The sequence below is a fragment of the Camellia sinensis genome, chromosome 3 (assembly GCF_055761805.1).
Source record: "Camellia sinensis isolate YWXY chromosome 3, ASM5576180v1, whole genome shotgun sequence".
Taxonomy (NCBI): Eukaryota; Viridiplantae; Streptophyta; class Magnoliopsida; order Ericales; family Theaceae; genus Camellia; species Camellia sinensis.
Window position 1 is genome coordinate 71,001,784 of NC_138963.1, and position 72,089 is coordinate 71,073,872.

General features: G+C 43.0%; 1 protein-coding gene across 1 annotated transcript; it reads right to left on the minus strand.

Moving 5' to 3' along the window:
• Positions 1-13,574: 13,574 nt before the first annotated feature.
• LOC114274800 (UDP-glycosyltransferase 87A1) lies at positions 13,575-45,963 on the minus strand. The gene is made up of 2 exons (XM_082919992.1): positions 45,399-45,963; positions 13,575-14,701 (listed from the first exon to the last, which is right to left on the minus strand). The coding sequence occupies exons 1-2, from the start codon at positions 45,865-45,867 to the stop codon at positions 13,815-13,817; spliced, it is 1,356 nt and encodes a 451-aa protein (XP_082776118.1). The 5' UTR covers positions 45,868-45,963; the 3' UTR covers positions 13,575-13,814.
• Between the last annotated feature and the right edge of the window lie 26,126 nt (positions 45,964-72,089).

The following is a 72,089-nucleotide window of genomic DNA, read 5'->3' on the forward strand; positions in this document are numbered from 1 at the left end:
TTAACAAATCCAGGGCCTGATGATACATCATCATCTTTTCTTCTTTGACTTTCCAATCTCCTTTCGCTTGAGATACAACAAGGTTCGAGTCCTCGATGACGTCCAACCGTTTTGCCCCTAGTTCCAGGGCTGCTTCTAGACTGGCAATGCATGCCTCATATTCTGCTTCGTTGTTCGAGACTTTGAACAGGAGCTTGAAGGCTAGAGGGATACGGGAATTGTCGGGTGCTATCAGCAACACTCCTATTCCATACCCATATTGGTTTGACTCTCCGTCAAAGTACATCGTCCAAAACTCGTCGTCAATATGCAAAATGGCCTCATCTGGGAATAAGTACTCAACTGCTTCACCCCCTTCCACTGGATGATCGGCTAAGAATTCTGCTACTGCTCTTCCCTTGACCGACTTGCGCGTCACATATTTTAGATCGAATTCGGAAAGCAACAACAACCAATAAGCTAGCCTACCCGTAAGTGCCGATTTCTCGAAGAGATATTTGATGGGATCTAATCTCGAAACCAACATTACAGAGTGAGTTAACAGGTAGTGCCGCAGCTTCCTGGTAGCCCATACCAAGGCTAAGCAAGCCTTCTCCAATGGTGTGTAGCGAGTCTCATACTCCAGCATCTTCTTGCTCAAATAGTAGATGGCCCTTTCCACTTTGTCTTCTGATTCTTGCGCGAGCATGCAGCCCATTGTGGTCTCAGTCAATGAAAGGTACAATATCAACGGTCTTCCCGGTTCTGGTGGTGACAACACAGGTGGGTTCTGTAAATATTCCTTGATCTTTTCAAAAGCAGCTTGGCATCGGCCGCCCCACTGGAATTTCTTTCCTTTCTTCAAGAGACCAAAAAGTGGTTCACAAGTCAAGGTTAATTTTGAGATAAACCGTCTTATGAATTGCACTTTACCCAGGAAGCCTCGCACCTCCTTTTCAGTCCTTGGTGGTGGCATTTCTAGGATGGCCTTGATTTTGGAAGGGTCAACTTCGATACCCCTCTGTGTAATGAGAAACCCCAGCATTTTCCTTGCTGTAACACCGAACGTACACTTCTGAGGATTCAGCCGCAACCGGAATTCTCTAATCCTTTGAAAGAACTTTTGCAAGGCGATGTAGTGGCCTTCCCTTTCTTTGGACTTGACAATCATGTCGTCCACATACACCTCAACCTCTTTGTGGATCATGTCATGTAATATTGTGGTCGCGACCCGTTGATATGTAGCTCCAGCGTTCTTCAGCCCAAACGGCATTACTCTGTAACAGTATGTCCCCCACGGGGTGGTGAAGGCAGTCTTTTCTCGGTCTTCAGGTGCCATCACTATCTAGTTGTAGCCTGAGAAGCCATCCATAAATGAAAGCAAAGCATACCCCACTGTGAAGTCCACTAACTCATCAATGTGCTGCAAGGGAAAGTCGTCCTTCGGACTAGCTCTGTTCAAATCCCTAAAATCCACGCATACCTGGATCCTACTATCCTTCTTCGGCACTGGAACAATGTTGGCCAACCAAGTCGGGTATTCAGATACCTGCAGGAAACCTGCGTCGATTTGCTTGGTGACTTCTTCCTTAATCTTGAGAGCCCAGTCCGGGCGGATCCTTCTGAGTTTTTGCTTAACGGGTCGGGCCTCGGGGTCAAGAGGGATCCGGTGCTGTACGATCTCAGGATCGATTCCAGGCATGTCTTCATAGGACCACACAAAAACATCTTTGAAATCTTTTAATAAAGCGACTAAGTGCTCGCGTTCCTCCGAAGACAACGTGGACCCGATCTGGACCAGCCGCGGGTCCTCCTCAGTACCGACATTCACGGTAGTGATTTCATCCATTAAGGGTTTAACAAATCTTTCCTGCTCTTGTTCAATTAAGCGTCGCAAAACCAGAGGAATTTCTTCCTCGTCGTTTTCATCAAAATTTTGAAAGTCTGAATTAATGCAATAAATCAAGGGCACAGAAAAGTACTCAGAAACCACAGTTACTTGATTCTCATTAAGCACATCCAAATCGTCCGATTCCTCGGTTACAACAGACTCAAAAGAGAAAGAAAAAGACGACCTGGACAAGACTGTGGCATCCGGGTTATCATCCCCAGGATTACCAGACTCAGACTCAATCGAGCTGGAACCTGATTCCGACTCACAAGATTCGGTGGAATCAGATTTCGGTTCACTACCTGACCCGGTGCTGCTGGACAAAAATCCCTCTTCATACTGTCAAATGAGAGAGAGTGCGATAGATGCATCCAAAATGTTTGCTGGTAGGCCTGCAGCCATTCCATTCCTGATCACACATACCGAGAAGTTATCCCCCAAGCACTTCTGTTCGATTAGAGGATCTGAAAGTAGACATGCCAGCGCTACCCCCATTTCACTTTCGGCGTCCTCAGACTCCACTTTTTTGCTCTGCTCAACCTCAGCTATTGGGTCTGTCTGCTCTCCGGCAACGTCATCCCTGGGTAACTGCAGGTCAAAGAAGATCTCAAACCCTGGCACGCGGTTCCTCTCTGCGTTCAGCCACGGCTCTGGGAAGCTACAGAACGGAAAGTCCTCCCCCTCCCGGACGAAGTGTCCGTTTAGGGTACCCTAAATGGGCCGGTGCATTAAGTCAAAAGGCTTCCCCGTCTTCTTCACTCTGGCTCTCCCAGCCATCTCCTTACCCTTTCTTATCCAATCCTCTTTAGTGGGCAGATAACCCAAACCAAAGGTATGTGGGTTTTGTGGCACCTCGGCCGATGCTGCGACGCCCTTCCGGCCGCTCTTTCCCAATCCCATCCCAGGGATATGTTGAAGCTTGTTCATGAGGTATACCGATTGAGCACTGACATACCCCCCCTCATTAACAGCTAAGATGTTCTGCACGACCCGGGCCTCAACTAGGGTAAAACCGGATAAGAACACATCCTCCATACCGTGCTCAATTTCCAAAACTGGCGTAGATACTTCCGGCGGTGGATGGATCGATAAATTCCCAAAAACAATGGCTGCTCCCTTTCCATGGGGGTATTTTACCATTTGATGCAAGGTAGAAGAAACTGCCTTTACTTGATACAGCCACGGCCGCCCCAAAAGCAGATTGAAAGTGGCGTGAACCTCTAGGATGTGAAAGTCAATTTCATGCTACCCCGGCCCAACCTTGGTTTGAATTTTTGCTGTCCCCATGACTTCTCTGCTTGTGTTGTCGTAAGCCCGAATCACCTGGGCTGTTGGCACAAAGTCCGCGGTCTTCAAGCCAATTGCATAGGCAGTCCTCGCTGGACATACATTGATAGCGGACCCTGTGTCGACAAGCACCACGGGTATCCATTTATTTCTGCATTCCACGGAGATATAGAGTGGCTTGTTGTGGTTCGCACCCTCAGGTGGCAGTTCTTTGTCAGAAAAGGTCAACATCGGGGTAGCTCCTCCCGGAAAAACTAAACCTACCAGCTGTTCGGGCGTGGTGTCTATAGAGAGCTTGGCCTTGTCCATGGCCGATAAGATAGCTTGTCGATGCACTCGCGATGCCATAAGCAGTCCCTAGATGGAGATATCTGCTTGTATCTTCTTTAACTGCTTCAGTACAGCCTCTTCTTCGACTTGCTTCTCCTTCTGTCTCTCAACTTCCTTATCCTTCCCAGATGCCTCTGGCTAGTCTAGGTGTGGGGGCTTGAAATACCGTCCGCTTCTCGTCATATGATCGACCTCACTGATATACCAGGTATCATCTGGTTGATTACTCCCCCAATCATCATCCGTGTGAGCAAGACATAAATCATCGTCTTCCCATCACATTTCGCGGTAGCCAACAGACACCTGTCTGGCTCCGGTTCAATTGCACTCGCAGTACTCTCCATCCACATGCTCGCAGCATTCTCTATCTTCGTGCACACAGCACTCTCAGTCCCCTTAGGGCCCTTAGCTTTCCTAATTCTCTCGGTATCCTCAAACCTTTCTTGTTCCAGCTACGTCAGTACAGCTAGCTGTTCAACAATTCCCATATTCATAATGCCCAAGTCTCAAGCGGAATTCTTAGCACCGGTGCTCTCCGGCGATTTATTCTGACTTTCGGCCCTTTCGGCCACCACTGATATGCTCGCCCCTGCCGGGCCCTGCTCCAATTGAGCTTCGTCAACAATATCTGGCAAGTCATCAAGCCACCCAGTAGCCTGTGTCGATTCCTCATAATCAAACCAGTCGACTGCCGCGCCTCCTGGATCTTGATCGTTGAAAAACTGGAGGTTGGCCAAGTCCTCTTCCACAACCGTCAAATCATCTGTCCCCTGCTCAAATCCATCTTCTCGGATCACACATAGCTCTGCCCTCTTTGGCAATTCAATATTAGGCTCAAACCGGCCTGCTGGCAGAATGTAATCACTCAGATCGTAGGCTTCCCCAGCGACACTCCCAGACTACTCAAACCCTGATTGAACAATTCCATCCTCCTCCAAAATCTCCTCTGTCCTATCTTTGCTAGTCACCACCATTGGCTGGGGTTGGATTCTGGAGATGTCCAACATGCACAAAGAGCCAGTGCAATCAGGAAGGAGCACCTCCGGCTTAGGCAGGTGGGAATGAGTGATATATATGCTGGGATCGTAAGACACGACCCTAGTCTGGATGAAGTTGATTCTTTTGGAAGGTGGAGCTTGGTTGTGCGGTGGGAGAGGGTTTGTTGTGACATTGGGTTTTTCTGGAGATACAATCATCTGCTTATCAATGAGGTCTTGAATCTCATGACGCAATCTATAACATTGGTCAGTGTCATGACCGTGTTATTGGTGATATGCGCAGTATTTTGCCGGGTTATGAGAAGGAGGGAGTGGATTTGGCAATGGCCTCGGCTCCAGGGGCTTTAAGTGCCCTTTCTTGATTAATACCCCTAGAGCCTTGGACAGGGGCATATACAGTGGGGTGAAGGTTCTTTGGCCTCTGGGTTGGAATTGAGTGGTTTGTGTGTTGCTTCCGGATGCGCCGGAGAAAGGTGTAGCTGCCATAGGTCTTGGAAGGGGAGGGGGAATGGTGGTGACCACGCTTACTTCTAAAGCTCTAGCATTTGTGGCATTGCTGGTGCCTGTGTTGTTGTTGCGGTTGAAAGTTCATCGGGGTTGCTCTCTATCTTGGTCAATCAGACCCTGTTTCATTGCATCTTCGATTTGTACCCCCATTTCATGTAGATTTGAAAAAGTGGGAAAGGGGAGCATAATCATTTTTTGCATCAGTTTTGGCTAGAAATTGCGCATAATCATCCTGATTTGGTCTTTGTTGGTAGGCCTCAGGGTCATCATCGAAGCCTTCGCCCTCCACCGAGTTATGAAATTCGAGAAGCTCTCCTTAGGTTCCTGCCTCGTTGTTTCGAGATCTCGGGTCGTAATCTCGATTTGGGTTTTGTAAGAGTATTGCGCAACAAAGGCCTCGGCCATTTCATCCCAACTCCGCTTGACATCATCCTCTAACTTCGCATACCAGATAGCGGCCACACCCGACAGGGTCCGACCGAATAGTGAAAGCTTTTGTGGTCTGGTGAGGCCCATTGGCCGTAGTATATCTGAAAATAACCGGAGATGCACCATGGGGTCCCCAGATCCATCGAAACGATCAATTTGCGGCATTTTAAACCTATCCGGCAGCATCACAGCCACGTCGGTATATCCGTCCTCGATATCCGGGATAGCCTTTACCCCTTGGGATTTCTTAAACAACTTCTCAAGCTTGCTCAATTTCAGTGCTGTATGGTCTACTTCAAACTCGAAGGGAGAGTCTGGTTGATTAACAGGCGTAGGTGCCTTGATAGCTGGGGCAGAATTAGGGGCAGAGCTGGCCCCGTTGGTATGTCCGTATCTGCCTGGACATTTGGTGCCTCTTCGGGTGTCGGGATTCTTGGTGGGGGAGGAACTGGGTGTGAAGCAGATGCCCCAGTTTATTGTTATAACCTGGAAATTAACTCTGCCTGCTAGGCCATGATCTCGGCCTGTTGTTTGGCAAATTCATCTCAGCGAACAGTATCCTGCTGCATGGCTTTCATGGTGTCCTGCATCTGACGCATCATTTCCTCAACTCCTATCGGTCCCGCCATACTGCCCCGATCTGTCTGAACTACTGGCAGGTCTATCTCTATAGCAACAATTGGGATCTCAATCCGACTGTCCACTGATGGGGTAATCCGCTGCTCTGGCAACCTCTGCTCAGATACGCTGCGCCTTTTCAGCCTCCGTCTGATAACCGGGGGTAGAGAGTGAAACACTGGTTGTCCGTCGACGAGATCCTCAGATCGATTGAGTCAGCGACCTCTTGTCCAGAGTGCTTGGGAAATATCTGCTTGGTTTGAAGCAATTGTGCTAAACTACCTAGCAAAAAGATAAATAAAGCAATGATAAGGAAATAAATGAGTAGACAAATGGACAGCATAACGGCGTAAATAAACACAACACACAGTCGGGTATAATTAACACGCAATTGATACACTGTTCTCAAAGACCGATCATTATTCCCAAATCACTATTCCCAAATCACTATTCCCAAATCACTGTCCCCGAAGCTGAATCTGATACCCGCAGATAGCTGATTCCGAAAATACTGAACTGGCGCCCGCAGGCCCTTGATACCTAGAAATACTGAACCGGTGCCCGCAGGCCTGATACCTAAAAACACTGAACTGGTGCCCGCAGGCCCGATGCCCAAACTTGCAAATTGATACATGCATTCGTATAGAGACACACTCTAAAAGCACATAACAAACAAGTAAGAGCCAAAACACCCCTATGTTGAGGTAAGGTTTCCCTGTCCTATTTCGTCAGGAACTAGGGTTTCACTACGCACGCAGCGGTTTCAAAAAACCTATAAACGGGTAAGCAACCTGTCCTAGTTTGGAATGGTCACTATGGATTCCGAATATGCACTAGGTCGAATGGTCAAAAGGGTGCCCGGTAAAATCGGGGTTTGTGCTCCCATACTGGCAGAGCCCGTAACCGATCAACCTTATGGCACGCTCCTCGAAGCGGGCCTCCGGCAAACCGTTCAGGAATAGCAAATGGCAAACACGGTGTCCTAGGCGCACCAATGCAAATGCAACGCAAAGAAACACACAAGTGTAATCAAAACAAGATATCATGAGTTCGAGTCAAGTTCACTAAACTCCCCAGCAGAGTCGCCAGAAACTGTAGATGTCCCCAAATGTCCCGGGAGGAAATCTCCCCCCCCCCTCCGATTTTGTTCATATGGGCTCACTACAGTTTAGGACTCAATGTCATGGTCTTGTATCTAATCTTGCAGAGTGCAATGCAAGACCGATGAAATCATCAAAAAGTCCAAATCCGGCAAATCGTTTTTGAAAATAGATTTTTTGAAAGAAGTGCCAAACATGGACTGCTTTGCCAGATACAGAGTCGCCACCTAAATATTTTATTTTGGGAAATTTAGGAAACCCTGACTCGTTGCCTAAAGCCACGTGTCCGTCATCACCAAAGTTACCTCGGCTCGGGAACTTGAGTACGATTGGGGAAGTCACTTCGTGAGCACCCCCGCTCGCCCGATCAAAGATCGGCCTCTACTAACCATGATATCGGGTTTTAAAAACACTATGCGTTCTTATTCCGGTTATTAGCCTAGATTTACTATGTGGTACGCACAACATACAAATATAGACCAGATCACCTGAATTGGAACAACACGTCTTATGTTTGTTTTGAAAATGGTTTGCTTCTCGCAAGTAGGCTTAAAATGCAGATTTTGCCACCCTCAAGTGGGCTTAGAAAACAAGGTGATTTGCCACTATCTAGTGGGCTTTAAACTTACAATTGATGAATTATTCCAATCCAAATAACCCAACCTTCACCCACAGGCATTCAGACAGTTATATCATATAAGCATATAGCCTTATAGTAAACATGCTATCATGGCAGTCACTCACACGTATGCAAGGATGCTAAAGCATAAAACTTACCGAGTACTCCAAGCCAAAACAAAAGCTATGTTAGAAATCTATGCATGATCCTAACTATGCTGAAATGCCTAATGCAACACATGCAAAATGTAACTAAGATAGGCTCGGCTATTCTAAACATGGCGTATGATGTTGCTACAGCTAGCACATATTCAATTTGGAATTTGAAATACAAATGCAGTTAGTATGATGCGCCGAGCCCGGTGCATGCAATACAGACGAATGATGCAAACATGCTATCATACTGTATGCTAATTGAAACATGCCCTAATCTAACCATCATAAGCTGGTAAATAAAAGGGAGAAAGACGTGGGGTTGGAAAACATACATCACACACACGCACACTTATTACAATTGTGCCCTCACTCGGAGGGTCCAAAAGAATAATACAGTCCAAAATGAATAATTAAATATTATAAAACCCTAATTAATTAACAAATTAACTAGGAAAGCGATAAACTAGCATGTAAGCCTATGGACTGCCTCAGCTCTGTTCCGAATGGTAGAACGATGCATGAAAGCTTAACGCGGAAATCCATTGCGATGCCCCGATTTGCCTCTGTTTGCAATTGTTTTCGGAATATTGCACAACGCTCCGGAAGGCCGCTGATTTCTGATTTACTGCAACAGAGAGCAACAAAGGGGCATGGCAAAGTATTTCACATATGTGTGCATGACTACTCTTCAGGGAGTGTAGTCCTCGATCCTCGTGCCACCAATCACGCATATCGATGCATGATGGCCGAGGAGTTGAATTGCACGACTCAATATGAAATGAATGCACATGAAAACACAACAAGACTTAAACTCCATCATGGGTAATTCGGAGTGTCGGCAACGGGGAATTGAGACACGTTCCGTCACTCGGAGTACGAAACGTCCCTCATTTCCCGTGCTTGGGCTAACTCCTATCCCAAACACAATGCAAATGAGATGGCATACACAATGTGACTAACATACAACCTAGCATACACAATGTGACTAACATACAACCTAGCATACGCAATGCTATGAATTGAAAGGGCATACACAATGCATAATGGACTTACACCAACATGAGTGGACCTCAGCCACACTCACATCAGCAGCCCCAAGATGAAAATGAGCTGACGAAATGCGAGCACACATGCACGCAAACCGAGGACCGAACCTAAGGCATTGAATGCCACTCTACCAAAACATGGCAAGGATGAAGCATGACATGTAATTTTCAGCATTGAAACATAATGCTAAATGGTCCCGAAACATGGAAATATGGCACCCGATGCATGGAATAAGCCCCGAATCTCAATACTAGGCGCATGCATTGAACCACAAGTATACAGAGCAAGCACTATTTGATCATGAAGTCTAAAGACAGAGCCAAGGCAGTCCCAAAACATGCACATTTCCAGTTTAGAGCATGGCCAAAAGATGCTAAAATGATAGACTAAAATAGCATGCAACATTGACTAGCAAACATGGTTTATATGGCATGTATATGAAGCAAATGAGAACTCACTAAACCAGCCAAAAACAGTGAACAAAACATGCCAAAATATGCCCAAACAATCACTGAAATGCAGCCAATGCATGTAAAAATGAGGGGCTTCTTTGGAGGGCCATTCAAGGGGTTGTTAAGCACATATAAGATAGACACTTAGCATGACCAAACTAACTCTGGAAATGAGTTATGACAGTCCTAAAACTCACAAAATTGGCCCTGAAATCAGTCTAGGAAACATGCCAAGAAAGGCCCCCTCGAAAGGCCTTGAATGGAATTGTTCTACACATGCACTATAGACATAAAATATGATTAAAAGGGCCCTGGACAGACCTAAGGCAGACCTTAAAACCCACAAAATTGAGCCCAAAAAGTGACTTCAATGCATGCAAAATAGAGCCCCTTTGGAAGGTCCAAAAGATCCCCAAACAAGACAAGGAGAGAGGGGGTCACCCCCCTCTAATTTTGGCCCTCAAAAATGCATCAAAGCCACTGAAAATCCATTGGATTTCAGTGGCTAAGAGGCCAAACCATGGCCAGTGCAAGTGCTCTAATGCATAGCCTTAATCATGAAGAGATGAAGCATGCATAGGGGGAAGATGACCCCAAACAGAAATAGGACCTTAACAAAACTTGAACAGGAGCTCAAAACGAGACTTTTTCCAGTTCATAACAAATCTCGAAAATATTCACAAGTAAGGCTAAAGTATGATGCAAAAATAGCCCTAAAAGAGAGATTGAACAAACAAGGAAGTAGATGACCTCAAACAGTAAAGTGCCCTTAAATAAAGTTGAAGAAGGGCTCAAAATAAGTGACTTTATAGTTTATAGAAAATCTCGAAAGTGCTCACAAATAGGACCAAGATATGATGCAAAATAGGCCTACAAAGAGGGGTAAAGCATGCAAAGGTGTAGGAGGCCTCAAACAGAAAAGTGTTCTTAAACAAACATGAAGAAGAGCTCAAAATAAGACTATTTTCAGTTTACAGCAAGGCTCAAAAATGCTTGCAAATGGAGCTAAGGTATAGGGAAAAATAATGCAAAAATGGGAGAAATGAGGACTTATCCTTGAAGAGCCGACCTCCAGCAGCTTTTGGACCAAGTTGATGAGCTTCCAACCTCTGCAAATGGCTTCCAAGGTGCTAGAATGGATGATGGAGGTGTGGTGCTAAGGGTTGTAGTGTAAATGGACCAAGGAAGTTAGGGTTTTGGAGCTTGGAATAGTAGCAATGGAGGTGGGAGGTTATGTGCCTTGGCCAAAAATGTCTAACCCCTAGATATGAAGAGGAGAGCCTCTCTTATAGAGAAGAGAGGCCAAAGCTTCTCTTGGAAGCTTCAAAGATCCTTCATACACGTGTATGGAGGATGCACAAAATGGTCTCCAGCTGGCACAGCTGGATTACACTCAGAAAGGGCAAAAGCAATAAGCAGGCCGGCCAGTTCAAGTGGTCGGCCGGCCACCCCCCTGGTCGGCCGACCAGGGGTTAAAAGGGTCAACAAAAATTGCTGGTTGGCCTACCCAGAAAGGTGGCCTCCCAGATGAGTAGAATACAGCTATGTGGAGAAAAAACAGAAAAAGTGACCCAAGAGAGAGAAAAATTAGCTTTTAAGCAAGGTTCAAAAGGGTCAAGATGAATTTCCAGCCGGCCTATCCATATTGGTGGCCTCCCAGATGAGCACAACACAATGGTGGTATGAAAAGCCAGAAAATGTGGCTCAAAAATGAGAAAAACCAGCTTTCTGTCTGAAAAACGGCTTTTGGAGAGAGAAAAAGAGGAAACTGGCTTTTCAAGGGAAAAGGTGGCCGGCCACCATCCTACCACCTCTCTAGCAATGAAAATAGGATCTCCACCAAAAACGGACCAAAACGGATGCAAAACGAAGGTTCAGGGGCCAAAATGCGCGGTTCGGGGCCCCAAAATCAGGCTGTTAGGCATCGGAAGTGGCGTATGACCACGAAAGTGGTCTCCCGGGCCACAGTGTTCCTTTAAAGGGATAAAATAAGATGTGTGCCAAAAATCGAAGTAAACGGAGGTAGTTAAGCGGTCCCGAACTGAGGCACACGGCCGACGGCTCTCAAAATCGGAAACCGGGCTCCAAACGGGAAAAATGGCCTACGACCACGAAACGTAGCCTACGGCCACTGAGAAATGATCTATGAGACCTCTCCCTCCCTTCGGGAAGAGAAAACGGAGAAAACAAGACCCGATTCGCAAACCGAAGCAAAGCATAAAAGAGCCCCGAAGTCCGGAGGCAAGGCTCGCAGCCGAGACTCTAAAACCTCAGAACGAGCACAATATGCAACATCACCGAGCGCTCAATTGGTGACGTCTGAGTCTTAAGGTCGGTCAAAAATGGGGTGTCTACACTTCTCTTTCTGTTGCAGGTTAACTGAAGCCATCTATTCTGCCGATACTCTCTAGCTGATTACTAAACGGGCAGTGTGACCAGAAAATCACTCACACAGGTATGTATATGAATTTATGATGTGAGATCAAAAATTATTGATATATGTATGAATTTATTATGTGAGATCAATAATTGTTGATTTTTTCATATTATCTGTAGCATTTATGGAAGAATTTGAACAGTCCACCCATTTGGATTTTGGTTATGATGAGAAAAATCTTGAAATTAATGGAGAGTGTCATGATTTAAATGAATTAACAAACATAATGGATGAGGTGATAAAGCCGAAACATGGAATGATTTTCAACACTGTGGATAATGTGGATAGTTATTATAACGGATATGCAAGAAAAATTAGTTTGTGTAAGGAATCAGAGAACAAATAGGAATAAAGCTGATGGTAGTAAAATTTATCAACAAGAATTAGTTTGTTCATGTGAAGGAACATACCAAAAATCAAAACACTTCAAACAATAAGAGAAAATCAGCGATTTGGCTGCAAGGCGAAGGTTTTAGTTAAATTCTTTGGGGGATAAGTACCATGTAATTGAGTTCATATCAGAGCAATCCCATGATCTTGTACTGCCTCAATGTTCTCACTATTTGAAATCCCAAAGGAAAATCGAGTTTTCCCAAATTGGACTTAACAATAAAATGCACTCATCACACCTACCACAAACAAATCATATATTCTCTCTTATGTGTACAGAAGTTGGAGAATCCCAAAACCTTAAACTTCATTCAATATGATTGAAACAATTTCATATAGCGTACACAGGCAAAGTTTCTCAAAAAGGGCTATTCACAATGTATCCTAGACTATTTCAAAGAAAAGAAACAAGAAAAAAAACATTTTTTTCTACTCTTTTCAGTAGGACTATGCAAAATAATACCAAATCCGTTAAAATCGCACCGATCCGTATCAATTTGCACCGTTCTAACCGTTAACTGCGGTTTAAACTTTAAAATTTATAATCCGCCAACTAAACCGCTCAACTCCGCTATAGTTAATACATATATATTTTTTAACCTCTAATGAAATATCAATGTAAAAATGAGTGAGAGAGATTTAAGATATGAAATTTATTACAAATTAATAGTTATATATATATAACATATTATGTAATATTACTTTGTGTTATATATCTAAAAAATATTATACAAATTAGTATTATATATTATGCAAATGTATGATAATTAGTTAGAATATTCTTCAATCTGTAAAAAATCGCTCAAACCGTAATTTGTCAATCCGCCAACCCGCCATTCAGTTTGTAATTTTACTCTTAAACCGTCCAAACTGCACCGTGCACAACCCCACTTTTCGGACCAATGAAGAGTGTGAAATACGAGGTGTTTTCTTTTGTGATGCCAAGTCAAGAAGGGATTATGGTTTATTTGGTGATGGAGTATGTTTTGCCACAACATTCGGAACAACCAACTATGACGGGTTATTTTGGGAGGTGGATTAAAAGTTACTTCCCTTTCTTACAAAAAAGTCAAAAAAAGTCAAAAAACAACTTTTAATCATCTTTTCAAAACACCCCAACGTGTCAAGTGCACCAATTGTGGGCATCAACAATCATGGTGATGCGGTGGTATGGTTGTTTACTACTTTTTTGGAGGCGATGGGAGGAAAGAAACCAGTAAGTACATTCACGGACCAATCTAAAGTAATTTCAAGTGCTATTAAGGCGAAATTTCCAGGGTCTCATCATGAATTATGTTTATGGCATATCAATCAACAATAATGTTAGGTATCATGAAAAACCTTTCATGAAAATAATCATGAAAGTTTTGTGACCCCTTGAATTACACTTAGAATAAAGCATCATACACTAATCAAAATGTTGCAAAACACGTAGCCTATTTGCCAGATTTAAATAACATTTGGTCAACAGTTTAATCTCAGTTTGAACTTGCACTTCTCATGAAATTTATTGCAAACGCTATGACAATCTTCAAACAACAATCTAATCAATGAGAACAAAATACATAATTTAATCTAATGATCATGGGATTGTGAAATGTCCTTAATGAAAGCATCAATGTTAGTTTCAGCAGACCCACCTACCGAAGTGGCTTGTCGGCAAGTCTCCTTGAGTTCTGCTGCTCTTCTTCTCATTTCTTTCCCTTCATCAGTCTCTGAATCTATAAACCTCTGAACAAGTCTAGCAATTTCTTCTCTCATTACCAAATGCATTTCATCACCCATTCCTCTCCTCACCTTCCACCCAATCTTCCAATCCTCCACAACGGTCTTGGAATTTGGTACTTGGTCCAAAAATATTGGATAAGTAAGAAACAGAAGGCCAGCAAAAATACCTTCCTTGATGGAATTCCACCCGCAGTGTGACCAAAACCCGCCTACCGAAGGATAGCACAACACATTCAATTGGTCACACCACGACACCACCAACCCGTTGTCGCCACATCCAGCCTCTTTAATCCGAGAAGCTTCATCACGCGCCACCCAAAATATCCTAATGCCGCTGTCATGCACCCCAGCAATGATTTCATCCATTTGGGGTGCCAAAACAGAAAGGAAACTACCTTGTGATATGTACAAGACCGAGGCTTTGGGTTGAGAATCTAGCCATTGCATGTAGAAATTGTTAGAGAGATTCTCATTGTCTCCTAGTTTGAAGTAAGGTATTGCTGGACCGATGGAGTATATGGGGATAGGAATTGTTTGCTTTAGAGTGTCAATGGTGTGGGATTCAAGCTCGTAGATGGAAGTGAGTAGAAAATATTGTGCATTTGGCACCATTGAAATGGCTTCGAGGGCCAGATGTAGAACATTACGTAGAGCACCGTAGAAAATTGTAGGAAGATCTGCTATACATGTTGGTGGAATTCCGGGTATGTAGTTAACTACCTCATTCCCGCGTTCTATCACATGCACACAAAGTGGAGACATAAGTCAAGCTTTTCATACATAATCTAATAAACTAGGAATAATTAGGATAAATACATTTGCCCCTTTTATGTTTTATCATGTTTTCGCTTTGGCCTGTAAATTTTTTTTTTCAATTTTAACTCTTTATATTTCAGGTTTTTTTCTCAATTTACTCTTAAAGTTAATTTTTGTCCAAAATTAAACAAAAAATGTTACATTAGTCACATGACATGAAATATATTATTATATTTAACTTATGTATCTAATACAAACTTAAACCCAAGCCAATGTGGCATTTTTTTATCTAATTTTGAATAAAAATTAACTTTAAGAATGTTGATACCGTTCGTCCCAGTGGATGGATCAGACTGGTCCAAGCTCCCCAAGGCCAAGTCCAGAAGATCGAGCCCACCGGATATCCTGCAAACAAGTTCAACGGGGAACGGGATAGTCCCCCAGCGAACTCTCCGACGAACAAGTTAGGAAGAGAAGCAGAGTATATGGGAGAGGATTTGAGATAGAGAACTTAACCTTTTTCCTTGTCTACAACGTTTGCTTATATCTTTTGGCAATCATTTCGTTGTCCCTTCCGACCTGCTCTCCTTGCCGAAAGCCTATGCTGTAGCTCGCCTTGCTCAGAGTAAGGGGGTCCTGTTCCGACGGAGAGGTGTTGTCGTAATAAATGCTGTGATGGGCTACATTAATGGTGATGTGCGGTGTCAATAACTTTACAGATCTTTGTCTGCTGATGTGGTTCATCCTTCTCTTGCCGTGTGTCTGAATGTCATTGGCTCTTTGTGTCATGTTGGACTCCAGCTGTCCTGAACCTCGTCAGCTGGGTTATGCACTGTGCTTCAAGTGATGGGCCATGGGTGGTTCATGGCCTTTATGGGCTCATACACATCACTGTGCTTCGAGTGATGGGCCGTGGGTGGTTCATGGCCTTTATGGGCTTGTACACATCAGTAGTCCCCCAATCCTGAGTGCAGCTTTAGTCCAATGAAGGGATTATGAGTGACATAGATGAGTGTGTTAGGGATTGGCAGGATGGAGGTCGACCGGGAAGAAGGGGGGGCTGACCGCGATGAGGGCCAACCGCGATGTAGACCGACTGGGAGGCCGACTGCGAGGAGGGCCGACTGGATGGCTGACCGAGGGGAGGGCCGACCGCGATGTTGGCCGAGCGGGAAGGCTGACCCCGGGGAAGGCCGACCGCGATGTGGACAGACTGGGAGGCCGACCGCGAGGAGGGCCGACCGAGGGGAGGGCTGACCGCGGTGTTGACCGAGCGGGAAGGCTGACCGCGGGGAAGGCCGACCACGATGTGGACCGACTGGGAGGCCGACTGCGAGGAGGGCCGACCGGAGTGCTGACCGAGGGGAGGGCCGACCGCGGTGTTGACCGAGCAGGAAGGCTGACCGCGGGGAAGGCCGACCGCGATGTGGACCGACTGGGAGGCCGACCGCGAGGAGGGCCGATCGGAGGGCTAACCGAGGGGAGGGCCGACCGCGGTGTTGGCCGAGTGGGAAGGCTGACCGCGGGGAGGGCCGACCGTGGGGAGGGTGAGGTGGAGGGGCGTGGGGGACAGTGGATCGTGGACGTACACGTGGCCACATCCCGAAGAGGGGGAAGATTAGGCGTTGGATCAGAAATGAAACGGTAAGTCATTATGGTTGTTGAAGAGACGGTTTTGGCGGATGATTTTGAAAAGTTTTCAAACTGGCGAAAATTAATTGGGACCCTTGAAATACGGGCAAACCGTGGGCTTTTGGTATTATTCGATTCACCTACCTGTGTACGAAAAATCAAAATATTCCAAGTGTGAATTCCTTTGTTGCTCACAATACACCTTTGCAACACTTTTTCAATTTCCTTGTTCTTGCCGCCGAAGCGATTCGCAGACATACCACAGAAATGGCCGGAGAAGGGAGTGCGATTGTCAGGGTGGACCCGCTTGGCGATGACAATGCTGTGGAGCTAGCGGAGCAGTATAGGACAGAGAGGGTGGGGGAGCCGGTGGTACGATCCCACGGTTCCACCATAATAGCGACGCCAAAACCAATCAGCCAGGTGGAACCAAATCATTGGCACACGAAGGCTGACAAATCCACGATTACTGAGGCGGAGTTGGAGGCTATCCGCAAAAAATACCAGATCCCCGGGGATGTGGAGTTGTTGCTACCGACAGCAACGGAAAAGCCGTCTGATGCCAGGCCAGGGGAGTTTTCCCTTTATGAGGAAGCTCTGAAGGGTGGACTGAGGTTACCACTGCCGCAAGTGGTGGTGGATGTGCTTAACCGTCTGGAGGTAGCACCGGGACAGCTAATGCCTAACGCATGGAAGATCCTGCTGGCCTGTGCCAGTGCGTGGCCGAAGGCAAATGGAGGGGAGGCCATGACAGCCGACGAATTCTTTGCGTGTTATAAGGCGTCGGGGCAGCAGGAGACGTGGGTCACCCTGCAGGCTGCAATGGGGAAGGGGTTGGTGGCGGGTCTGCCGTCGTCAATCAAGGGGTGGCGGCCGCGATGGTTTTATGTGTCTGCCAATGGGCGGCTTGGAGTGCGCACCGTGTGGAAAGCGCCTATCAGGTCCGTGGAGTTGAAACTGGGGGCAGCAGCGGAGGGGAGGGTGAGGAGGGTGAAGGAGTGGAGGGAGAGAGAAAAGGCCAAATGTGACGAGCTCGTTCAGCCGTCGACATTGTTTGAGGCGGGGTTGGGGCCAAAGCCAAGTAGTGGGGATCTCGACCGAGCGGAGTTGGAGGCGAGGAGAAGGGTGCAGGAGGCAGAGGATTAAGCCATTCTTACCAAAGCCCAACAATTCAAAGAGTCCTAGGCCGACCGGCCACCCAAACCTGTTACGAGGGAGCGGATTTGACCTCGCCCCAAACCGTTGGGAGAGAAAAACTTGGGCGATTTTGTGCCGCTGCCGCCCCCAACAGACCCTTTGAAGGAGAGGTCGTTGAAGGAGATGGAGGCATTGGGCGTGGAAAAGAAGAAGAAGAGAGTGAGTCAGAGTGAGGAAGTGCCTGCCCAGAAGAGAAGGAGGGAGAAGAGTGTGAAAGAAACCAGTGCGGTCGTGGGGTCTGAAGGGGGAGAAGTGGAGGGGGCCCCAGGAAGGGTAGGTGGCCCAGAAGTGGTGGATGTTGCCTTAGAGGTCACCAAGGTCGTCCCCGAAAGGCAAGTGGAGGGTGAGGCTGTTGGCCCTGGGCCAAGGAGGGAGGGACAGCCCTAGGGGGGTCTTGTACCTCAAGAAGGAGGAGTCGGTGGGACCACGGCGATCTACCATGCTCGTGCGGTGGCAGGGCGGCTGGAGGGAGAGGAAGGCCCAGCCAGAGCAGGGGCAGATCACCTTGTAGGGATTGTAGAAGAGGCAACCCTGTGCTCGGCCTCCAGATTCAACGAGGCTAAGCTGCTAAGGGGGTTATACTCCTCTCAAATGGAGGTAACCACCTTAGCAGGGGCCCTGTTGAGGAAGGCGGGGGCTGCCAAACTCAAGGCAGATGAGGCCAAGGCCCAGCTTGCAAAGTTAAAGGAGAAGAGTGCAAGTTGGGAGAGTGCCCACACTGAGTTGCAAACGGTTAAGGCGGAGCTGGAGGACACACGCCGCCAGGTTGTGTCGCTCGAGTTCCAGCTTGCTGGCGAGCAGAAGAAGGTGGAGGAGGCCCAAAGAGCTTGCGCTGTCGCGGTCGAGCGACATGAAGAGGCCATGAGTAGTAACGAAGAGCTGGTCAGGCAAAAAGATGAGGCCGATGGCAAGGTGGGCGATCTCCAGAAGGAGTTGGAGGGAGAGCGCGCCAAGACAGTGAAGGAGAAAGAGAGGCTTCAGAAGGAGTTGGAAGTAGAGAGAGTACAGGCGACGGCGGAGAAGGAGAGCCTGCGGAAGGAGTTGGAGGCAGAACGGGCAAAGGCTGCGTCAGAGAGGTCGGCCCTGCAGAAAGAGCTGGACGAAGAAAAGGTAAAGGCGGCCTCTGAAAGGACGGCTTATCCCGATCTGTGCGTCGCAGCGGTGGAGCAATTCAAAGGGTCGGCCGAATTTCAGACGGCGGTTGATGCCGCGGTTGCAAGTAGCCTGGCTAGGCAGGAATCTAAGGGGGCGGGCCCATCGAGGACGACTGCTAGAGGCAGAACTGAAGCAGAAGTTATTGAGAGCTTCCAGCAGTCGGACTTTTATAAGCACGAAATGGCTGAGTACTGGGACAGTGGCTGGAAGATGTTCAAACATAGAGCTGAAGATCTGTTTCCAGACTTAGACCTTAGTAGTGTAACAATCGGTGAAGATGATGTGGCACAAACCCCCCTGGATGAAGGCATTGAAGAAGAAGACCTCCTCTCCAGTGAGGAGGAGCAACTGGGGCGGCAGGAGAAAAAGATAGTTTGTTGGTTTGTTGTTTTTGTTTGTTTTTATTTTTATTTTATTTTTATTTTATTTATTTATTTATTTTTTGTAATGAATATTTGTATATGAACTGCTGTAATGAACTTTTACACAAAGTTGTGAATGAATAAAATTTCGTTTGATTGTCATTTGATTGTTTCTATTTGTGTGTCTGAGATGAATGGAGCGTGGGCGTAGTGTGCATAGAACTCCTGGTTTATAAGAGTGAAATTTAAACTTGTAATAAAGACTGAATGCAAACTAAAGTTGAGAACGCCACAAAGCAAAGTGAGACTAAAAATGATATGCTTGTGAAATTTTTGTTTTGTTTTGTTTTTTTTTTTTTTTTTAAAAGTGATAAGAACGTCTTTGGAATTTGACTAAATAAAGAGTGTTATGAAGACTTGGACCTGGAATTGTGACTAAGTGTGACTATTAATTCCACACGTGTGAAGTTTTGCAGGGGTGGTTTTGACCGAGCCCAATATGTTAGGCCCGGCCGAGTGCTTCATGCTCAGTCTGGATGGGGTCTTCAGCGCTCGGTCTGGCTGAGTGTGTTAACGGTCGAACTGCCCGAGGCGGCTCTTGCTCAGTCTGGCTGAGGCATTTAGTGCTCAGTCTGGCTGAGGCATTTAGTGCTCAGTATGGCTGAGGCTTGTAGTGCTCAGTCCGGCTGAGGCTCTTAGTGCTCAGTCTGGCTGAGGCTTTGAGTGCTCGGTCTGGCTGAAGCTCTTAGTGCTCAGTCTGGCTGAGGCTTTTAGTGCTCAGTCTAGCTGAGGCTCTTAGTGCTCAGTCTGGCTGAGGCTTTGAGTGCTCAGTCTGGCTGAGGCTTTTAGTACGGAGGCTTTTAATGCTGCAAATAAGAATGTTACTGAGACAACATATAGATAGCTGAGATATATAATCAAGAAGTTACATTGCGTGGGGGAATATCAAGAATGTGTGAGTTTCCCGAAAAGAAAATATAGTGACTGAGCAATACAAAAATAGGAGCTTTATTGAAAGTAACGTTTAAGGTGTTCGGCGTTCCATGGGTGGGGGAGGTCCCGGCCTTCCATGTCCTGAAGTTGGTAGGTGACTGGTCGGGGGCGAGCTTTCACAATGTACGGTCCCTCCCGTTTGGCTGCTAATTTACCCTCGATCGGATTTCTGGTAGCAAGGGTTGCTTCTCTCAGGACAAGATCCCCTACAGTGAATGTAATACCCCTGTTCCGTAATATGTTAATTGGTCCTTAACATAATGTGATTATGTATTTTGATATGATTTGGTGTTCTACTATGTGAAAATATGTGGTTTGAAATTTTATCTGTTCATCGTAGGAATATCTGTTTGAATAGTCTGCTTTGGAAAATTAATTGAGGGCCTTATCGGCCACGGAAACCGAAATTGATTACGCCATTGTGGTTGGCATAATTTTTAGAGCCTACGGTGAAATTTAATTGGAATTTGATTCTGGTCAATTTAAACTGATTAAATTGATAAATTAAGTACCCCATTATTTTATATTAAAATATTTGTTAGTGGGGCTTGTTGTATATTTGTATTGCACTCTCCTTTAGCCCTCTTAAAACTCAAAATCTGAGTTAGACAATTGAGAGTGAGAGAGAGGCCGGCCATGGAGAGAAAAAGGGAGAGATTTGTGTAATTTGGGCTCAAGACTTGGGAATTTGAAGATCTAGCTCAAGATTTGGCTAGAGCTTGAGTGTTGAAGCTCTTAGGTAAGTGAATTCATGGACTCTTACTTGTAATTTGTAAGTTCAAAGGTTGTTTGTGATCAAGAACATGTAATGAGTTGATTTTTGTTGAGTTTGAAGTCTTAGAACTCATGCATGTAAGAAATTACTTTGAATTTGCATGTTTGAGCTTGAAACACATGATTCATGTAGAGTTTTGGTTAAAGCTCATGTTGTAATCACCATTTGTACCATCTAAGTTGAGAATGATGAGCATCTCCCACATGCATGTACAAATCATGGGAGTATAAGTCTTGAATGTTTGAATTTGAGCATGTTGATGATGGGTTTGAGATATTTTGGGACATGCATGTAATCCATGTAATTGAGCTTTCCTAATGTTGTAATCTTGCATTAGTAGCATGTTAGCATGTGTAAATGTGTAATTTGAACCATTGCATGCAAGAAATGTGGATGGAAAACCGATTTGGAGCTCAAGAACACGATCTGGGAAACCCAGATTTTTGAGGTCCGCTCGAGCGGGGTAATGGCCGCTCGAGCGGGAAAATCGTGCTCCCAGCATTTTTGCAGAGTTGGATGTCCGCTCGAGCGGGACACTCCACGCTCGAGCGTGGATTTTCGTAGACAGGCCTTCAGCTTGAGCGCTCTATCCCACGCTCGAGCTCATCTTTCGTGCAACCAGTACTTCTGCAGGCCTTAAGGGTCCGCTCGAGCGGAGAAGTTTACGCTCGAGCGGGGACCCTGTTTCCTGGAATTTTGTTCATGCATTCTGTGATTCGTTTTCCGTTCCCTTTCACTTGTAAGCACTCTTAGGCATATGTTAAGCATTGTAAATGAGTTAATGAGATAAGAACAAAGCCTAAAGAGGTATATGTGAATTAAAGAACGGATTGAACTGTTAGTGACCCTTTTGTATTCATGAAATGTGTAGGGTCAAGCTCCAGGGCGCATCCACAAGCCGATCACTGTGAGTAATATCAATATTTGAAAACTTGTCAATGTCCAATTGTTATTCCCCTATAAATATTATGAGTTGTTAATTGGGATTGTGGACAAAAGTTTGACATGAATGAATGGGCCAAAGGCCGTTTGACATGAATGAATGGGCCAAAGGCCGTTTGACATGAATGAACGGGCCAAAGGCCGTTTGACATGAATGAATGGGCCAAAGGCCATTTGACATGAATGAATGGGCCAAAGGCCGTTTGACATGAATGAATGGGCCAAAGGCCGTTTGACATGAATGAATGGGCCAAAGGCCGTTTGACAAGAATGAATGGGCCAAAGGCCGTTTGACATGAATGAACGGGCCAAAGGCCGTTTGACATGAATGAATGGGCCAAAGGCCGTTTGACATGAATGAATGGGCCAAAGGCCGTTTGACATGAATGAATGGGCCGAAGGCTGTTTGATAAGAATGAATGGGCCGAAGGCCGTTTTGATAAGAATGAATGGGCCGAAGGCCGTTTTGATAAGAATGAATGGGCCGAAGGCCGTTTCGACATGAATGAATGGGCCGAAGGCCGTTTTGACATGAATGGAAATCTGAATGGGCCAAAGGCCAGAATGTTTGGAACTACAGTTACTTGACTTGCATTTCGTATAGTTATATATATATATTTTGTTGTTAAACAGAAGTATGAATTGGGCCCAAGGCCGTTTGGAGCATGTTGTTCTACATATTGTTATGTAACTGTTATATTTGATATTATTCACTGGGCTATCGCTCACGCTCATTCATGTATTTGTAGGTGAGCCAAGGGAAGTCCAAACCCAGCCCCAGTGAAGTCTGCTAGAAACAACAGGAGTTTTGGGAGAGTCAGCCTTGTGCCTCGCGCATGAGACCATCCTTGCCCTTTCACTATGTACCTATGTTTTGTCTTGTTGGCAAGGACCTAGTGCATGTCTGTACATAGTCTGTTATAGGTTGACTCGTTTTGGACGATCCTGTCTGTAATGAATTTTGTGAAACCGTACTTTTGATGTGAGTTATTAACGTATCTGAGTATGGTTTGTTTGATGTGCATATAAGCACGGCTCTATGGACAAAGTTTTTAATTACCACTCTGTCACGACCCGAACCCGCCCCCGTGGGTTAAGGACGTAACCGGCCAGTAATCGTGAGATTACCTACGGCCTCAAACTGTCGGGAACGTATTTTAACAGAGTTAATGGGGGCCAAACGGAAGCAAAATTAAAAACTTTGTCCATAGAGCCGTGCTTATATGCACATCAAACAAACCATACTCAGATACGTTAATAACTCACATCAAAAGTACGGTTTCACAAAATTCATTACAGACAGGATCGTCCAAAACGAGTCAACCTATAACAGACTATGTACAGACATGCACTAGGTCCTTGCCAACAAGACAAAACATAGGTACATAGTGAAAGGGCAAGGATGGTCTCATGCGCGAGGCACAAGGCTGACTCTCCCAAAACTCCTGTTGTTTCTAGCAGACTTCACTGGGGCTGGGTTTGGACTTCCCTTGGCTCACCTACAAATACATGAATGAGCGTGAGCGATAGCCCAGTGAATAATATCAAATATAACAGTTACATAACAATATGTAGAACAACATGCTCCAAACGGCCTTGGGCCCAATTCATACTTCTGTTTAACAACAAAATATATATATATAACTATACGAAATGCAAGTCAAGTAACTGTAGTTCCAAACATTCTGGCCTTTGGCCCATTCAGATTTCCATTCATGTCAAAACGGCCTTCGGCCCATTCATTCATGTCGAAACGGCCTTCGGCCCATTCATTCTTATCAAAACGGCCTTCGGCCCATTCATTCTTATCAAAACGGCCTTCGGCCCATTCATTCTTATCAAACAGCCTTCGGCCCATTCATTCATGTCAAACGGCCTTTGGCCCATTCATTCATGTCAAACGGCCTTTGGCCCATTCATTCATGTCAAACGGCCTTTGGCCCGTTCATTCATGTCAAACGGCCTTTGGCCCATTCATTCATGTCAAACGGCCTTTGGCCCATTCATTCATGTCAAACGGCCTTTGGCCCATTCATTCATGTCAAACGGCCTTTGGCCCATTCATTCATGTCAAACGGCCTTTGGCCCGTTCATTCATGTCAAATGGCCTTTGGCCCGTTCATTCATGTCAAACGGCCTTTGGCCCGTTCATTCATGTCAAACGGCCTTTGGCCCATTCATTCATGTCAAACGGCCTTTGGCCCATTCATTCATGTCAAACTTTTGTCCACAATCCCAATTAACAACTCATAATATTTATAGGGGAATAACAATTGGACATTGACAAGTTTTCAAATATTGATATTACTCACAGTGATCGGCTTGTGGATGCGCCCTGGAGCTTGACCCTACACATTTCATGAATACAAAAGGGTCACTAACAGTTCAATCCGTTCTTTAATTCACATATACCTCTTTAGGCTTTGTTCTTATCTCATTAACTCATTTACAATGCTTAACATATGCCTAAGAGTGCTTACAAGTGAAAGGGAACGGAAAACGAATCACAGAATGCATGAACAAAATTCCAGGAAACAGGGTCCCCGCTCGAGCGTAAACTTCTCCGCTCGAGCGGACCCTTAAGGCCTGCAGAAGTACTGGTTGCACGAAAGATGAGCTCGAGCGTGGGATAGAGCGCTCAAGCTGAAGGCCTGTCTACGAAAATCCACGCTCGAGCGTGGAGTGTCCCGCTCGAGCGGACATCCAACTCTGCAAAAATGCTGGGAGCACGATTTTCCCGCTCGAGCGGCCATTACCCCGCTCGAGCGGACCTCAAAAATCTGGGTTTCCCAGATCGTGTTCTTGAGCTCCAAATCGGTTTTCCATCCACATTTCTTGCATGCAATGGTTCAAATTACACATTTACACATGCTAACATGCTACTAATGCAAGATTACAACATTAGGAAAGCTCAATTACATGGATTACATGCATGTCCCAAAATATCTCAAACCCATCATCAACATGCTCAAATTCAAACATTCAAGACTTATACTCCCATGATTTGTACATGCATGTGGGAGATGCTCATCATTCTCAACTTAGATGGTACAAATGGTGATTACAACATGAGCTTTAACCAAAACTCTACATGAATCATGTGTTTCAAGCTCAAACATGCAAATTCAAAGTAATTTCTTACATGCATGAGTTCTAAGACTTCAAACTCAACAAAAATCAACTCATTACATGTTCTTGATCACAACAACCTTTGAACTTACAAATTACAAGTAAGAGTCCATGAATTCACTTACCTAAGAGCTTCAACACTCAAGCTCTAGCCAAATCTTGAGCTAGATCTTCAAATTCCCAAGTCTTGAGCCCAAATTACACAAATCTCTCCCTTTTTCTCTCCATGGCCGGCCTCTCTCTCACTCTCAATTGTCTAACTCAGATTTTGAGTTTTAAGAGGGCTAAAGGAGAGTGCAATACAAATATACAACAAGCCCCACTAACAAATATTTTAATATAAAATAATGGGGTACTTAATTTATCAATTTAATCAGTTTAAATTGACCAGAATCAAATTCCAATTAAATTTCACCGTAGGCTCTAAAAATTATGCCAACCACAATGGCGTAATCAATTTCGGTTTCCGTGGCCGATAAGGCCCTCAATTAATTTTCCAAAGCAGACTATTCAAACAGATATTCCTACGATGAACAGATAAAATTTCAAACCACATATTTTCACATAGTAGAACACCAAATCATATCAAAATACATAATCACATTATGTTAAGGACCAATTAACATATTACGGAACAGGGGTATTACAGTCTTCCCCCCTTTAGGAAGTTTGGTCCTCCAAACTTAATTTACCTTCGTCGGGAAACAAATGTGGATAGCGTAGACGCATTTCCTCCTCTTTTTCCCATGTAGCATCTGTCCCATAGTGTTCCTTCCATTCCACTTTCACCATTGGAATGGATCTGTTTCTCAATTCTTTTACTTGTCGGTCAACAATTCTTTCCGGCCATTCAGCATATTCCATATTTTCATCGATAGCAATCCGGTGATAATCAATCACATGCAACGGGTCTCGGAGGTAACCCCTCAACATTGACACATGAAACACATTGTGGATTTGCTCAAATCCCGGTGGCAAAGCAACTCTATAAGCAACTGGACCAAGTTTCTCTAAAATTTGAAACGGCCCAATATAACGGGGCGTCAACTTGCCCTTTTTCCCAAACCTGACTTGGCCTTTCATTGGAGAAACACGGATGAACACATGGTCGCCGACCTCATACTCAAGAGGTCTTCTCCGGACATCTGCATAACTCTTCTGTCGGTCTTGAGCTGTTTTGAGCCTTTGCCGAATAGTTTTGATCTTTTCAGAGGTGTCTTGTACAATTTCGGGCCCAAGCAAAGCTCTGTCTCCGACCTCTGTCCAACAAATAGGTGATCTACACCTCCTACCATACAAAGCCTCGTATGGTGCCATACCGATGCTGGAGTGGAAGCTATTATTATAGGCAAATTCTGCAAGTGGCAAGTAATCTTCCCAACTCCCCTGAAAATCCAAAGCACACATGCGAAGCATATCTTCCAAAGTCTGTATTGTTCGTTCTGACTGCCCATCTGTCTGTGGGTGGAATGCAGTGCTGAACCTTAGTTCTGTTCCCATAGCTTCCTGCAAACTCTTCCACAATCTAGATACAAACTTCGGATCTCTATCCGACACAATGGATACTGGAACTCCGTGTAAACGGACAATTTCATCAACATAAATAGTAGCCAACCTATAAGCGGTAAACGTAGTTTTGACAGGCAGAAAATGTGCAGATTTAGTCAGTCTATCAACTACAACCCAAACAGAATCCATACCTCGGGAAGTCCGAGGTAGGCCAACAACGAAATCCATAGTCACATGTTCCCACTTCCACTCAGGAATAGGGAGAGGTTGAAGTAGACCGCCTGGTTTCTGATGTTCAGCCTTAACCTGCTGACACTGAAGGCACTTGGACACATATTCTGCAATCTCTTTCTTCATTTTAGGCCACCAATAGGTTTGTTTCAAATCCCGATACATTTTATTGTTACCCGGATGCATAGCAAATACGGATCTGTGGGCTTCATCTAAGACCCTCTTCTTTTGCTCCGGAATAACTGGAACACATATTCGGTTTCGAAATTTCAACATTCCATTCTCGATGCTGAACTCTGCTTTTGGGCTGACTTCAAATTCATCAATTACCTTTCTGAGGAACTCATCCTCTTTCTGTTTTTGCTTGATTTCATCAACAATTGCCGGCTCGGCTGTAATAGCGGCTATCAATCCGCCCTGTTCACACACTACCACTTCAATTTCAGACTTCTCAAAGTCTTGCAAAATCTCCCTTTGTTCAGTAAGCAAACAAGCCATACTTCCCGTTGATTTCCTGCTCAAGGCATCAGCCACTGTATTAGCTTTTCCGGGGTGATACTGAATTTTTAGGTCGTAATCTTTTATCAATTCCAGCCATCTTCTCTGACGCATATTCAACTCTTTCTGCGTGAAGAAGTATTTTAGGCTTTTATGATCTGTGTAGACTTCACACTTTGCCCCATACAAATAATGCCGCCAGATTTTCAAAGCAAAAACAACTGCGGCCAATTCTAGGTCATGTGTTGGATAATTCTTCTCATGTGGCCTCAACTGTCGGGAGGCGTAAGCAATAACCTTTCCGTTCTGCATTAACACACAACCCAAACCCTTATAAGATGCGTCACTGAAAATCACAAAATTTTCCGTACCTGAAGGTAGTGTCAAAATTGGCGCAGTGGTCAATCTTGTCTTCAATTCATGAAAGGCTGATTCTCTTTCACTATTCCACTCAAATGGTTGTCCTTTACGTGTCAATTGGGTAAGTGGCACAGCTAATTTCGAAAAGTCCTTTACAAATCTTCTGTAGTACCCAGCTAAGCCCATGAAACTGCGAACTTCTGTCACATTAGTTGGTGTAGGCCAATTCACAATTGCTTCTATTTTCTGCGGGTCCACTGAAATTCCTTCCTTGTTGACCACGTGCCCTAAGAAAATAACCTCATCCAACCAAAACTCACATTTCTTTAACTTAGCAAATAGTTTTCTTTCCCGAAGTATTTGTAAAACAATCCTCAAATGATGTTCATGTTCAAGTTTATCTTTAGAGTAAATCAAAATATCATCGATGAAGACTACAACAAACTCATCAAGGTAGGTTTTAAAAATTCTATTCATTAGGTCCATAAACGCTGCCGGAGCATTAGTCACTCCAAATGGCATAACAAGAAATTCAAAATGACCATACCTCGTTCTGAACGCGGTTTTCTCAACATCCTCTGCTTTAACCTTCAGCTGATGATACCCAGATCTCAAATCAATCTTAGAAAACACCCGTGATCCCTGCAACTGATCAAATAAGTCATCAATACGGGGTAAGGGATATTTGTTCTTTATCGTTACCTTGTTCAATTCCCGGTAATCAATGCACAGGCGTAAGGTACCATCCTTTTTCTTTACAAATAACACTGGTGCGCCCCAAGGCGAAGTACTGGGCCGAATAAACCCTTTATCAAGAAGGTCTTGCAACTGTTCTTTTAAGATGAGCTCGAGCGGACCCTTAAGGCCTGCAGAAGTACTGGTTGCACGAAAGATGAGCTCGAGCGTGGGATAGAGCGCTCAAGCTGAAGGCCTGTCTACAAAAATCCACGCTCGAGCGTGGAGTGTCCCGCTCGAGCGGACATCCAACTCTGCAAAAATGCTGGGAGCACGATTTTCCCGCTCGAGCGGCCATTACCCCGCTCGAGCGGACCTCAAAAATCTGGGTTTCCCAGATCGTGTTCTTGAGCTCCAAATCGGTTTTCCATCCACATTTCTTGCATGCAATGGTTCAAATTACACATTTACACATGCTAACATGCTACTAATGCAAGATTACAACATTAGGAAAGCTCAATTACATGGATTACATGCATGTCCCAAAATATCTCAAACCCATCATCAACATGCTCAAATTCAAACATTCAAGACTTATACTCCCATGATTTGTACATGCATGTGGGAGATGCTCATCATTCTCAACTTAGATGGTACAAATGGTGATTACAACATGAGCTTTAACCAAAACTCTACATGAATCATGTGTTTCAAGCTCAAACATGCAAATTCAAAGTAATTTCTTACATGCATGAGTTCTAAGACTTCAAACTCAACAAAAATCAACTCATTACATGTTCTTGATCACAACAACCTTTGAACTTACAAATTACAAGTAAGAGTCCATGAATTCACTTACCTAAGAGCTTCAACACTCAAGCTCTAGCCAAATCTTGAGCTAGATCTTCAAATTCCCAAGTCTTGAGCCCAAATTACACAAATCTCTCCCTTTTTCTCTCCATGGCCGGCCTCTCTCTCACTCTCAATTGTCTAACTCAGATTTTGAGTTTTAAGAGGGCTAAAGGAGAGTGCAATACAAATATACAACAAGCCCCACTAACAAATATTTTAATATAAAATAATGGGGTACTTAATTTATCAATTTAATCAGTTTAAATTGACCAGAATCAAATTCCAATTAAATTTCACCGTAGGCTCTAAAAATTATGCCAACCACAATGGCGTAATCAATTTCGGTTTCCGTGGCCGATAAGGCCCTCAATTAATTTTCCAAAGCAGACTATTCAAACAGATATTCCTACGATGAACAGATAAAATTTCAAACCACATATTTTCACATAGTAGAACACCAAATCATATCAAAATACATAATCACATTATGTTAAGGACCAATTAACATATTACGGAACAGGGGTATTACAGTCTTCCCCCCTTTAGGAAGTTTGGTCCTCCAAACTTAATTTACCTTCGTCGGGAAACAAATGTGGATAGCGTAGACGCATTTCCTCCTCTTTTTCCCATGTAGCATCTGTCCCATAGTGTTCCTTCCATTCCACTTTCACCATTGGAATGGATCTGTTTCTCAATTCTTTTACTTGTCGGTCAACAATTCTTTCCGGCCATTCAGCATATTCCATATTTTCATCGATAGCAATCCGGTGATAATCAATCACATGCAACGGGTCTCGGAGGTAACCCCTCAACATTGACACATGAAACACATTGTGGATTTGCTCAAATCCCGGTGGCAAAGCAACTCTATAAGCAACTGGACCAAGTTTCTCCAAAATTTGAAACGGCCCAATATAACGGGGCGTCAACTTGCCCTTTTTCCCAAACCTGACTTGGCCTTTCATTGGAGAAACACGGATGAACACATGGTCGCCGACCTCATACTCAAGAGGTCTTCTCCGGACATCTGCATAACTCTTCTGTCGGTCTTGAGCTGTTTTGAGCCTTTGCCGAATAGTTTTGATCTTTTCAGAGGTGTCTTGTACAATTTCGGGCCCAAGCAAAGCTCTGTCTCCGACCTCTGTCCAACAAATAGGTGATCTACACCTCCTACCATACAAAGCCTCGTATGGTGCCATACCGATGCTGGAGTGGAAGCTATTATTATAGGCAAATTCTGCAAGTGGCAAGTAATCTTCCCAACTCCCCTGAAAATCCAAAGCACACATGCGAAGCATATCTTCCAAAGTCTGTATTGTTCGTTCTGACTGCCCATCTGTCTGTGGGTGGAATGCAGTGCTGAACCTTAGTTCTGTTCCCATAGCTTCCTGCAAACTCTTCCACAATCTAGATACAAACTTCGGATCTCTATCCGACACAATGGATACTGGAACTCCGTGTAAACGGACAATTTCATCAACATAAATAGTAGCCAACCTATAAGCGGTAAACGTAGTTTTGACAGGCAGAAAATGTGCAGATTTAGTCAGTCTATCAACTACAACCCAAACAGAATCCATACCTCGGGAAGTCCGAGGTAGGCCAACAACGAAATCCATAGTCACATGTTCCCACTTCCACTCAGGAATAGGGAGAGGTTGAAGTAGACCGCCTGGTTTCTGATGTTCAGCCTTAACCTGCTGACACTGAAGGCACTTGGACACATATTCTGCAATCTCTTTCTTCATTTTAGGCCACCAATAGGTTTGTTTCAAATCCCGATACATTTTATTGTTACCCGGATGCATAGTAAATACGGATCTGTGGACTTCATCTAAGACCCTCTTCTTTAGTTCCGTGATATCTGGGACACATATTCGGTTTCGAAATTTCAACATTCCATTCTCGACGCCGAACTCCGCTTTTGGGCTTACTTCAAATTCATCAATTACCTTTCTGAGGAACTCATCCTCTTTCTGTTTTTGCTTGATTTCATCAACAATTGCCGGCTCGGCTGTAATAGCGGCTATCAATCCGCCCTGTTCACACACTACCACTTCAATTTCAGACTTTTCAAAGTCTTGCAAGATCTCCCTTTGTTCAGTAAGCAAACAATCGAATGGAAAGCTAAGCCAACATATCAGAGGCTAACATAGCTAGGCAAGCTAAGCCAACAATCGAATGGAAAAGCAACAAAAGACAAGGCTTCTTTTCGAAGAAGAAATTCTTGAAAAAGCAAAACACGGGCTCCTCAACTACTTCCAGTTCTTCCCGAGACACAGCTCCCATGTGCAACACTTGTGGCAAAAAGCACCGTGGAGTCTGTTACCGTACATCAGGAGCCTGTTTTAAGTGTGGGAAACAAGGGCATATAGCCCGAGATTGTAATCAGAATAGTGGGAAGATAGCTGCTAGCTCCACTGCATCGATCCCGAAGCCGGGAAACACTTTGAGATCTGCTACTACTGGGGATACAGTGAGACAAGGGAGAGTCTTTGCACTCGTTCCGGGTGATACACGGAATGCCAATGCCGTTGTCTCAGGTACTATCTCGATATGTAATCAGGATGCTTTTGTGTTAATTGATTCTGGATCAACGCATTCATTTGTGACATATGCATTTGCATCTAGACTGAAAAGACCCCTAGAATTGTTGCCATATTTGTTATGTGTGTCTGCTCCATCGGGGGAATCTGTGTTATGTGACTATATATATCGGTTTTGTGACATGCATATTGAGGATGCTACCCTATATGTAGATTTGTTGCCCTTAAACTTTAGACACTTCGATGTAATTTTGGGCATGGATTGGTTGACCAAATATTGTGCTACTATAGATTGTGTGACAAAGAGGGTTGTGTTTAAACCACCAGAACAGGAAGAAATTGTGTTTGTGGGAAATGGGGTAGTACCTCCACCATATTTGATATCTGCAATGAAAGCATGTAAATTGATCAGGAAGGGATGCCAGGGTTATTTGTGTTATGTATTGACTGAACAATCCGTGAATGTTGAATTGAATGGTATTCCCATTGTTAGAGAATTCCCAGATGTGTTTCCAAATGAATTACCAGGGGAATTGGTAGGCAGGGAGATAGAGTTTACAATTGAAACCGTGCCAGGCACCCAGCCTATTTCTAAAACTCCCTACAGGATGGCTACAGCCGAAATGAAAGAATTAAAAGAACAGTTGCAAGACCTTCTTGATAAAGGGTTTATTCGGCCCAGTACTTCGCCTTGGGGCGCACCAGTGTTATTTGTAAAGAAAAAGGATGGTACCTTACGCCTGTGCATTGATTACCGGGAATTGAACAAGGTAACGATAAAGAACAAATATCCCTTACCCCGTATTGATGACTTATTTGATCAGTTGCAGGGATCACGGGTGTTTTCTAAGATTGATTTGAGATCTGGGTATCATCAGCTGAAGGTTAAAGCAGAGGATGTTGAGAAAACCGCGTTCAGAACGAGGTATGGTCATTTTGAATTTCTTGTTATGCCATTTGGAGTGACTAATGCTCCGGCAGCGTTTATGGACCTAATGAATAGAATTTTTAAAACCTACCTTGATGAGTTTGTTGTAGTCTTCATCGATGATATTTTGATTTACTCTAAAGATAAACTTGAACATGAACATCATTTGAGGATTGTTTTACAAATACTTCGGGAAAGAAAACTATTTGCTAAGTTAAAGAAATGTGAGTTTTGGTTGGATGAGGTTATTTTCTTAGGGCACGTGGTCAACAAGGAAGGAATTTCAGTGGACCCGCAGAAAATAGAAGCAATTGTGAATTGGCCTACACCAACTAATGTGACAAAAGTTCGCAGTTTCATGGGCTTAGCTGGGTACTACAGAAGGTTTGTAAAGGACTTTTCGAAATTAGCTGTGCCTCTTACCCAATTGACACGTAAAGGACAACCATTTGAGTGGAATAGTGAAAGAGAATCAGCCTTTCATGAATTGAAGACAAGATTGACCACTGCACCAATTTTGACACTACCTTCAGGTACGGAAAATTTTGTGATTTTCAGTGACGCATCTTATAAGGGTTTGGGTTGTGTGTTAATGCAGAACGGAAAGGTTATTGCTTACGCCTCCCGACAGTTGAGGCCACATGAGAAGAATTATCCAACACATGACCTAGAATTGGCCGCAGTTGTTTTTGCTTTGAAAATCTGGCGGCACTATTTGTATGGGGCAAAGTGTGAAGTCTACACAGATCATAAAAGCCTAAAATACTTCTTCACGCAGAAAGAGTTGAATATGCGTCAGAGAAGATGGCTGGAATTGATAAAAGATTACGACCTAGAAATTCAGTATCACCCCGGAAAAGCTAATACAGTGGCTGATGCCTTGAGCAGGAAATCAACAGGGAGTATGGCTTGTTTGCTTACTGAACAAAGGGAGATCTTGCAAGACTTTGAAAAGTCTGAAATTGAAGTGGTAGTGTGTGAACAGGGCGGATTGATAGCCGCTATTACAGCCGAGCCGGCAATTGTTGATGAAATCAAGCAAAAACAGAAAGAGGATGAGTTCCTCAGAAAGGTAATTGATGAATTTGAAGTAAGCCCAAAAGCGGAGTTCGGCGTCGAGAATGGAATGTTGAAATTTCGAAACCGAATATGTGTCCCAGATATCACGGAACTAAAGAAGAGGGTCTTAGATGAAGCCCACAGATCCGTATTTACTATGCATCCGGGTAACAATAAAATGTATCGGGATTTGAAACAAACCTATTGGTGGCCTAAAATGAAGAAAGAGATTGCAGAATATGTGTCCAAGTGCCTTCAGTGTCAGCAGGTTAAGGCTGAACATCAGAAACCAGGCGGTCTACTTCAACCTCTCCCTATTCCTGAGTGGAAGTGGGAACATGTGACTATGGATTTCGTTGTTGGCCTACCTCGGACTTCCCGAGGTATGGATTCTGTTTGGGTTGTAGTTGATAGACTGACTAAATCTGCACATTTTCTGCCTGTCAAAACTACGTTTACCGCTTATAGGTTGGCTACTATTTATGTTGATGAAATTGTCCGTTTACACGGAGTTCCAGTATCCATTGTGTCGGATAGAGATCCGAAGTTTGTATCTAGATTGTGGAAGAGTTTGCAGGAAGCTATGGGAACAGAACTAAGGTTCAGCACTGCATTCCACCCACAGACAGATGGGCAGTCAGAACGAACAATACAGACTTTGGAAGATATGCTTCGCATGTGTGCTTTGGATTTTCAGGGGAGTTGGGAAGATTACTTGCCACTTGCAGAATTTGCCTATAATAATAGCTTCCACTCCAGCATCGGTATGGCACCATACGAGGCTTTGTATGGTAGGAGGTGTAGATCACCTATTTGTTGGACAGAGGTCGGAGACAGAGCTTTGCTTGGGCCCGAAATTGTACAAGACACCTCTGAAAAGATCAAAACTATTCGGCAAAGGCTCAAAACAGCTCAAGACCGACAGAAGAGTTATGCAGATGTCCGGAGAAGACCTCTTGAGTATGAGGTCGGCGACCATGTGTTCATCCGTGTTTCTCCAATGAAAGGCCAAGTCAGGTTTGGGAAAAAGGGCAAGTTGACGCCCCGTTATATTGGGCCGTTTCAAATTTTGGAGAAACTTGGTCCAGTTGCTTATAGAGTTGCTTTGCCACCGGGATTTGAGCAAATCCACAATGTGTTTCATGTGTCAATGTTGAGGGGTTACCTCCGGGACCCGTTGCATGTGATTGATTATCACCGGATTGCTATCGATGAAAATATGGAATATGCTGAATGGCCGGAAAGAATTGTTGACCGACAAGTAAAAGAATTGAGAAACAGATCCATTCCAATGGTGAAAGTGGAATGGAAGGAACACTATGGGACAGATGCTACATGGGAAAAAGAGGAGGAAATGCGTCTACGCTATCCACATTTGTTTCCCGACGAAGGTAAATTAAGTTTGGAGGACCAAACTTCCTAAAGGGGGGAAGACTGTAATACCCCTGTTCCGTAATATGTTAATTGGTCCTTAACATAATGTGATTATGTATTTTGATATGATTTGGTGTTCTACTATGTGAAAATATGTGGTTTGAAATTTTATCTGTTCATCGTAGGAATATCTGTTTGAATAGTCTGCTTTGGAAAATTAATTGAGGGCCTTATCGGCCACAGAAACCGAAATTGATTACGCCATTGTGGTTGGCATAATTTTTAGAGCCTACGGTGAAATTTAATTGGAATTTGATTCTGGTCAATTTAAACTGATTAAATTGATAAATTAAGTACCCCATTATTTTATATTAAAATATTTGTTAGTGGGGCTTGTTGTATATTTGTATTGCACTCTCCTTTAGCCCTCTTAAAACTCAAAATCTGAGTTAGACAATTGAGAGTGAGAGAGAGGCCGGCCATGGAGAGAAAAAGGGAGAGATTTGTGTAATTTGGGCTCAAGACTTGGGAATTTGAAGATCTAGCTCAAGATTTGGCTAGAGCTTGAGTGTTGAAGCTCTTAGGTAAGTGAATTCATGGACTCTTACTTGTAATTTGTAAGTTCAAAGGTTGTTTGTGATCAAGAACATGTAATGAGTTGATTTTTGTTGAGTTTGAAGTCTTAGAACTCATGCATGTAAGAAATTACTTTGAATTTGCATGTTTGAGCTTGAAACACATGATTCATGTAGAGTTTTGGTTAAAGCTCATGTTGTAATCACCATTTGTACCATCTAAGTTGAGAATGATGAGCATCTCCCACATGCATGTACAAATCATGGGAGTATAAGTCTTGAATGTTTGAATTTGAGCATGTTGATGATGGGTTTGAGATATTTTGGGACATGCATGTAATCCATGTAATTGAGCTTTCCTAATGTTGTAATCTTGCATTAGTAGCATGTTAGCATGTGTAAATGTGTAATTTGAACCATTGCATGCAAGAAATGTGGATGGAAAACCGATTTGGAGCTCAAGAACACGATCTGGGAAACCCAGATTTTTGAGGTCCGCTCGAGCGGGGTAATGGCCGCTCGAGCGGGAAAATCGTGCTCCCAGCATTTTTGCAGAGTTGGATGTCCGCTCGAGCGGGACACTCCACGCTCGAGCGTGGATTTTCGTAGACAGGCCTTCAGCTTGAGCGCTCTATCCCACGCTCGAGCTCATCTTTCGTGCAACCAGTACTTCTGCAGGCCTTAAGGGTCCGCTCGAGCGGAGAAGTTTACGCTCGAGCGGGGACCCTGTTTCCTGGAATTTTGTTCATGCATTCTGTGATTCGTTTTCCGTTCCCTTTCACTTGTAAGCACTCTTAGGCATATGTTAAGCATTGTAAATGAGTTAATGAGATAAGAACAAAGCCTAAAGAGGTATATGTGAATTAAAGAACGGATTGAACTGTTAGTGACCCTTTTGTATTCATGAAATGTGTAGGGTCAAGCTCCAGGGCGCATCCACAAGCCGATCACTGTGAGTAATATCAATATTTGAAAACTTGTCAATGTCCAATTGTTATTCCCCTATAAATATTATGAGTTGTTAATCGGGATTGTGGACAAAAGTCTGACAAGAATAAATGAATGAGTGGGCCAAAGGCCGTTTTGACATGAAAGAGTGGGCCGAAGGCCGTTTTGATAAGAATGAATGGGCCAAAGGCCGTTTTGATAAGAATGAATGGGCCAAAGGCCGTTTTGACATGAATGAATGGGCCAAAGGCCGTTTTGACATGAATGAATGGGCCGAAGGCCGTTTTGATAAGAATGAATGGGCCGAAGGCTGTTTGATAAGAATGAATGGGCCGAAGGCCGTTTTGATAAGAATGAATGGGCCGAAGGCCATTTTGATAAGAATGAATGGGCCGAAGGCCGTTTCGACATGAATGAATGGGCCGAAGGCCGTTTTGACATGAATGGAAATCTGAATGGGCCAAAGGCCAGAATGTTTGGAACTACAGTTACTTGACTTGCATTTCGTATAGTTATATATATATATTTTGTTGTTAAACAGAAGTATGAATTGGGCCCAAGGCCGTTTGGAGCATGTTGTTCTACATATTGTTATGTAACTGTTATATTTGATATTATTCACTGGGCTATCGCTCACGCTCATTCATGTATTTGTAGGTGAGCCAAGGGAAGTCCAAACCCAGCCCCAGTGAAGTCTGCTAGAAACAACAGGAGTTTTGGGAGAGTCAGCCTTGTGCCTCGCGCATGAGACCATCCTTGCCCTTTCACTATGTACCTATGTTTTGTCTTGTTGGCAAGGACCTAGTGCATGTCTGTACATAGTCTGTTATAGGTTGACTCGTTTTGGACGATCCTGTCTGTAATGAATTTTGTGAAACCGTACTTTTGATGTGAGTTATTAACGTATCTGAGTATGGTTTGTTTGATGTGCATATAAGCACGGCTCTATGGACAAAGTTTTTAATTTTGCTTCCGTTTGGCCCCCATTAACTCTGTTAAAATACGTTCCCGACAGTTTGAGGCCGTAGGTAATCTCACGATTACTGGCCGGTTACGTCCTTAACCCACGGGGGCGGGTTCGGGTCGTGACAGTGAACTCCCTTGGTCGGACCTTGCGGTTGTAGTGTGTTCTCATTTTCTATTGGTATGAGGCCAGTCGGACAGCGGTGGTGTCTCTGAGTTCTTCAATTAGGTCCAGGTCTGCCCGACGGAGTTCTTCAGTTTGTGCTGGATCCGAATGTAAAACCCTGGGGGTAGGCAGACCGACTTCGACTGGGATAACCGCCTCAGTGCCGTATGTTAAGCAGAAATGGGTTTCCCCAGTGAGAGTCCGAGCTGTAGTTCAATAAGCCCAGAGTACATTTGGAAGCTCCTCAGCCCAAAGTCCCTTAGCAGCTTCTAGCTTGGTTTTGATGATCTTCAGAAGGGAGCGGTTGGTGACCTCAACTTGGCCATTGGCTTGGGGATGACCGGGGGAAGAGAAGTAGGGCTGAATCTGTAGGTCTGAACAGAACTTTCTGTATTTGGCCTTGTCGAATTGTTTACCGTTGTCGGAGACGATGGCCTGGGGGATGCCAAACCTGCAAACGATTGATTGCTAGATAAACTTGGTCATGTTCCGTTCGGTAATGGTGGCGAGGGGTTCTGCCTCTACCCACTTGGTGAAGTAATCAATGGCGACGATTGCGAACTTGGTCTGACCTCGGCCGGTGGGAAGTGGACCGACCAGGTCGATTCCCTATTTGGCGAATGGGTAGGGGCTGCAAAGCGTGATCAACTCTGTAGGAGGAGCATGAGGGATGTTGGCAAAGCGCTGACACTTGTCACATTTGAGCACGAAGTCAGCCGCGTCTTGGTTGAGAGTAGGCCAGAAATATCCTGTGCGAAGTATCTTATGGGCCAGGGACCTGCCGCTCGAGTGATTGCCACAGATACCCTCATGAATTTCTTGCATCACATAAGGTGCTTGAGTCGGATTGAGGCACCGCAGATAGGGGCGTGAGAAACCACGTTTGTACAAGATGCCGTCGACAAGGATGTAATTGGAGGATCGTACCCTGATTTTGGCGGCTTGCTGGTGGTCATCTGGGAGTTCCCCTGCTGTTAGAAATTGAAAGATATCCGATGCCCAAGGGATGGGCTCAATTTGGAGGAATTGTACTTCATACTGGTCGGGGGAAATGGCGGGGTGGGACAGGTATTCGAAGCGGACACCCCTGCTGAGGGCGGACTGGTCTGCGGAAGCCAGCTGGGCCATCTCATCTGCCTTAGAGTTCCCTGCTCTAGGAATGTTCTTGATGTGGAAGGTATTGAAGAGGCGAACAAGGGGGAGTGCGAGATCCTTGTAAGTTCGCATCGTGCCTTCCTTGGCGTCGAATTCGCCCGTGATCTGTCTGACGATGAGCTGAGAGTCGCTGAGCACTCGGATGTGGCTGACACCAATGTCCCTGGCTAGGCGAAGGCCTGCTATTAGTGCCTCATATTCGGCCTCATTGTTACTGGCTTCAAACAAGAAGCGGAGCGCACATTTGAAATACCCACCCTCAGGGCTGGTGAGAATGAGGCCAGCCCCACTACCTTGCCTACGGGATGATCCGTCGACGTTGAGAGTCCAAGAGTGAGGGTCTTCTGGCTCGATGGGAGCTGGCAGGGGTGGAGGGGCAGTGGTTGGGGTAGGATTAGTGAATTCCAAGATGAAGTCGGCGATAGTCTGTCCCTTAATTGTTGTTCGAGGTCGGTAAGAGATGTCAAACTGGCTGAGTTCCACTGACCACTGCATAAGTCTGTCGGAAAGTTCTGGTTGCTGCATGACCTTCTTCAAGGGTTGGTCATAAGGACCACTATGGAATGGGCTTGGAAGTAAGGACGAAGTCGTCTAGAGGCGGTGACCAAGGCCAAGGATAATTTTTCTAACAAGGGGTAGTTCTGCTCTGCTCCCCTGAGAGCCCGACTGATGTAGTAGACCGGTCGTTGGACAGAGTCGTCTTCCTTGATAAGAGCTGCACTGACTGCGGTGCTTGAGACGGCTAAGTAGAGGAAGAGGGACTCGCCCGTAATTGCTTGTGAAAAGAGAAGTGGATTGGCCATGCACTGCTTTAACTGCTGAAAAGCCTCTTAAGATTCAGTTGTCCATTCAAAAGTTTTCCAAAGAACTTTGAAGAACAGAAGGCACTTATCTGTTGCACGGGAAATGAAACGGTTGAGGGCTGCAACTCGGCCAGTGAGTCTTTGAACCTCCTTGACCGTCCTAGGAGACTGCATCTCAACCAGGGCCTTGATTTTTTCAGGGTTAGCTTCAATGTCCCGCTGGCTGACCATAAAACCCAGAAACTTCCCAGATCTGACGCCGAAGGCGCACTTCTCTGGGTTGAGCTTCATTTGGTACTTGCGTAGCGTGGCGAAGGTCTCCCGCAGGTCTATCAGGTGATCGGTGGAGAGTTTGCTCTTGACTAGCCTGTCGTCGACGTATACTTCCATATTCCAACCTATTTGGTGATGGAAGACGGCATTGACCAACCGTTGGTAGGTGGCCCCAGCGTTTTTCAATCCGAATGGCATTACTTGGTAATGGTAGGTACCTCGGTCGGTGATGAAGGATGTATGTTCCCGGTCGGATGGGTACATGAGAATTTGGTTGTAGCCGGAGAAAGCATCCATGAAGCTGAGCATTTGATGACCGGCCGTGGCATCGACCAGCAGATCTATACGGGGCAGAGGATAGCTGTCTTTGGGGCAAGCTCAGTTCAGGTCAGAGTAATCGACACAAAGTCGCCATTTGCCGTTGTTCTTGCGGACGAGGACCACGTTTAACAACCATTTAGGGTAGTCGGCATTTTTGATAAATTGGGCCTCAAGGAGTTTGTCGACCTCTGCGGCTATAAGAGTATTGCGCTTCGGATGAAAGATGCGCTGCTTTTGGCGGTACGGTCGGAAATACGGTTCAACGCTGAGGCGATGAGTTATAAAAGAAGGGTCGATGCTTGGCATATCTGAATGAGTCTAGGCGAATACATCATTGTGCTCGGTCAGAAGTGCAGTAAGGTCAGCCTTGGCTTGGGGGGGATAGCTGGCTGCCGATCTTAGCAGCTTTCATTGGGTTGGTGGGATCGATGGGAATCTCAACGAGCTCCTCCACCGGTTCGCCCCTAACCAGTTCATCCTCATCTCGGGCGTCAAGTCCTTCAATGATCATGGCCTCCTTCAACTTGACTTCTTTGAGTGAGGCGACATAACATTCCCTGGCGATGGTCTGCTCTCCCCGTACTGTCTCGACCCCCTGGTCGGTGGGAAACTTTATGGCGAGGTGATAGGTTGAAGTGATAGCTTGGAAAGCGTTGAGGGCGGTACGACCGAGGATGATGTTGTAGGCAGAGGGACAGTCGACCACAAGGAAGGTGAGTAACTTGGTAGTCTGCCGTGGGTATTCGCCAATAGTGATGGGGAGGTCAACGGAGCCGATGGAGATCACCCGGTCGCCAGTGAAACCGACCAAGGGGGTTTGGAGAGGGGACAGGCTTTCCTCCCCAATTTTTAGCTGGCGGAAGCAACTGAGGAATATGATGTCAGACGAACTACCGTTGTTGATGAGAACCCGCCTGACCTTATAGTTGGAAAGAAAGGCAGAAATGATGAGGGGGTCATCATGAGGATAACGGATGCCTGTACAATCGGCGTCCGTGAAGGTGATGGGCTTTGTCCACTTCTTGGGCTGCTTGGAAGGTCGGTCTACCGTGTCCACTGCTTTGTCCGAACCTTGCCTTATTTTCCTGAGCTCTGCTTTCTGAGCGGAGCGGGACGGTCCGCCGCAAGCAAGGCCACCAGAAATGACTCGGATTTCACCAACTGGTGGAGGGAGGTTACCTGGGGGCCGAGGCTATTGTGGGAGGCGGTCATGGCCTTGGGCAGGTTGGGTTGGCTGCTGAGGTGTGGTACGTTAGCGGTTGTTTCTGAGGGGCTCAGTTCGTTGCCTCTGTTGCGGGCGGGTGTCTGTGAATCGGCTGAGACGCCCTTGACGAATGAAGGTCTCGACCTGATCCTTGAGGTTGATGCAATCATCAGTGTTGTGGCCGTGGTCTTGGTGGAAGCGACAGTATTTGGCTTGGTCTTTCCGGTTGGAAGGGGTCCGTGAAGGTAGGGGCCATTTGAGGGGGTAATCCCGTTGGATTTGGTGGAGAACTTGTTCCATAGGAGAATTGAGGGGTGTGTACCACTCAAACCGACCGGGGGGTCGTGCTGGTGCCGGCCGGTCAATGCGAGGAGGTCGGTCGGGATATTGGGGCATTTGGCTGTTATGCTGGGTGTTTCTTGGTTTTGGGTCTTTTCTTTTTTCTCTGGGGAGCGGGTTTTTGGATGTTGGATCTTGGCGAGCGGCCAGTGAATCTTCGGCATTCATATATTTCTGAGCTTTGGATAATAGGGCTGCCATAGAGGTTGAAGGGTTTTTGAAGAGGGAGAAGAGGAAATCGGACGATCGTAGCCCGGCCATGAAAGCCGTAAGGATGACCTTATCGTCATTCTCCGCTACTTGTAGGGCTTCGGTGTTGAAGCGGGTAACGAAGCTATGTAATGACTCCCCGTCGGTCTGACGGATGTTGAGGAGTTGGGTTGCAGGACGGCGTTAGCGTTGGGCTCCAATGAAATGGCTGAGAAAAGAGTCGGTGAGATGCTGGAAAGTGGAGACAGAGTCCGCCGGTAACTGACTGAACCACAGTCGGGCTGACCTCTTCAGTGTCACAGGGAAAGCCCGACACATGATCTCGTCGGGGAAGGCATGAAGGATCATGAGTGTACGATAGGTCTCCAGATGGTCGACTGGATCTGTCGTACCATCAAAGGAGTCAATGGTGGGCATCTTGAATTTAGTAGGCAAAGGTTTGTCCCGAATGGAGGCAACAAATGGTGAATTTGCCGTGGTAGAGGGTTTATTCTGAATGTTCTGGATAACTCCTTGGAGTTGGAGCTTCATTGCTCGGAGCACGGCGTCCCAGAGTGGAACGTGGTCTCCCTGGTCAGTCAGTAGAGGTTGGACGCTGCTGGCCTCCCCTTCAGGGGCTGGTGCTATGGCCGATGGGTGTGGGGGTGGTGGTGGTGGTGGATTTATGTGTGGGTGGGGAGGTTGCAAACCTTCCAGGTTGGGTGGATGGGGTTGGGGGGCAGTATGGCTCGGGCTTCTTTCTCGATTGGAGGGAATATCTGGAGGTGGTGGAGGAGGAATCGGAAGGTTCCTTTGGAGTAAGGCATTTATCAAGGCCTGGTTTTGTTCGGCCATGCGGTTGATGCTGTTGGTAAGCTCGATGAAGTACTGTGGTGGGTTATTTGGATTGAGGGGGTCGTTTTGATGGTCGGTATCATTATTGTGAGAAGCCATGGATCTAGTCGTGACCATGCACTTTGACGGGTAGGAGATAGAGGTTGTTGGAACGGGGCCTCCGGCGACAGTGATCGCAACCGGCGTGCGGAGCAAAGCATTCCCACAGACGGCGCCAACTGTTGATACCGTTCGTCCCAGTGGATGGATCAGAGTGGTCCAAGCTCCCCAAGGCCAAGCCCAGAAGATCGAGCCCACCGGATATCCTGCAAACAAGTTCAATGGGGAACGGGATAGTCCCCCAGCGAACTCTCCGACGAACAAATTAGGAAGAGAAGCAGAGTATATGGGAGAGGATTTGAGATAGAGAACTTAACCTTTTTCCTTGTCTACAACGTTCGCTTATATCCTTTGGTAATCATTTCCCTGTCCCTTCCGACCTGCTCTCCTTGCCGAAAGCCTATGCTGTAGCTCGCCTTGCTCAGGGTAAGGAGGTCCTGTTCCGGCGGAGAGGTGTTGTCATAATAAATGCTGTGATGGGTTGCATTAATGGTGATGTGCGGTGTCAATAACTTTGCAGATCTTTGTCTGCTGATGTGGTTCATCCTTCTCTTGCCGTGTATCTGAATGTCATTGGCTCTTTGTGTCATGTTGGACTCCAGCTGTCTTGGACCTCGTCAGTTGGGTTATGCACTGTGCTTCAAGTGATGGGCCGTGGGTGGTTCATAGCCTTTATGGGCTTATACACATCACTGTGCTTCGAGTGATGGGCCGTGGGTGATTCATGGCCTTTATGGGCTTATACACATCAAAGAATAAACTGAGAAAAATTTAAAACATAAAATATAAAAATAGGGGGGAAAAAAAAAAACTCTTTTAAGGACAAAAATGAGAAAATGATAAAATATAATAGAGCAAAGTGTAATTTATCAAATAATTATCTATTTTTCAAAAGAAATCATATCTGGATCATAAGGAAACTCAACCCTTATAAATAATAAGTACAATTTTAAAGATAGAGGATCTTTTCCAATCCAAAATTTGAATTGAAAGGTATTGTTTGGGCTCGTAAGGCTCCATACAGGTCATGTTTTGATAATTTGAATTGTTCGTTTTGTTGTACACTTTATGTATTTTATCCACATAAAAATTTAGGTGAATCCAATAATTATAGTTTGTTCAATCTATAATGTTTGTCACCAACAAAATAGACGCCAATTGTGTTTCTATTTTTTTGTTGATAAATGCGATAAATTGAATAAATTATGATTATCGGATCACCTTAATTTTTTGTATGAATGAAATATACTTAAGTGCCTAACAAAATGAACGGTTCCAATCATCGAAACAGGACACGTATTAGGACCCACGAGCCCAAATAATGTCTTCCTGTCCAGATTTTGGACTAAAGAGAATCTGCCTCTAATTTGAAAACGATTTGGCACCTCTAATATTGTCATCTCAATTTGAGAGAGCGTTGGACCCGGAACACCTATTTTGGAATTATTTCAGCGATTCGAACCGTTTACTTTTTATGACTCACTAAACAGAATATTCATGCAAAAAATCAAGATGATTAAATATTGATAACTATATATTTGAATTATATTTATTTTAAAAAAAATAGACGACAAATATAATTTTAAGAATCACCATCTATTTTTTGTAATATAAATTTGATTCAAACCTATAGCTACTGATATGCAATCATATTGATTTTTTGCATGAATATTTCAATTAACGAATCCTAAAATTCAAACCTATAGCTCTAATTTTAAAAAGATTTGATTTCTTTCAAATTAGTCATCTAAACTTGAGAATTTCAAACCTTAAATATTAGTTACAACTTATTTATTATATTATATTTTAGTTATGGTTTAATTACAAATTTTTATAATTACTATTTTGATTATTAAAATTAAAAATTAAAAAAAAAAATTCTTTAAGTATCAAAAGGCGATATTTTATTACTCCATTTATCCCAATTTATTTGTTCACTATAGGAAATCCAATTTATTAAAGAGACATACAATCATTATATTTTAATTAAAATTTTGAAATGTTTTTCTCACTATGAACTTTCTTTTTAAATTTTAAAATGTCTTTATAATGATTTATAAGGAGCAATTTTAAAAATTTAACAAAATTTAATATTTTAAAATAAAAAGTGAATAAATATTTTGAAACAGATTAAAATAAAAAGATAAACAAATAAAATGAGACAGGATGTATAACCCAATTTCATCCTTCGATTCTAATTAAACATGGTTTAATGATTACTTGTATATTGGAGAATATACGGCCCATTTTGACAATTAAAAAAAAAATTAACAAATAACAAGTCACCCTTTTTTTAAAATTTAAAATTTTTATTATTTTTTTTTAAAAAAAATTATTTCAATTTTTTAACTTTTTCAGTTCGTCTTATCTTTTTCAACCCGTTTTATTTTTGCCCATTCTGAATTTTAAATTTTTTTTTTAAATAATTAAAAAATTTTGATTTACCTTATCGAACTGATCTAAAATCTTCAATTTTATTCTTAAATTTAAAAAAAAAAAATTATTATTAAAAAAAAAATTACAGTTCTCAAAACACCCCAAATGTTTATCCTTGTCTTAAACACGGACCTGACACGTTAGCGGGGAAGTGGCCATTTTGGAGGAGGAGATCAAAGTGATGATACACCGAAAACACCGACGCCGGCAGAGTCCAAAGAACAGCAACCGGAATAGTCCACCGTTCGCCGACGCCGACCGCCCACGGCAGTGAAATATCGTAGATTATGATGCTCGGTCTCGGCGGCTCAAGCCGATTCAGCGGCCGCTCGAATGGGTCTTCCAGCTTAGTCCGCGTAGCTTCAACAAAATTCGCGACGTCGCCGCCGCGACCTATCTCCGAGGGGATGACGTTGGGGATGGTGGCGTAGCGAATTTGAGCCGGCTTGGTCTCGGAGCTGAGGAAGCCGAGCCACTCCTCCGTCACGACGAAGCTGATAAGAATGCTGTCCTTCCTTGAAACTAGTAAGTTACAGAGGTTCATCATTGGGTTGATGTGGCCCCTACCCGGATAAGGCATTGCCACCACGTGGCATCCCATGATTTGATGAATGGTTCGAATTTGATGGAGGAATGCAGAGGAAGAGAAGTAGAGAGAAGAAAGGGGAGAGACTGCTAGACTGTTGGAATAGATGTGAACGGAGACCATTTGTGGTGACCCGCGTGACTGATTTGTTATTAACAAAAATAACAAATATCAAAACAGATATTTTTATACCATCTAAAAAAAAGATATTTATAATCTGATGACAAAATCTTAGGAAAAATTATTAATTAGTCCATTTTTTTAAAAAAAAAGAAAGATTGATTGAATTTTGTGTGGCTGTTGGTTCTGCATTTGTTTGGTTTTGCCTTCATGTACTAACCTAGTTGGAACATCTTCTTTTATTGATCTTTTTTTTTTTTTTTTTTTTTTTTTTACTTCTTGTACTCTATTTTTCATCATTAAATTTTCTTATTTGTCATTAAAAACAAATAAAAAAGAAGTCACCATTAATTTTTTCATGTTTTGCATATAGATTTGATGTCCAAATCTTGTCTCTAATTTTCGAGATCCTATTTACCATTTTTTACTAAAATTGATCATTAAATTATGAATAGAAGTGTAATTAACATAGATGGAAAAGGGTAAAACTGAAAAAAAATATATTATTAATTTAGTATTTTGAAACAATTTATTTAAAGTAAATTGTCCTAACAGAAAATTGATTTAGAAAAAGTAGGAATTAATTGGTTACGTTCCCAATAGCTTATTTAATTTTTTGGTTTATTTACTGTGGGAACCGAATAAACTTATGGGTAAAAGCGGACTCCACATCCATGTGAGACATTTGGTCATTTATTTGGTAGAAAATTTGGGACCTCTAGCATTTTTCTAAACTTATATGTAGGAAAGTCAGATATACTTGAAGGAAATTAGAATATATACTATTCAGCTCCGTCTTGGGGTGTCCTAAAGCCGAATAATAGAATCGGCCATATAACCAGCCATACAACAAGCCGAGTGGAAATAGGCACACCATAGAAAGGCCGAGTGAGCAATTTTGCTCTAGATTAAAAGTGGGACCGACCCCCAAGACTAGGGACGAGGATAAATAAGAGAAATATCAACCAAAGAGATGTATGTGAAATCAGATTAAGTAAACTTAAGACACAAGCAAACGAAAGAGCATATACTAACTTGTCCATCGGAGTGCTAATTCTGACACCCCCGACTGGAGTGTTAATTCCTTTTTCATGTGGCAATCAGAGGATCAGGAACGTCCTTCAGGATCTCAGAGTATTTCCAAACCATTTTTTCACAATTGGCGCCGTCTATGAGAATATTCAAGCACATCCATGGCAGGCGTAACGGAAAATCCTCCGATAGTCGCTGACGAAACTATGCCAAGAGACAACCTCACTCCAAGAAACATGTTTGGACCATTTTTTTGATAATTTAAAAAACTATCATAAAAACTTATTTGATAATTTTTTTGATTTATAAATGATTGTTTCAGTTTGTAAATTTGAGGAAACAATATAAATTCAAAAAATGAGTTTACGTTAATTTTTAAACAGAAATTTAAAAATTTTACTCACAAATTTTTTTTCCATTAATTTTTTTTTTCAAAATTTTTTTTTTCCAATTAATTTTTTTTCAATGAATTTTTTTTCCAACTAATACTAACCAAGGTGCAATTGGTAATACTACTTTAAACCTTAAGGAGGGGATTGTAATTTCTAAAATGTGAGGGGTGTCAATATAATTTACCTCGTGAGGGCAAAATTGGTATTTAAAAAAATTAAATTGCTGAGGGGCGAATCTATAATGAAACTTTAAACCTCAAGGAGGGAGATGTAATTTTCAAAAGGTGATGGGGGAGCTATAATAAACATAAACCTCAGAGAGTGCCAGTGTAATTTGCCCTTATTTTTTTATAGTTATTCTACTAGTTTTAAAAAATAAAAAGATAAAAAAAAAAAAAATTGAATTTAGAAGACCCAAATAAAATTTGGTGAAATTTTAAAACTAATAAATAGTTGATGTGTTGAATTATTTAATACTAATTGACAATTGTTTTTACCAAAAAAATTAAAAATTCAATTGATATCGTGATTATTTAAAATTAAGGATGGTAGTTTCTCACAGGAATTTTAGATAGAATATGATTAATTAGATTAGTTAAAATTGTTTATACGGATTTTTTTTTTTAATTTAAAGTTAATTAATTTTTGCTTTCGGTCAACTGTGTAACAAAAAAAATTGAATGGAGTAACAATTTTATCTATTGAAAAGTATTATACAAGTTTGATTAGCAATTTTGTAATTAAAAATGAGAAAATAATGATATTTAAGTGATATTTTGTTACCATTTGTTCACCTTTTTATTTGTTACTTGAGTTTGGATTATTTTGGTAGTTTTTTTATTGTAAACTTCGTTATATATAGGAGTGTAAAAATAGCCCACAGCCCGTGGGACACCCGAAACCCGCTTGCGTCCCAAGGTGGCCCTGGCTCATTTGGGTCTGGATCTGAGCCCAATTCGAGTCCCTACGCTTGGGCCTGAGCCATCATTTTAATGTCTGGCTTAGCCTGTGTGTCACGATCCAAACCCGCCCCTATGGGTTTAGTAGCGTAACCAGCTAGTAATCCGTGATTACCAAAGGCCTGCTTAACAGTAATGACAATAATACAGAGTAGAGGGGCTGGCGGAAGCCAAAACAGTAAATAAAAGATGTCCAATGAATTGTGAAAGCCTAAATGCAAAAAGACTTTATGCACGGGCCACATTGATAAACCAACATATATACATACGTCATAAACACAACATCCAGGTTAGGGACCAAGTCCCTTCCACAAAACTGTACAGTCAAGTCTTAAACACTTATTACAAAACAGAGACAGAAGGATGGAACTGAGACACCCCAGAGCAGCCCTAGCTTGAACAAACATGGAACCTCAAAGTGATGCACAAAGGTTGGCTTGACAAAACGGGAGCTTAACTTGACGCTCCTAGCATCGGTCCGGTGCCTGGACACCTACATATAAATATAAACAGTGAGCTAAAACCCAATGAATAACATATGCGTAAAAGGGTTAAGAATGAATGTCCTTTCAGTAATTAAAACAGTCAATTGTATCAGTAAAACAGTTACTCAATCAGTGGCTCATATTTCATGCCATAACAGTTATTCAGAAACCATAATAGTCATATGTGGTACATCCAATAGCAAAACAGTACAGTAGGTCTTGACAGACCGAACAATTAGTTGATGGCCATCAAACAGTAAACAATAGTGGTCCCAACATTGGAACCGACAGAGATCTCTGTAACAGTAGCAGTAACAATAACAGTAAGTTGTTATGGATGTCACGAATAAAGTTTACAAATAGGACAAACATTCATTCAGTAAACAATGCTATTTCAGAAAGCAGTATAATCAATCGTTCAGAAATAGTTATAATTGAACGTATCTTTACAACATTGTTACACACAGAGTACTGGGCTACAGGCAGCTAATGAGCATTCTCGGATGCCAACCCTACAGTTGCAGAACGAACACACACTCGGGATTAATAATTTAGCTCATAACTATATTGGTGTGGTTCTATAACATTATCCTCATTAAGATGCCTTAAACATGGCCTAGGAATGCCTAGGATGGAATGAGGATGCAAAAATATACCTTAAAATACTTTTCAAAATTTTGCTGAAACAGGGGTCTCACTCGAGCGTGGCTTTCTACGCTCGAACGGACATGCAGACAAAGGAGCTCCGCTTGAGCGTGACTTCCCTCGGTTGAGCGGACTGTAAACTCATGAAAAAGTACTGGATGTACGATTTTCACGCTCGACCTCCGCTCGAGCGTGAGACTTAGACCCTCGCTTGAGCGTGAATTCTCTCGCTCGAGCGGACTGCAAAACATATGAACTTCTGGGCATATGCATTTCATGCTCGAGCGTGACTTCCTACGCTCAAGCGGAAGTGCATGTACTCAGAGTGTACGCTCGAGCGTGGATCTAAAATCTGGAATTTCCAGATTGATCCCCAAGCACAAAATTCAACTTCTAAAGCTTCAAACTCGATTCTTTTGGGCTAATTTTTTGGAAAACACTTGAAGACTCATAGTACAACATGTTTCAAAGATCAATTTATGAAATCAAGCCCAAAAGTAAGCCAATTAAACATAAAATTAAGTGTAAATACGAAGAATAATGCAAAATCATACATGCATGAGTTTTCAAGAGCTCTAGTGTTCCAAAACAAGATCAAATGCAATGTTGAGCTCAAAATCATGGTGAATTGATGGACCTCTACCAAAATATGAACATGCATATAAGAGTTTTCATGAAAACAACCTCAAAATGCAAGAATATGTACATGTATGCATGAATTAGCTCACAATTCAACTCTTCAAATTAATTCTTGACTTTAACCTCCAATATTTCCATGAACCATGCAAGAAACAACTTAAATTCACAATTGACAGGATGAATTCTCTACCTTATGTCTTGAATTCTAGATGTGGAAGCTCAAATATGCGAATTTCCCTCAATTCTTCTAAGTCTCCAAGCTAATTCTTGTTGAAATCAATTTTTCTCCTACTCTCCCTCTCTTTCTCGGTTTTGGTCTCAAGAAGGTGAGCAAATGATGCATCAAACACATGTGAATCAAGATTAGGTGAATGGCCTAGAATAATCCACTTAGTGGCAAATATGTAATAAAGCCAAACTAGTGTGATATAACAGTATTTAATCTAATTTAACCATTCTAAATCGAATTTTAATTAAAGCTACCATAAAATCACATAAATCCTAATTAGCATATAACACTAATCGATTTCTGATTCGGTCGCCGATAAGACCTTCAATTCGTAGTTCGAAATTAAAACATGAACAGATTCATTCAGAAATCAAACAGATAGAAATGCATTCAAAACAATACACTCATACAATCGATTCAGGATATCATTCTTATCAGTTACTTATCATGCTTAAACACAGTTTAGCACTAATCAAAGGTGAAGGTTGTTACAGTCTTCCCTCCTTAAAAGAGTTTGGTTCTCCAACCTCGGATTACCTTCATTTTGGAAGAATACTAGATTCATGGAGAACAATTCCGGATATCTTTTCATCATATCGTTTTCCCTTTCCCAAGTGGCATAAATGTCACCATGGTTTTGCCAGTCCACTTTCACTAATGGAATTTCTTTGTTCCTCAACTTCTTGATATGTCGGTTTACAATCTGAATAGGTCGTTCTTCATAAGTGTAGTCATCACTTAGCACTACATGGGTAGACTCAATTACATGGAAGGGATCTCGAAGATAATCCCTCAACATTGAAATATGGAAGACATTATGCATATGCTCCATTTCAGGAGGAAGCGCTACTTGATACGCCACCGGATTAATCTTTTCAATGATCTCATACGGTCCAATATATCTCGGTGCTAGCTTACCCTTGACTCCAAAACGAGTCTGCCATTTCATTAGTGTCACTTTAACAAAAACATGATCACTCATTTCATATTCCCTGTCTCGCCTTCGGACATCCTCATAACTTTTCTGTTGGCTTTGTGCGGTTTTCAATCTTTATTGAATCAGTTTCACTTTTTTCGTAGTTTCATGTACAATCTCGGGCCCAAGCAAAGGCCTATCTCCAACTTCTGCCCAGCAAATAGAAGATCAACATTTTCTGGCATAAAAAGCCTCAAAAGGCGCCATACCAATGCTCGAGTGAAACTGTTGTTGTAGACAAATTCAGCTAAAGGTAAATGGCTTTCCCAATTTCCTTGGAAATCAAGAACACACATACGCAGTAAATCCTCCAGAGTCTGGATGGTCCTTTCTGACTGGCCATCTGTTTGAGGATGGTAGGCACTACTCAGTTTCAATTCAGTACCCAATGTTGTTTGAAGACTTTGCCAAAATCTCGATATAAACTTCAAATCTCTGTCAGAAACGATAGATACAAGCACTCCATGCAATCTAACAATCTCGTCAATATAAATTGTAGCCAATTTGTCCGCATTATAGATTGTTTTGACAGGTAAGAAGTGAGCAGATTTAGTCAATCTATCAACACTAACCCAAATTGAGTCCATACCTTTACTGGAGCGAGGTAATCCAACAATAAAATCTATAGTAATATGTTCCCATTTCCATTTCGGTATTGGTAAGGGCTGAAGTAAGCCTGCGGGTCGTTAATGTTCGGCTTTGACTTGTTGGCAGTGTAAGCATTTCGATACAATCTCGGCAATTTCTTTCTTCATTCTCAGCCACCAAAAGTTAAGTTTCAAGTATTGGTGCATTTTGTATTTCCTGGGTGGATAGAAAGTTTTGAATTATGGCCTTCTTGTAAAATTCGCCTTTTCAGTTCAGAATCATTCGGTACACACAACCTTCCCTGAAATCTCAATACCTTGTTTTCAAATCTGAAATCCGGCCTCAGTTTGAATTCTCGTTCATCAATGATCTTTTTCAGATAGTCATCTAGGTGTTGTTTCTCTTTAATCTTTTCAATAAGAGCCGGTTGAGCAGAAATAGCAGCTAATGTTCCATCTTGTTCACGCAAAACAATCTCAACTTCAAACTTTTCGAGGTCACATAGCAATTCTTTCTGTCCGATGAGTAAACAAGCCAAATTCCCAATCGATTTCCGACTCAGTGTATCAGCAACGGTGTTAACTTTCCCCAGATGGTACAGAATTTGCAAGCCATAGTCTTTTATCAGTTCTAACCATCTCCGCTGCCTCATGTTCAACTCTTTCTGTGTAAAGAAATATTTTAAGCTCTTGTGATCAGTGTACACGTCACATGTAGCCCCATAAAGGTAGCGGCGCCAAATTTTCAATGCAAATATCACTGCGTCAAGTTCCAAATCATGAGTAAGGTAGTTCTTTTCATGCGGTCTCAGTTGTCGGGAAGCATACATAATAACCTTACCATTCTGCATTAAAACACATCCCAAACCTTTATAAGAAGCCTCACTGAAAATAGTAAATCCATCTGTACCTGAGGGTAGGGTAAGAATCGGTGCAGTCACAAGTTGAGTCTTTAATTCTTAAAAAGATGATTCTCTCTGATCGGTCCAGTCAAATGATATTCCCTTTTGAGTCAATTGAGTCAATGGTAGAGCAATTTTGGAGAAGTCTTTCACAAATCTTCTGTAATACCCAGCGAAGCCTAAGAAACTTCGAACCTCGGTAACATTAGTCGGTCTAAGCCAATTCACTACTGCTTCAATCTTTTGTAGGTCAACTGAGATGACATCCTTACTAATTACATGTCCCAAAAACATAACATTATCAAGCCAAAATTCACACTTTGTCAGTTTAGCATACAGTTTCTGTTTTCTTAAGGTCTGTAAAGCAATTCTCAAATGACGTTCATGTCCTTCCCTATTCTTGGAATAAATCAAAATGTCATCTATGAAAACAACCACAAAGTCATCGAGGAATGGTTTGAAAATTCGGTTCATAAAGTCCATAAATGCAGCAGGCGCATTAGTAACTCCGAAAGGCATAACAAGAAATTCATAATGTCCATACCTCATTCGTAAGGCAGTCTTTTCAATGTCCCCTGGTTTGCCTTTCAACTGGTAGTGTCCAGATCTAAGGTCAATTTTGGAGAAAACCTGGGCACCTTGTTCAGTTCGCGGTAGTCAATGCAGAGTTTTAGTGAGCCGTCTTTCTTTTTCACAAAAAGAACTGGTGCGCCCCACGGCGAAGTACTAGACCTGATGAACTTCTTATCTAACAATTCTTACAGCTGAATTTTTAGTTCTTTCAATTCGGTAGGTGTCATCCTGTACGGAGCTTTGGAAACTGGCTGTGTACCCGGTAACACTTCGATAGTGAACTCAATCTCCCTATCAATCAAATCCCCTGGCAGATCATCTAGAAAAACATCTGGGAATTCTCTGACTATAGGAATACTGTCCACATTAGCTTTAGTATCAGTAAGTACAGTCAATATGCAACATAGATACCCTTTACATCCCTTTTTAATCAGTTTAAAAGCTTTCATGGACGAAATGAGAAATGGGGGAGGTACTACACCAACTCCATTAAACACAAATTCAGGCAATCCAGGTGGACGAAAAATAACTTGTTTCGTTACACAGTCTATGGTAGCATGATATTTTGTTAACCAGTCCATTTCCAAAATTACATCGAAATGATCAATGTTCAAAGGCAGTAAATCAATATACAAGTGTACATCCCCAATAACAATTTCACATGCAGGATACACATAAGCACAAGTCATGGATCCCCCAACGAGTGAAGATACAGCTGACAAATAGTTCATGGGTTCCAGTGGTCTATTTAATTTTCGCGAAAAAACATGCGAGACAAATGAATGTGTAGACCCCGAATCAATCAAGATATAAGCATTTTGAGCACAAATTGAGAGTATACCTGACACAGCTGTCTCAGTATTCTGCACATCTCCCGGCACAAGTGCAAACACCCGGCCTTGCCTTAAAGGCTCCTTTCTAGTAGCTTTGGGGTTGGGTTTTGGTGTGACAGTTGATGCTGCGGCGCTAGCTGCAACTTTACTATTGCCTTGGGAAGTGAAAGGACAATCTTTGGCCATGTGGCCCACCTTGCTACACCTGTAACAAGCACTAGAAATTTTATAGCAAACTCCTTTATGCCTCTTTCCACATTCGGAGCAAGGTGGTATGGAACCACTTCCCTAACTAGAACTGTTTGTTAACCCTGTGTTCTGCTTCTTATTCAAAGAACTGTTCTGGCCTTTCTTAAACTTAAAGCCCCGTCTCTTACCGCGCCACTTGGTCGCTGGTGTTTCAGTCTGTTTTAATGCTTCGATATTCGACTCAGCTATTATTGCTCGGTCAAGAACATCTACATATTTAAGTAACTTCAGAACATTAATTCGATCAAGTATCTCAACATTAAGGCCGCCTTCAAACTTCCTGGCCTTTTTATAATCAGTGTCCATCATGTGTGGTGCATATCTGGCGAGTTCGGTGAATTTAGATTCATACTTTGCTGCCGACATAGTACCTTGTTTCAACTGTTCAAACTCAGTCACCTTGCGGTCTCGGACACACTGGGGAAAGTATTTTTCAAAGAAGGACTCCTTAAACTGAGCCTAAGTCATAGCATTGTTGGTGTTACGGACGAGCATCCACCACCGTCTAGCCTCTTCTTGTAAAGTGAAAGTAGCCAGTAACACCTTGTGTGCCTCTGAACAAGGAAACACTTCGAACAATTTTTCAGTTTCTAGCACCCATGCTTCGGCCTTTAATGGTTCAAGGCCTCCTTGGAATAATGGCGGTTTCATTTTGCTGAACTTCTGTGTCAGGGGAATTATATCATCATTAATATTTTGTTCTAACTGTACTGGAGGAGATGGGCGCTTAGGAATGGCAACGGGGCGGGGCGGGGCCGGGGATCACCCTCCCCGTCCCCGATCCCTGACGGTGAAAATGTCCCCGGCCCCGGCCCCGATCCCCGACGGGGAACCTATGACTGTCCCCATCCCCGCCCCCAACGGGGATCGGGTTTCCCCGACCCCAAAACTCCCCCGATCCAAATCTGTTTCAACATTCAAAACACAAAACACACATAGATACACAAAACACATACAAAGCTATAGCATTTTCTTATTTTCTACAATAGATAGAAATTATAAATGAAATTTACATGTATACAGATCTATAGAAATTATAAATGAAATTAGATCTATAGATAATTACCCAGATCTATAGTATAATCACAGATCTGAGATCTTTGTGTAACGGCGACGATGGTGACTCGACATATAGGAAGAAAGAGGGCAACGACGGAGGTGGAAAGGACGGCGGAGTCGACGGAGGTGGACAGCGACGCCGGCTTCGCGGACAGTGGCGGTTGTGCTGCGGAGACGGAGAGAGAGTAGAGGGTAGAGAGAGAGTGAGAGAGAGGGGGGTCGAGGCTAGCGGCGGTGGTGATGTCGCCGTCGGTGAGAGAGAGGGGGGGTCGAGGCCAGAGAGAACAATGAGAGAGAGAGAGTTGAAACGAGAGAGTGAGAGAGTTGAAATGTGTGTGATACACGGTTTGGTTTTTTTTATATATATATATATATAAGGAGTATAAAAGTAATTCTACTTCGGGGAAATTCGAGGACGGGACCGGGGACGGGGACGGGGACAGGGATCGGGCCGGACCGGGGCTTAAACACTGATCACCGTCCCCGACCCGAAACAGATCGGGGATTGATTTTCAGATATCGTCTTCTCCCCATCGGGGGTATTTTTCGGGGAAAAATTGCTTAAATCGGGGTCGGGATCGGGGATCCCCGTCGGGCCGGTTTCAAATTGCCATCCCTAGGGGGCTATTGGTTCTGTTGTTGCCTTAGGGCTTCAGTCAACAATTCAACTGTTCTTTCTAGTCTTGCCATTCTTGCCTTAGATGATTCAAATTCATCGGCATTTCTTGCGTTGTCCATTTCACTCTATGCAATATGGTAATAATAAACATAGGAAGTTACTGACTTAAGCATATTAGCACATTAGCACATATATTCATATCATAGCCACAGGCACCTTCTCGTGCTCATGCGATGCCCTAATTACTTTTCTAGGACATCCTATAGCTCACTTGGACACGTGTGTGCGGTATAACTCGTGCTTGGTATCGCTCTGATACCACTTTATCCCAACCCAAACTCGCCCCTATGGGTTTAGCATCGTAACCGGCCAATAATCCGTGATTACCAAAGGCCTGCTTAACAGTAATGACAATAATACAGAGTAGAGGGGCTAGCGGAAGCCAAAACAGTAAATAAAAGATGTCCAATGAGCTGTGAAAACCTAAATGCAAAAAGACTTTATGCACGAGCCACATTGATAAACCAATATATATACATACGTCATAAACACAACATCCGGGTTAGGGACCAAGTCCCTTCCACAAAACTGTACAGTCAAGTCTTAAACACTTATTACAAAACAGAGACAGAAGGGTAGAACTGAGACACCCCAGAGCAGCCCTAGCTCGAACAGACATGGAACCTCAAAGTGATGCACAAAGGTTGGCTTGACAAAACGGGAGCTTAACTTGACGCTCCTAACATCGATCCGGTGCCTGGACACCTACATATAAACATAAACAGTGAGCTAAAGTCCAATGAATAACATATGCGTAAAGGGGTTAAGAATGGATATCTTTCCAGTAATTAAAACAATCAATTGTATCAGTAAAACAGTTACTCAATCAGTGGCTCATATTTCATGCTATAACAGTTATTCAGAAACCATAATAGTCATATGTGGTACATCCAATAGCAAAACAGTACAGTAGGTCTTGACAGACCGAACAGTCAGTTGATGGCCATCAAACAGTAAACAGTAGTGGTCCCAACATTGGAACCGACAGAGATCTCTGTAACAGTAGCAGTAACAATAACAGTAAGTTGCTATGGATGCCACGAATAAAGTTTACAAATAGGACAAACATTCATTCAGTAAACGATGTGATTTCAGAAAGCAGTATAATCAATCATTTAGAAATAGTTATAATTGAACGTATCTTTACAACATTGTTACACACAGAGTACTGGGCTACAGGCAGCTAATGAGCGTCCTCGAATGCCAACCCTATAGTTGCAGAACGAACACATAATTGGGATTAATAACTTAGCTCCTAACTATACTGGTGTGGTTCTATAACATTATCCTCATTAAGATGCCTTAAACATGGCCTAGGACTGCCTAGGATGGAATGAGGATGCAAAAATGTACCTTAAAATACTTTTCAAAATTTTGCTGAAACAAGGGTCTCGCTGGAGCGTGGCTTTTTACGCTCGAGCGGACATGCAGACAAAGGAGCTCCGCTCGAGCGTGACTTCCCTCGCTCGAGCGGACTGTAAACTCATGAAAAAGTACTTGATGCATGATTTTCACGCTCGACCTCCGCTCGAGCGTGAGACTCAGACCCTCGCTCGAGCGTGAATTCTCTCGCTCGAGTGGACTGCAAAACATATGAACTTCTGGGCATATGCATTTCACGCTCGAACGTGACTTCCTATGCTCGAGCGGAAGTGCATGTACTCAGAGTGTACGCTCGAGCGTGGATCCAAAATCTGGAATTTCCAGATTGATCCCCAAGCACAAAATTCAACTTCTAAAGCTTCAAACTCGATTCTTTTGGCTAATTTTCTGAAAAACACTTAAAGACTCATAGTACAACATGTTTCAAAGATCAATTTATGAAATCAAGCCCAAAAGTAAGCCAATTGAACATAAAATTAAGTGTAAATATGAAGAATAACGCAAAATCATACATGCATGAGTTTTCAAGAGCTCTAGTGTTCCAAAACAAGATCAAATGCAATGTTGAGCTCAAAATCATGGTGAATTGATGGACCTCTACCAAAATATGAACATGCATGTAAGAGTTTTCATGAAAACAACCTCAAAATGCAAGAATATGTACATGCATGCATGAATTAGCTCACAATTCAACTCTTCAAATTAATTCTTGACTTTAACCTCCAATATTTCCATGAACCATGCAAGAAGCAACTTAAATTCACAATTGAGAGGATGAATTCTCTACCTTATGTCTTGAATTCTAGATGTGGAAGCTCAAATATGCAAATTCTCCTCAATTCTTCTAAGTCTCCAAGCTAATTTTTGTTGAAATCAATTTTTCTCCTACTCTCCCTCTCTTTCTCGATTTTGGTCTCAAGAAGGTGAGCAAATGATGCATCAAACACATGTGAATCAAGATTAGGTGAATGGCCTAGAATAATCCACTTAGTAGCAAACATGTAATAAAGCCAAACTAGTGTGATATAACATTATTTAATCTAATTTAATCATTCCAAATCGAATTTTAATTAAAGCTACCATAAAATCACATAAATCCTAATGAGCATATAAAACTAATCAATTTCTGATTCAGTCGCCGATAAGACTGTAACGCCCCGACCCTTCACACGTCATCGATATTGTCCGCTTTGGGCCACGCCCGCACAGATTTATTCTTCCCAGTGGGTCACCCATCCCAGAAATACTCCAACCTAAGCACGCTTAACTGTGGAGTTCTGTTAGGGATTTCACCACTCGGGAAAAGGCCTCGATGCTATATAAGGGTCCAGGTTTTTACTTTTATAGCCCAGGAACTCCCCCTCCATTCCCGATGTGGGACACCGGGGCCTTACAATCCACCCCCCATAAGGCTAAACACCGAATTACTCAGACTCCCCCTTTTGCTGCTTTGCAGACCTTACCACCTATGCCCACCTCCTGGTTATTTACCGGTTAGTGACATTGATGGACCTCAAAAGGGACGGCCAAACAAGTGGGCTCGCTTACACCCAAATCGTGCCTAAGGCCCCGGTGTCCCACATCGGGAATGGAGGGGGAGTTCCTGGGCTATAAAAGTAAAAACCTGGACCCTTATATAGCATCGAGGCATTTTCCCGAGTGGTGAAATCCCTAACAGAACTCCACAGTTAAGCGTGCTTAGGCTGGAGTAGTTCTGGAATGGGTGACCCACTGGGAAGAATAAATCCGTGCGGGCGTGGCCCAAAGCGGACAATATCGATGACGTGTGAAGGGTCGGGGCGTTACAAATGGTATCAGAGCCGACTCTCCGGAGTACCGAGTGTGGGCCCCTAGCGTCTCTCGGTGCATGTGGGCGGGCTTGTGAGCTGACAGGCTACTGCACGGGGACGTGCAGCCTTATGGGGGGTGGATTGTAAGGCCCTGGTGTCCCACATCGGGAATGGAGGGGGAGTTCCTGGGCTATAAAAGTAAAAACCTGGACCTTTATATACCATCGAGGCCTTTTCCCAAGTGGTGAAATCCCTAACAGAACTCCACAGTTAAGCGTGCTTAGGCTGGAGTAGTTCTGGGATGGGTGACCCACTGGGAAGAATAAATCCGTGCGGGCGTGGCCCAAAGCGGACAATATCGATGACGTGTGAAGGGTCGAGGCGTTACATGCAATGTCTCTACAAACGTATGATACTTCTTTTCATTTAGACATTCCTGATGGATCATAATAAACGAATTTCATAACTCATTCAAATATTCCAATGTAAAGCATATAAGCATAAAATTTTCATATTGAGCATATTCTTGAGATCATAAATGTACAATTCAAAATATAGATAGTATACATCTAAAAAACATGCTATGACATCAAAATTGATTCTACTATGACTCAAAAAGGAATTAACATATTAGTAATAAGAAATCCTTTTTCATTTTGAATTCTACGACAGAGTTTTGTGAAAGAAGAAAATGTTTCATCTTTGTATGCTAAAAACATAACTCATGTAAATCTTGAATAATCATCAACAATAACAAGACAATAACGTTTACCATCTAGACTAGATGTCCTTGAGGGACCAAATAAATCCATATGTAATAGTTGTAAAGGTCTAGTTGTGGAAATATTAGATTTTGATTTAAACGATATTTTAGTTTGTTTTCCTTGTTGACAAGCACTACAAAGATGATCTTTTTCAAATTTAATTTTTGGAAATTCAATGACCAAATCCTTTCTCAAAAGTTTAGCAATTAAATCCATATGAGCATGACCAAGTCTTCTATGCCATAACCAACTATTTTCATTATTAACATATAAACATTTAACATCACTAGCATAGAGATCATTAAGATGAAAAACATAAACATTATCATGGCGATTACCAACGAATAAAACTTTATGATCATTTGTGCATTCAATTGTGCAATGTGATTTATCAAAAATAACTCGATTACTTTTATCACATAATTGACTAATACTAAGTACGTTATGCTTAAGTCCATCAACAAGTAAAACATTTTCAATAGAAGGATTAGGAGAAATACTGATGTTACCAATACCGATTTTTCCTTTCTTGTTGTCTCTAAAAATAACAAGGCCTCCATCTTTGGATGACGATATAGTAAAGAAGGATTTATCTCCGGTCATGTGTCTGGAACATCCACTATCAAGGTACCACTTCCCTTCTTTAGCTTTGGACTTAAGGCAAACCTACAAGATGACAATCAAGTGTTGGTTTTTGGTACCCATAGTTTCTTGGGTCCTTCTTGGTTAGTTTTGTTAGATCCCTTAATAATCAAAATCTTTTTAATTCACATGTTCATATTCTTTTTGAATAGACAATAAGATATATAATAGCCTTTCTTTCTACAATAATGACAAGTAATATGAGGGTGTGTCATGAGAGGTGCCTTTTCAAAAATTATATTGAGATTCTTTTGTTTCTTAATAGGGTCATATCCAATGCCCGCTTTGTCGAAAACACATCTTTGATTTCCAAGAAGGATGTTGAGATTATTTCTACCTTTTACAAAATTTTCAAGTGTTTTTGCTAAATCATCAACATTGTTTTTTAAAGCAGTTTTCTCATTAGAGATGGTGTCAAAATCATTTTTCAAAATAATTTTTTCTTTCTTTAATTCTTCTACATTATTAGATAAAGATGCAACAGATTTTTTTAACACATTATTTTTGGCACAAACTTTTCCAAATTCATCTTTTAGTTCATGGAATGCACTTTCAAGTTCTTCATAAAGAGTAGTTACCTCATCTTGAGTAGAGTCTTCATCTTCAAGAGCTATGAGACATAAGTTGTATAGCGATCCCGGTTTTCCATTTCTGTATCTGTTGTTTTTCGGACTTTGGTTCCGTGATGTTGGTGGTTGTATACCATGTTGTCATCCTTTAATTCTGCTTGATTAAGTTTTAGGATGTATTGGGCAGAGTTGTTATAGGTTGGTTAGACTTTGGTTTCAATTCCTTGTTGCCCAGTTTTTAAGAGGTCCGCTCGAGCGGGTATTCTTGCGCTCGAGCGTAGATTGCACACTCCCAATATTTTGGTGCTCTGCGAAACTTTTGCAAGCATGTTTTTCACGCTCGAGCAGATTTCTTTACGCTCGAGCGGTCGCGCTCGAGCAGGTAGTACATTTTTGGTGTAGGTTCTGGGAGGGGGAAATCTACGCTCGAGCGGACTGGTTTTTGCTCTCGAGTGGATGTACTTTATTCTTGTGTCTTGGCGCTCGAGCTGGATTTATAACGCTCGAGCGGACCTAGTTTTTTGTTCTTGACGCTTGAGCGTTGTGTTTTCCGCTCGAGCGGCAATGTCGTATAACAGAGGGCAGCTGGGCATTTTTGAATCATTTTTCTACACTTCCTATCTCTCTTACTTTTCCAAATCGCCATTTGAGAGCTTCTCTCTCTAGAAACTCCCTTCTCTCTAGGGTTTGATCTAGTTAGAGTGCTTCCCTCCCCTTTGGCCTTTGTAAAAGTTTGGTTGATCGTCGAGGGCTACATTTTGATTCGAGAAACTTGTGATTTGGAGCAACTTCGTTTTCGTCATCTTCTTCTTTGGGTGTCATCTTTTGAGGTAGGGATACCCTACTCCTCTTTATGAGCTTTGTCTTTGAATTTTAGCATTTTGATATGTTGGGGGTTGTTGGGTAATTTTGAGAAAGTTAGGGTCTTTGTGTAATTTTACAAAAGATAGGATTTTACTTATAATTAAACCTATATGCATGTTTGGCATAGAGAAATGATATAGATGATGAATTATGAATAAAAGTGGAACCTTGGGGTTGTTATGTTAATTATGGGAAAATGCCCTAATTAGTTGGATAAATTAATTTGTATAATTAATTTTGAGAAATGAAGAATTGAATTGAGAGTATTCAAATTGAAAAGATTATGGGATTAACGGGTGTAGTTGGATTCATTTAATCGCTCACCCAGATTGAATGTTGATAATATATCCATTTGGTGCATTTATTTCCTGTTTAGAAATAACTGTTTTGGGCTATCGGTAGAGGATAGCCTTGATTGTTGTAGACAATGCATGATGATTAGGCAAACTAAAACTAATCGATTAAGTATGCTACCGAATATAGCGGTTGGAATAATACACCGACTTTGTGTATTGATTATTGATGTATATGATCTATGTTTATATACATTGTGTGTGTGGGAGGAGATAGGGGATATACTCCACGGTTTAGGGGAAGATAGGGGATGGACCTCTAAGCCGGGTTGTGTGTGACATTGATACAGCACTACAATGTGTATCAAGTGTTGATTATGGAAGTGTTCAGATTGATTTGATATAGCACTAAAATTTATATCGTTATTAATTGTGAAGTATAGAAGTGTTTCTATGTCATTTTGATACAGCACCACAACGTATATCGTTCGTACAGTGTGGGAGTGGTTTATGTGTTATTGATACAACATCAAAATGTGTATTCACCACAAATTTCGAAAGTATTTATAAGATGAGTCTTATTCTCATCAAGTTAATTGGCTAAGTCTTGCGCCTTGTTTTCAAACTCAAGGTTGAAAAAGAAATGAGAAATGAAATGTAACATGGACTTAAATGTCATGAAACCGGAATGTGATATAAGTGAGTGTATCGGTGATGACCATGTATCAACTGCTAATCTTTTAGTCATTGTTCATAGTTGGTTTAGCATATTTCTGCTGGCCTGTGGCTCACCCTTTATGGGACATCATTTTCAGGTACAGGTAGCATGCCACCTCCAAGGACATAGCTTGGGAGGCTAGAGGCAGACAGACTGCTTTTGTTGTTTGCTTTCTTTTGATGTATTACATGTAAATTCAAGCCAAGGGCTTTATATGTATTGAGTTAGTACTATTCTTTTGTAACCAAGTGTTAACTTGGAAAGCTGTAAGCCCGTAAGGCATTTGTTTTTGTTGTTAACATGTAATACTTTCATAAGAACTACTCAGATCAATGGAAAGATGGTTTATTTCTTTTATATCAATGCATGTCTAAAGTGATGGGTCCTATGTATTTTTTTTGAGGGCGTTACAACTTGGTATCAAAGTGATGGGTCCTATGTATTTTTTTAGGGTGTTACAACTTGGTATCAGAGCGTACTGGGTTCAAATACTTTGGGTACGTGGGAAGTGATTAGTATCACAATGGGTTTGTCTCGCTTGTTAGAGACTTATGTGTGACATTATGTGTTTATTTGATAACATGTTTATGTGACTACTTGGGTATGGGATTTAGTTTCTAGGATGTTGATTGGATCCTTGAGTTTCTGTGAGTCTTGTTGGAAAAGCACTTGATCAATGTTGTTTCTGACCAGAACTCTAGTAACGCCTCGGGACCATTATTATCCGGAAATGAAATTCGTAAGTGCTTATGTGTTTATGTGCTTACGTGGAGTGAATTACAGTTGTCCATGTATTAGGACGCGAGTGTTTAGTTTTGGCACATTTATGAATGTGCTAACGTTCTTCGTTACCTTTATTAGGATGTCAGGACGAGGAAGATGTGGTAAACGTGGCAGACGTGGTTGGCAGGAGATGCCCTTACTGGATGATGTTCCGGCACAGCAGGAAGGGGTTGGTCAGGCCAATATGGCTGAGCTAGCAGGTCAGGAGGCTATGGGCTCTTTAGCCCGAGGGATAGCCGATGCTTTGAGGGAGTCTGTGGGTATTTTCAAAGCTGAGAATCCAATTCAGGCTCTAGTGTAGGCCCAAGTTATTGAGGCAGGGCCTTCATTCTTGAAAAGAGAGTTCTTCTGGTCTAACCCGGACGAGTTTATTGGGGATCTGAAGGAGCCACTGAAGGCTGACGAGTGGCTAGAGCAAATGAGTAAGACGTTCGAGATGCTTAGCATCGAGGACGGAGCGTTGAAAGTGACCTTGGCATCCTTCCAGCTAAAAGGGGGTGCGGGTCAGTGGTGGAAATACATGAGGGCCCGTATTGCTGGCACGTGGGAGGCTTTTGTGGAGGCTTTTCAGGAGAAGTATTTATCTCCAACAATCAGGGAGAAGCTGAGAGACCAGTTCTGTCAGCTTTTGTAGTTGAGTTCTTCAGTAGCCGAGTATGAGGCTGCTTTTACTAGCTTGTCCAGGTTCGCACCTGAACTTGTGGCGTCCGAGGAACGCCGCTGTATCGAGTTCGAGAAGAGGTTGAGGCGAGGTCTCAAGATGAGGGTTGGAGGTTCGATGATCCGAGACTATGGGCGCTTGGTTGATGTTGCAGCCCATATGGAGATCATGATGCAGGAAGAGGAGGGACAGAGAGGCTCCAAGAGGAGCTAGGATGGTCAGGGTGATGGCAGGAGACAGAGGAGTGTTAACCCTCAGCAGTCTCAGGGGGGTGTTGCCAGATCGACCTTTCCGGTGCCGAGTGCAGGCTCGGGGAGAGGTAATCAGGGAGATTTCACCTGTTACAAGTGTGGTCAGTTAGGCCATAAGGCTTCAGTTTGCCCACAGAGGGGAGGAGGTCAGAGAGTTGCTTCATCTTCAGCTAGACCGCAGAACCAGAGTCAGGGTAGGGGCCAGCCCTTGTCTTGTTATCAGTGTGGTCAGCCTGGGCACCTGAAGAGGTTTTGCCCACAGTTGAGTGCCACTTCGGGTGCGTCTGGTTCTAGACAGACGTAGGGTTTTCAGCCAGCTCAGTCTGTGCAGGCCTCGAGGGCCAATCTGGGAGCTTCGTCGTCCCAGTCAGTGCAGCAGTCGTTTGCTCCGAGGGGTGAGCAGTTAGATCAGGGGCCTACAGGGCGCGTGTATGCTGTTACTGCGCAGGATCTTGTACCTGCTCCGTCAGTTGTGAGAGGTACCTTCTTGTTTTGCAACTTGGTTGCTAATGTATTAATTGATACGGGTGCATCTCATTCCTTTGTATCTGCTGCATTCGTATCTGTGTTGGAGTTGGAGTTGGCACAGTTAGCATTTCCTATTTGTGTTGTATCACCTATTGGCGGTGAATTGATTTTGAAACACGGATGCAGAGGTTGTGATATAGAGGTCGCCGACCATAGGCTTCCTTTTCCTTTTGTTGTCATGCGCATGAAGGGTTTTGATGTTATTTTGGGTATGGACTGGCTATCATCGTACCGGGCTGTTATTGATGGCTATCGCCAGAGGGTCACGGTATGTACCTTGAGCGGGGAGTGTTTCCATTTCTTAGGGGATCGGGTTGGTAGTGTGTTGCCACCGATGTATGATCCGCGAGGGCAGAATAAGCTTAGTGGTCTACTTGCTAGCTTTATGAGTGGTGAGTGTGATGAGACCCAAATTGTAGTGCTGAGGGTGGTTTGCGAGTATTCGGATGTTTTTCCCGAAGATCTCGTCAGTTTGCCACCTCACCGAGAGATAGAGTTCTCTATTGATTTAGTGCCCGGCACAGCGCCGATTTCTATGGCACCTTATCGTTTTGCCCCAGCCGAGTTGAGTAAGTTGAAGATTCAGCTCCAGGAATTACTAGATAAGGGTTTTGTCCGCCCTAGTGTTTCGCCGTGGGGAGCACCGACCCTCTTTGTTAAAAAGAAAGATGGTGCCTTGAGATTGTGTATCGATTACCGAAAGTTGAATCGGGCTACGGTTAAGAATAAGTATCCTATGCCCCGTATAGATGATTTGTTTGACCAGTTAAAGGGTTCCCGTTGTTTCTCTAAAATAGACTTGAGATCGGGCTACCACCAGTTGAGGGTCAGGGGGGAGGATATTCCTAAGACGGCATTCCATATGCGGTATGGCCATTATGAGTTTCTGGTAATGCCATTCGGGCTTACCAATGCACCAGCAGTCTTTATGGACTTGATGAACCGGATCCTCCAGGAATTCCTAGATCAATTTGTGGTTGTTTTCATGGACGACATTCTTATCTATTCGCCTTCTGAGGAGGAGCACGAGGAACACTTGAGAGTGGTGCTTGAATTTCTTAGAGCCCATAGGCTGTATGCCAAGTTTGGGAAGTGTGAGTTTTGGCTAGGAGAGGTCAAATTCTTAGGCCATGTGGTGTTCGGAAAAGGGGTGTCTGTTGATACATCTAAGGTAGAGGCAGTACAAGATTGGTCACAGCCTAAGAGTGTGTTTGAGATCCGTAGTTTTCTGGGATTAGCTGGGTATTACTGTCGGTTTGTGAAAGATTTCTCCAGGCTAGCTTCGCCGTTGACTAGATTGACGCGAAAAGGGGTCAAGTTTCTATGGAGTGAGACTTGCGAAAAGTCGTTCAAGGAGTTGAAGGTTAGATTGACCACCGCTCTGATTTTGATTATTCTGGAGAGAGGGTTGGGTTATGTAGTTTATTGTGATGCCTCACGAGAGGGTTTGGGTTGTGTGTTGATGCAAGAGGGAAAAGTGGTAGCTTATGGCTCACGTCAGTTGAAAATACACGAGAAGAATTACCCTACACACGACCTAGAGTTAGCAGCAGTGATCTTCGCCTTGAAGATTTGGAGGCACTACCTTTATGGTGAGAGGTTCGAGGTGTTCTCGGACCACAAGAGTTTGAAGTATCTTTTCACACAGAGGGACTTGAATCTGAGGTAGAGGAGGTGGATGGAGTTCATTAAGGACTATGATTTTGAGTTACACTATCACCCGGGAAAGGCCAATGTTGTGGCTGATGCCCTCAGTAGGAAACCTATTAGTGATGTAGCTTGTATAGCCATCTGGGAATGGGAGATGTTGGGTGCACTTGGCGAGTTTGATTTGCTTCTGGGCGAATCCGTTAAGGCTGCGACCTTGTTTTCTGGTGTTGCACAGCCTACATTTGTGACCCGAGTATTAGAGGCACAGAGAGGTGACCTTGAGGTAGAATCCCTCCGAGAGAAGATCTCCAGTGGGAAGGTTGACGAGGGTTTGACGGTGTATCCCAACCAGAGTGTGAGATACCGAGACCGTTTGTTTGTGCCAGAATCCTGCCGAGAGGAAGTACTCCGAGAGTTCCATCATTCACGCCTTGCGGTGCATCCGGAAGGCACTAAGATGTATCGGGATTTGGGTTACCAGTTTTTGTGGTGGGGTATGAAGAGAGATGTAGCTGTTTTCGTATCAAGGTGCCTTACTTGTCAATAAGTGAAGGCCGAGCATCAGAGGCCAGCGGGTTTGTTGCAACCCTTGCCTATTGCCGAGTGGAAGTGGGAGCATGTCACTATGGACTTCGTTGTAGGTCTTCCGAGGACTCAGCGGGGTAGTGATGCCATTTGGGTGGTTGTAGACCGGTTGACTAAGTCGGCGCACTTCATTCCGATACGCGTGAGAGATTCGGTAGACCATCTCGCCGACTTGTATATTCAGGACATAGTGAGATTGCACGGGGTCCCAGTGACGATCGTCTCAGATAGAGATCCTCGTTTTACTGCCAGGTTATGGCAGAGTTTGCAGAGTGCCTTGGACACTAAGTTGACCTTTAGTACGGCTTATCATCCTCAGACTGACGGGTAGTCTGAGCGCACTATGCAGATCCTTGAGGATATGCTTCGAGGTTGTGTCCTTGAATTTAGTGGGACGTAGGAGAGGCACTTGCCCTTGGTGGATTGCCTACAACAACAACTTTCAGTCGAGTATCGGTATGGCACCGTTTGAGGCCTTGTATAGCTGACCGTGTAAGTCCCTAGTTTGTTGGGCCGAGGTGGGTGATGCACCTTTGTTGGGTCCGGAGTTGGTGAGGGAAACGACGGAGAAAGTTGATCTTATCCGTAGGAGGCTTGTTACAGCCCAGAGTCGTCAGAAATCTTATGCCGACCGTAGGAGGCAACCTTTGGTGTTTGAGGTAGGTGATCATGTCTTCTTGAAAATATCACCTAAGCGAGGTTTGATGAGGTTCGGGAAGAGTGGGAAGTTATCCCCTTGGTTTATCGGTCCCTTTGCGATCTTTGAGAGGATTGGGGAGGTTGCTTATCGTTTAGCCTTGCCACCGCAGTTGTCCGGGGTACATGACATGTTTCATGTGAGTATGCTTCGGAAGTATGAGCCGGATCCATCCTATGTGTTAGATTGGACCGACTTAGAGGTAAATGAGGATGCCTCGTATGAGGAGAGACCGGTTCGGATCTTGGATAGGCGGGATCAAGTCTTGCGAGGCAAGACCATTCCCTTGGTAAAGGTTTTGTGGAAACATCATGGAGTGGAGGAAGCCACTTGGGAACGTGAGTTTGAAGTCCGCGAGAAATATCCGGACTTGTTTGTTGATGTGTAACCATGCATTGGTAATTTTGTAATATCGTTGAACTTTAAGAGCATTATATATGTCTTAAGTTGTAAAACATTGTGAATGTTTTGGTTAATGGAAATTTGTTATAACATTGCATATGTTTGAAGTATTGGGGAAATGCAAGCATGATGTTAATGTTGCATGTATTATGGAATTGTGGAAAATGAGTTGAAATTGGTAAATTTCAAAAGAATGCATGTTACTAATGCAGGTTGTTATGTATAATGTTATATGTCTCTTGAAAAGAAATGGGATTGACCGGTAATGGGTCGGATTGTTTAACATTATGTTGTAAATATGTTGGGAATAGAGAAAACTTGTTTTTGATAAACTTATATTTAATTTCGGGGACGAAATTCTTTAAGGGGGGAAGGTTATAGCGATCCCGGTTTTCCCTTTCTGTATCTATTGTTTTCCAGACTTTGGTTCCGTGATGTTGGTGGTTGTATAACTTGTTGTCATCCTTTAATTCCGCTTGATTGAGTTTTAGGATGTATTGGGCAGAGTTGTTATAGGTTGGTTAGACTTTGGTTTCAATTCCTTGTTGTCCAGTTTTTAAAAGATCCGCTCGAGCGGGTATTCTTGCGCTCTAGCGGAGATTGTACACTCCCAGTATTTGGGTGCTCTGCGAAACTTCTGCAAGCATTTTTTTATGCTCGAGCGGATTTCTTTACGCTCGAGCAGTCGCGCTCGAGCGGGTACTCTGGAGCTCGAGCGGGTAGTACATTTTTTGTGTAGGTTCTAGGAGGGGGAAATCTACGCTCGAGCGGACTGGTTTTCGCGCTCGAGTGGATGTACTTTATTCTTGTGTCTTGGCGCTCGAGCTGGATTTATAACGCTCGAGCGGACCTAGTTTTTTGTTCTTGACGCTCGAGCGTTGTGTTTTCCGCTCGAGCGGCAATGTCGTATAACAGAGGGCAGCTGGGCATTTTTGAATCATTTTTCTACACTTCCTCTCTCTCTTACTTTTCCAAATCGCCATTTGAGAGCTTCTCTCTCTAGAAACTCCCTTCTCTCTAGGGTTTGATCTAGTTAGAGTGCTTCCCTCCCCTTTGGCCTTTGTAAAAGTTGGGTTGATCCTTGAGGGCTACATTTTGATCCGAGAAACTTGTGATTTGGAGCAACTTCGTTTTCGTCATCTTCTTCTTTGGGTGTCATCTTTTGAGGTAGGGATACCCTACTCCTCTTTATGAGCTTTGTCTTTGAATTTTAGCATTTTGATATGTTGGGGGTTGTTGGGTAATTTTGAGAAAGTTAGGGCTTTGTGTAATTTTACAAAAGATAGGATTTTACTTATAATTAAACCTATATGCATGTTTGGCATAGAGAAATGATATAGATGATGAATTATGAATAAAAGTGGAACCTTGGGGTTGTTATGTTAATTATGGGAAAATGCCCTAATTAGTTGGATAAATTAATTTGTATAATTAATTTTGAGAAATGAAGAATTGAATTGAGAGTATTAAAATTGAAAAGATTATGGGATTAACGGATGTAGTTGGATTCATTTAATCGCTCACCCAGATTGAATGTTGATAATATATCCATTTGGTGCATTTATTTCCTGTTTAGAAATAACTGTTTTGGGCTATCGGTGGAGGATAGCCTTGATTGTTGTAGACAATGCATGATGATTAGGCAAACTAAAACTAATCGATTGAGTATGCTACCGAATATAGCGGTTGGAATAATACACCGACTTTGTGTATTGATTGTTTATGTATATGATCTATGTTTATATACATTGTGTGTGTGGGAGGAGATAGGGGATGTACTCCACGGTTTAAGGGAAGATAGGGGATGGACCTCTAAGCCGGGTTGTGTGTGACATTGATACAGCACTACAATGTGTATCAAGTGTTGATTATGGAAGTGTTCAGATTGATTTGATATAGCACTAAAATGTATATCGTTATCAATTGTGAAGTATAGAAGTGTTTCTATGTCATGTTGATACAGCACCACAACGTGTATCGTTCGTACAGTATGGGAGTGGCTTATGTGTTATTGATACAACATCAAAATGTGTATTCACCACAAATTTCGAAAGTATTTATAAGATGAGTCTTATTCTCATCAAGTTAATTGGCTAAGTCTTGCGCCTTGTTTTCAAACTCAAGGTTGAAAAAGAAATGAGAAATGAAATGTAACATGGACTTAAATGTCATGAAACCGGAATGTGATATAAGTGAGTGTATCGGTGATGACCATGTATCAACTGCTAATCTTTTAGTCATTGTTCATAGTTGGTTTAGCGTATTTCTGCTGGACTGTGGCTCACCCTTTATGGGACATCATTTTCAGGTACAGGTAGCATGCCACCTCCAAGGACATAGCTTGGGAGGCTAGAGGCAGACAGACTGCTTTTGTTGTTTGCTTTCTTTTGATGTATTACATGTAAATTCAAGCCAATGGCTTTATATGTATTGAGTTAGTACTATTCTTTTGTAACCAAGTGTTAACTTGGAAAGCTGTAAGCCCGTAAGGCATTTGTTTTTGTTATTAACATGTAATACTTTCGTAAGAACTACTCAGATCAATGGAAAGATGGTTTATTTCTTTTATATCAATGCATGTCTAAAGTGATGGGTCCTATGTATTTTTTTTGAGGGCGTTACAACTTGGTATCAAAGTGATGGGTCCTATGTATTTTTTTGAGGGCGTTACAAGTTGGCTACTTCCTTTTCAATTTTATCACTTGAGCTTTCATCTTCACTTTCTTTCCAAGCTGCTATCATGCCTTTTTGTTTCTTTTGTAGTCTTTTCCACGATTCTTCAATTTTGGACAATCCATCTTCATATGTCCAAGATTTTTGCACTCATAGCAAATAATAGGCAATTTCTTGTTATTTTTGTCGTACTCTTTCTTGAAAGGCCTTCTTCCTCCATAATTGTTTTTCTTGAAGTGCTTTTTGAGATTTCTACTAAACATGGCATAGCTTTCATACTCACTGGAGTTTTCATTTTCTTCTTCATTTGATGAGGCTTTGGATGCAATTCCACTTTTCTTTTTATTTTCAACATCCTCATGTCCTTTCATGATGATCTCACGAGTCATAAGGGAACCCATAAGCTCATCCAATCCAAGTGTGGAGAGATCTTTGGCTTCTATAATGGCGGTGACCTTTGCTTCCCAATTCTTTGGTAAACACCTAAGAATTTTTCTTACCAACTCATTGTTAGTATAAGTTTTGCCAAGAGATTTCAAAGAGTTTACAATTTCAGTAAATCTAGTAAACATACTTGAAATAGATTCATCAGAGTTCATTTTAAACAATTCATAACTATAAATAA

Excerpts from the sequence above, each read along its gene's own strand:
- LOC114274800 (XM_082919992.1), bottom strand. The coding sequence starts at position 45,867 with ATGGGATGCCACGTGGTGGCAATGCCTTATCCGGGTAGGGGCCACATC. Across the intron at positions 14,702-45,398 it reads CTTCCCCGCTAACGTGTCAG|AACGCGGGAATGAGGTAGTT; the intron begins GTCCGTGTTTAA and ends TGCATGTGATAG.